Source organism: Lethenteron reissneri, chromosome 55 (genome assembly GCF_015708825.2).
Source record: "Lethenteron reissneri isolate LAM-NWPU_2019-01 chromosome 55, ASM1570882v1, whole genome shotgun sequence".
In the NCBI taxonomy this organism is placed as follows: domain Eukaryota; kingdom Metazoa; phylum Chordata; class Hyperoartia; order Petromyzontiformes; family Petromyzontidae; genus Lethenteron; species Lethenteron reissneri.
In genome coordinates this window covers 7749855-7810802 of record NC_083833.1, presented here as the reverse complement: position 1 = coordinate 7810802, position 60948 = coordinate 7749855, and the positions used below count along the sequence as shown (strand labels likewise).

The 60948-nt window shown below is 52.5% G+C and overlaps 1 protein-coding gene across 2 annotated transcripts; it reads left to right on the top strand.

The window, feature by feature from the left end:
* Positions 1-832: 832 nt before the first annotated feature.
* On the top strand, positions 833-58458 carry LOC133356733 (nuclear receptor subfamily 2 group C member 2-like). 2 transcript variants are annotated; one of them, XM_061574388.1, is made up of 16 exons: positions 833-977; positions 3757-3851; positions 14531-14719; positions 24962-25145; positions 26623-26820; positions 27925-28042; positions 29610-29697; positions 30094-30269; positions 32066-32158; positions 33269-33335; positions 36519-36640; positions 37826-37965; positions 39872-40009; positions 42131-42236; positions 44339-44486; positions 57525-58458. In XM_061574388.1, exons 1-16 carry the CDS (start codon positions 938-940, stop codon positions 57555-57557), a joined length of 1935 nt encoding a protein of 644 aa, XP_061430372.1. In that variant the 5' UTR covers positions 833-937; the 3' UTR covers positions 57558-58458. The 2 variants fall into 2 exon arrangements, with proteins under 2 accessions (XP_061430372.1, XP_061430373.1); XM_061574389.1 differs by lacking the exon at positions 57525-58458 and having other exon boundaries at positions 835-977; positions 44339-44630.
* The last annotated feature ends 2490 nt before the right edge of the window (positions 58459-60948 follow it).

Sequence of the window (60948 nt, the reverse complement as noted above, 5' to 3'; positions counted from 1 at the left end):
GCACCTCCGATTAGCACGGTTGGCTACGTACGGTACGAAAGAAGTTGAGCATACATACGTCAGCGAAACGTCTGTACCCAATTGTTGAGTGTCATGTGGCTCGCTCTCCGACGACATCATCACCAGTGGCGGTGCCGCTGCTGCTGAAGCAGCGATGAATTAGAGACTTTCGTTTATTACTCCCGTTTTTTTTATTACTCAATAAGTTCCCGGTAGAAAGCGCGAGCGACGGGGAGTACAGATATTCCACGCGACAAGCCCGAGGCCATGTGCCCTCGGGGTAGGTGGAAGGCAGGGGAGATCGGCTCACTGCCCTACTCACGTAGGGGCAACGATCAGATACGTGGTTTTTTTTGGCCGGGGGGAGGGGGGGCAAAGACAAGGATGATTGGGGTACAATGACGACTTAATAACCTTATTAATTGGCTGCGTTGGGTGGAGGAGGGCTCACGATACACGTTTTAACGAGACTAATCTGGGGGGGGGAGCCTGTTACAGTTGTGGGTGATGTCCGTCGTACTGATAATGTTATTAGCACATGAAAGATTACGACCAAAAAAATGTAATTGGTTTAACACGTAGGCTTTCACGACCAATATCATCCATAGTATGGGTTAGATCACGTAAATATTTATACAAACAAACCTCATCCTATAAAAATAAAGTCCCATTCGCGCGGCAATAAACATCGAACGGTGCTTCGTTAACGCTCCGCAGCTTCTGCGATTTCATACTCGGCATGTGACGTTCTCAACATTAACTGCCATCGTGAAACGATGATAATAAAAAATAATTTGGCACGGTTGCACGTTTTTTGCCGCATGGCGCGCGGGACAGCGTTGGCCACGTGCGGTTGGCCGCCGCGACGTTCCTCGTTATTTAAGCGGTTTTCATAATGAAGGTTTTTTTTTCTTTGCGTTCGATCGCATGAGCATAAATGTTGTTGTTAACCCACCGCCAACCGACGCAGCCCAAGGGTAAGGTTTGTCACGTAAACAAAAACGCGCCAATTGGTTACCACTTCAGCACACCGGTGTGCTGGAGAGTAAACCCACTGCAACATTTACAATCAGAGTGCCGTGACGTTTTGACGGTAATTACATCAACCGGCATCATCGGGTTGACGACACATTTAAACTAACGCGATCTAACCCCCCACAAAAAAAACCTTTTGTTATGAATAAGATTGGTTGCGAAAGCCTCCTAGTAGTGCTGCTAGTGCGTGTTAATCGGTTTGTGTGTCCCGGGGGAGATGCCACCTCCGTCTGGCATCGTCCGCCACGTAACAGGATCGGTCGCGGAACGTAAATTTAGAATCCGTCTGTGCGACGGCTCCATTAATTCCGCGGTCGCAGAGGCTGCCTCCGCTTGGAATACGTTTTTTTTTTGTAACGCTGCGTATTGGAGGGACAGGAGGTGATTTACCGACCGGGGTGGTGAAGTATGGTCAAACAATTCCCTGGACTCCCCCCCCCCCCCCCCCCCCCACGGCCGACACAGAGTGGGGAGGGAGGCCTTGATCCGGCAGTGGCTCGATAAAGCGGCTGTAAATGATTATTACTCATTATTATTGTTGCTATTATTTTATATGCCAATAAAACTTGAAGCTAAGAGACCACATCTAGACAGAACAGACAATCAGAGACAATACACACTTTTTTGTAATGATCACTTCTCATACAGTTTTGCACTCTGATAGTATGTTGAAATTTTATCGTTCTTTTTTGAGTTGTAACTTTCGGACCCACCCCTACTGTGGACATCTGTTAAGAAGAGCTTCGTTGCTCATCGGGTTTTCTCCAGGTTAAATAAATATTCTGATTCTGAATAGAGAGATACGGATTAGCACGGTTGGCTACCTATGGTGCGACAGACGTTCAACGTACATACATACACTTAAATAATTAATTATCGATTTGAATCCTTAGCCTTGAATCGTCACGATCCATCGCATTGCCGGGTACAAGGGGAAGGAGGATTGGGGGGGGGGGGGGCGTGGGTTGAATCGTTACCGTATTCTCCTGTGTTATGAGACGCTCCGGAAAGTAAGACGCACCCAAAACTTATGCGCCATGCCAAGAAAGTTGCACAATTCTGGTCTCGCCCGCGAAAGGGTTGTGGGTGGGGGAAGCGGGGGGGGGGGGATGTGGAAGGGGGGGGGGGGTGCTTCATAATCCAGAGAATACAGTACCGGTAATGCTCACGGCGTTCAGGCATCTCATCGCTAGCGCTGTCATCTCCTGGCCACCTTGGAAGCCCAAAACACCACGTGGTACATACCAGGCTCACGGTGTATGGGCGTGTGCAGCGTGCACTTGCGACGGCGTGTTTGTGCGAAGGTCAGTTCTAGACCCATTTGCCGGGGCAGGATGTTCACGCCGCCCTTTTGAGGGTGGCTCGGTCGGCTCTTTTCCCACCGAGCCTATCCTGCCGAGTTTTCACAGTCGGGGGGCAATGAGTGATTTGCGGGTAGTTCTTTCAGCAGCATCGCGACGTTTGGCCAATACCAGTGGCATTGTGTCTTTATTTAGCTCTTGGAAGAAACCGTAGAACCCGGAGGAGACTATGCAGAACAGGGGGAGTCGATACAAATGTGACGCAGAAATGGCCCCTCTTGCTGCGAGGCACAAAACGTTACCACCATGCCATCCTGGCGCCCTTCGTCAAATTTGTACCATGACACCGGTTTAGAATGAGGTCGGGGGACCTTCAACGTGATCCGTGGTTCAAACAAATCACTCTAGACGCCGGTGTATGGCAGCACGAGCAGTTTACGAATGAAATTAGTAACTGGCGCGATGAATGAATGAATCAATCTTGAACCTCCGCCGTGAAGCAAGCACCGCGTATTCGTATGGCGTACGGCTCGTACGCCGGCACCGGCGCGGTAATAACCAGGGCGGCCGGCGGAAATTCGAGCCGCGGAGCTCGGCAACAGAGCGGCGAACGCGGGTACAGCCGCTGGGCCAGGGAGGCTCAATGCGGAGAATGCGTCGGTTGTTATGTCCCCACAGAGGGTGACTGCTTGGAAAAGAGCAGGAGTTCACGTGATGCTGCTGACACATCCGGTCCTGATGCCATCTGGCCACAAGCCCCCCCACCATCCTCGCCGGTGGTGGCCGCGTCGGCAGCGGCTTTATCTGGGAGTAGCTGTAATTTCCATTGGGAAGCGGAGCGAGGTCATTTTCATTGTCTTTGCTTCGCGCGCACGTCTGTGTGTGTCTCTCTCTCCGTCTACTCACCCCCCCCCCCCCACGGGGCTGAGATTTCACCCGGGCACTGTACTCGGCGCCGCGAACACAGAGAGAATGGGTTCGCTAAACGAGCTCCTTCTGACAGTTGTGTGCGGGACTGTAGGTGCCGTCCGGGGCAAAGTGGCAGCCCAGGGTAGCGGTGGAGAGTAAATGGTCGTGCCTGATGATGATGTAATTTGTGTGGAGTGTCGTAGCTAGGAAAGCAGCGGGGGAGAGAGAATGGGTCCCCTAATGCACCTCCGATTAGCACGGTCGGCTACGTACATTGCGAAACAAGTTTGACATACATGCATAATGAGTTCTCTGACGATGTCGTACGAAGTGCAGTTATTAAGGAGGCCAGCAGTGGAGAGTGAAGGGCCGTGTTGTTGATGCAAATGGTGCTAACGGGTATTCTGATGAAGACGCGTTGAGTGCAGTTGTTGTCGAGAGTGCAGCAGTGGAGAGAGAACGGCTGCCGACGACGACGATGATGATGATGATGATGTTGTACGTTCCGCAGGTGCAAGCGAGGGCAGGATGTCCGACTGTGCCGAGGCCGTGAGTGACTCTCCCTCGCTCGCCACGGACGGAGCGGACAGCCCGCGGCGGGGACAGGTAAATACGCGGACACTCGACACAACACTTAACCACTCCGAGTAGTAACAATGCACACGGACAGCCCACGGCTGCAACGGGCGACGCACGGAGAGACGTGCAAAACACTCCTCAACACTCGTAACGCGCTGCCACACCTGTCGATGAACAACTTAACGCTGTTCATCTACAGGTCATGGTAGGTTCCGGCAACGCGCGCAGACACGCGAAAAGACTCTATGAAACACTCCTCCATCAACACTACATATGAAGCACATTCATTCTTTGCAGGTAGCAATCCAAAAATGCAACGATACACTAGTAGAATTCCAGCCATCACACTCCACCCTATCACAATCCACCCTATTGCTCTCTACCCCAGGTTGCCAGGGCATTCCAATAGTAGAGCCAACGACACGCAGAAAAACATCTTCGGAGAGTCACTACGCTCGGACCTCCCAACAATCGCTTGGTAGTGTTCCATCTCTGTGGGGGACAGTCTCATATAATGTGTCCTCCCGCACCTTTGCCAGGAGCAGTTCTGTAATTTATTCGAGTAAAAAAATCACTGCGAGACTGCGGCCCAATGTAGCACTCCACTGGCATCTAAGAAACATTTCAGCGTCGTCGCAGTTGACGCATAATTCAAGTGCTTATAACGAACGGTGAGCTCGGCCGTTAACGTGAGGGTCTGTTTCTTCTTCTTCCTCTTCTTCCCGTTAATGAAGCGCGTATGACGGCAGTTAGGGCGGCACGCGTTCGCCGCTCGTTTGCGGAGGTCCGTGGTTCGCGCCACGCGGACGCCCTGGTTAATACTGCGAGCGTATTGACCGTGGGCCTGCGTCACAGTGGACAGTGCCCATCGCGTGACCTTATTTTTGCCACGGGACATCTGCGAAAGCACTGGATATCTGCGAAAAAATAACTTTGTAGCTCATCGGATTCCTCCTGTGTAAGTAAATATTTTATTCTGATTTGAAAAAAGAGTAGGCCACGTGTGCTGGCGTCACCGTGCGAACGTGAAATATTTCCCGGCAGTTACTAATTTTACGGCAATGGTCTCCCTCCACCGCGAGACTACTGCAGACTGTACTCAAGCACGAAACGCAGAGCACCCCACGTGATTAGAACGGTTGGCTATGCACGGTGCGAAAGAAGTTCAGCGTATACACGTATATAGACTCACACAGTCACTCACCCACTCACATAGTCACTCATCCACACACTCAACCACCCTCCGATTAGCACGGTTGACTACGTACTGTGTGAAAGAAGTTCAGCATATACACGTACATAGACTCACACAGTCACTCACCCACTCACATAGTCACTCATCCACACACTCAACCACCCTCCGATTATCACGGTTGGCTACGTACTGTGCGAAAAAAGTTCAGCATATACACGTACATAGACTCACACAGTCACTCACCCACTCACATAGTCACTCATCCACGCACTCACCCACCCTCCAATTCGTACGGTTGGCTACGTACTGTGCGAAAGAAGTTCAGCATATACACGTACATAGACTCACACAGTCACTCACCCACTCACATTGTCATTCATCCACACACTCACCCACCCTCCAATTAGCACGGTTGGCTACGTACTGTGCGAAAGAAGTTCAGCATGTACACGTACATAAACTCACACAGTCACCCACTCACATAGTCACTCATCCACACACTCACCCACCCTCCGATTAGCACGGTTGGCTACGTACTGTGTGAAAGAAGTTCAGCATATACACGTACATAGACTCACACAGTCACTCACCCACTCACATAGTCATTCATCCACACACTCACCCACCCTCCAATTAGCACGGTTGGCTACGTACTGTGCGAAAAAAGTTCAGCATATACACGTACATAGACTCACACAGTCACTCACCCACTCACATAGTCATTCATCCACACACTCAACCACCCTCCGATTATCACGGTTGGCTACGTACTGTGCGAAAAAAGTTCAGCATATACACGTACATAGACTCACACAGTCACTCACCCACTCACATAGTCACTCATCCACGCACTCACCCACCCTCCAATTCGCACGGTTGGCTACGTACTGTGCGAAAGAAGTTCAGCATATACACGTACATAGACTCACACAGTCACTCACCCACTCACATTGTCATTCATCCACACACTCACCCACCCTCCAATTAGCACGGTTGGCTACGTACTGTGCGAAAGAAGTTCAGCATGTACACGTACATAAACTCACACAGTCACCCACTCACATAGTCACTCATCCACACACTCACCCACCCTCCGATTAGCACGGTTGGCTACGTACTGTGTGAAAGAAGTTCAGCATATACACATACATACGTGCATATGCTGAACACCAAACGACGGTGCTCACGGTTTCGATCGGCGACGGACTGAGTAAAGTTAAGCGAGAAAACCTCTTCGCGCGTGTGCAAACAAGAGAAGTTGCAAGCAGGCCAGCAGCTGCTGCCGCAGCTTCCACGCCGCTCGTTTGTCCCCGCTCCCGAGCGTCGTAACGAGGCACGTAAACAAACAAGGACGATGGGTTCCTGTGCCGCCGCCGCGAGGCGAGAAAATTAGCCGCGATTGTCTCTCCGTGACGACGCAAATTATTCGCCGCTGGCGGGGAGGGGGGGTGGTGCGGCGGTTCAGCCGGGTTGTGTTGCTGTTTACGCCTTCCGGGGTTCCCGTTGTGTACGTAGTCGTCGTCGTTGTCGTCGGCGGTCGTGTAAGCGTTTGCGTAAAACAGTTGGCAAGGCAGAAGGTGGGAAGGCCCCCCTCCCCACTCCCTCCGCACCACCCCGCCCCCTCCCCCCGGGGTGACTGGCGGTGCATGATTCATCAACGTGCGATTCGATGGACGCGATTCAAATCGATTGATCATATTATCCAGATTATAAGAAGGGCTTTCCCCCCCCCACCCATCCACCCACCGCCCTCCACTCCCTCGTGGCCGTAGTTTAAATCAAAACTTGTGGATGTGTCTTAACCCTTTCCCGTTCCGAGACATCTGCAAGTTGCAGGGTGGGGGCGGGGGGGTCCCATTCACCGCTGAATCTCGGAACGCGCGAGCGGCTCGGCATTAATTTTATTTAGAGAGGCACAGTAGTGCCGTTGTTTTAAAGACATTGCACTTACCGCAAAGAACCGTGGCGACAGGACCACACTCTACGACAGCTGACGCCAAACTGTGTCACACGCCCTGCCGCATGGCCTTGTGGGTAGCCTCGGTGCCAATAAAGTTATTTGCTATTAGTTTTTGTTTCGGTTCCGTTCCGATGACATACGTCTACATCATCGGAACGGAAAGGAAAGGAATCGGGAAGGATTAAAATGATCCGGTAGGTGTCGGTGTCCGTGAGCAACATTTGTATAAATGCATTGGCACCGGGCACATTTATGGGGTGCGTTTTACTTTCTGGAGCTTTTTCTAGTCCAGACAATACGGTCATCCGTAAAAAAAATTACATAATTTTTTTTACTGACTTGTACCGTCTTGATTTGTGTTTTTGTTGATTTTTTTGTCTCTTTATACAGGGTTTGTGCATTTAATTGGCCTAAATCTACCGTGAGCATATCATTTGCATGTACTTATCATCATAAGCAGCAACAGCAGCAGCCATGGTCACTGCACTGCTGAAGGTAGGCCTCCCCAGGCCTTGCCACCTTCTCTCAGGAACCTGCCTATCTATAATGATCCACTTAGTGCCGCACACGTGGATGTGCGTGACGACGACGACGACGATGACACGTGATGATCACGCGTGACGACCACGTCAAGGGGGACGACGTCAAGGGGGACGGGCCATGACATTGCGCTGCTCAAAAATATCCTCATCCATTTAGCGCTTCTTTTTTTATATAACCATTAATTTTGGACAAAGCTTTCACAAATTTGCGCCAGAATTTTACGTGCTAAGTAGTCCCTAATAGCAACGCAGCTATGGAATAATAATCCAATTTATATCGGGTCATCATCATCATCATTACGAGAGTTATTATGGCCCCCGCGCCGTGGTGCAGACAGACAGATTGACAGACAGAGCGAATGCATTAACGCTTGAAGGATTCATTGAACAGTGTTGGATAACAACGAGCTGATGAGTTTCGGAGAGTTAACGCTGCCATGGATCGCCGCCGCTGCTGCTGCTGCCCATGAAGAGAAAGCTATTGGAAATTTATTGCAGCCGAATACTCTGAAACAAATGATGTTGATTCTAAATGTGGAGGGGAAAACCGGAGGATCCGGATAAAAAATCCACGCGACTACGGGGAGAACACGCAAACTCCAAATATCCAGGCATCGTCAGGGTCGGGATCCAACCCACAACCTCCTGTATACCAGACGAGGTGGTTAACATCTCGACACCGTGGTGCCCCAGTTCACACGGTTTGCACCCAATTTCATCAAGGCAGACAGACGAAAGCGGGGACTTATGGACGTACGGGACCGGACTAACGCACTGACGCTTTCCACAATTATTTAGAAAGCGTAAAAAAAAAAAAGGGACAAAGAATAAAAAACAAACCCCGTCACGTTTGATTTAGCGGCGTGCACCCGTGTGTTATTATTATCGAGCGTGTGTCTGCCTGTGGGGGCGTTGCGCCTTAGCCAACGCGAGCCGATCAATAAGGGTCAAGCGAAGACCGTGATCGCACGCGCGTTTTTGTGTCTCCCTACCCCACCCCCCCCCCCGGCACCTCTCCGCCCCCCAACCATTGCCACCACCACCGCTTGCGCAAACGCATGCAGCTGCCGTCTGCGCACTTACCCCAGTCACGCCTCGGTAATCCCATTTCACGTCGCTCCATGCCGGCTCGGGAATCAAAGCGCCATCAGTCTGTCAGTGACACCATCGCTGCTGCCAACGGCCTGGGCGGGGACAACGATAAAGAAGAAGATGATGGTGGTGGTGATGGTGGTAATGTTAAAGTGAGAGGTGCAGCCCTGCAGCTGCTTGCCCACACCATTTTAGGCGCCGGAGTGGCAAGATGTTAACTACCTCGCTGGGTATGCAGGAGGTCGTGGGTTTGACCCTCACCCCGGCACCTGATTATTTGCTTGTTCTCCCCGTGGGCGCGTGGATTTTTCTCCGGGTCCTCCAGTTTTTCTCTCCACATTTAGAATCGACGTGCGCTCAGAGTGTTTGCCTGCTATAAATTTGCTACATCGTGATGATAAGCCACTTAGTTGAGCTGTCAATTGTGGCGAGGTCGCTTCTGAAAGTGACTTACACAGCTTCGTGGGCCTTACCTGGCAAAATTAAACATAATTTAGTTTGGGAGCTTCTGGGGAGCCCCTCTAAGAGGGTGTTTTAGGCCTAATCTTCCACACTGGCCAGACGTCTTACGAGAAGAGGGTTGCTTACCCAGACTTTAGCCCACCACGCGCAACCTGCCCGATCAGCTGACCGTGTTGGGATCCCTCTGACGCTGCTGGGTGCACTGAGCCGGTGGAAGGGGGTGAGTTTTAAGACTTTCCCCATTGTTTGAACTGCCTTGCTGAGAGTTTGAATGGATCCATTTCAGCTCTCTATTGCAAGCCCAGTGGTGTGTGGACCATCACATCACGGTGGCAGCAACAGCAGCTGACGATGATAATGATTGTTTAACACGCAGGAGGATTTCGCGACTAATATTAACCATGATAGAGGTATTTTTTTTGTGTTAGATCGCGTACATATTCATGTGTCGTTAAACCTGCCACCACCACCACGTGAACAAAACATCCCACAACATTTACTTAGATTGTAAATGTTGGGGTTTTACTCTCCCATCTAACCCAAAAAACCTCTATTGTGGATTATGATCATGATTACTGTGTTGGCAGCGTCTAACACTTGTAAGATTTCAGGTGTGAACTCGTGTTTAAATGTTTTTCTAATATAGTGTTTGTGTGTGTAAGACACATTTCAACAATAATTTAAGTTGATCAAACGCCCTTAAACAATGGCTCTCAGGGTGCTATGCATGGAAAGGCAGAAAATAGTTAAACATCAACCAAGGAAAGAAGAAGGGAGAAAGACTTTTGAAAATAACAAAACAGGGAGAGAAATCCATTTTAAACAGATGCGTTTTTAGTCGAGATTTGAAGATGTGTAATGGCTCGGAAGTCCCCTTGACCTTGAAGGGCAGGGAGTTACAGAGTTTAGGTGGCGCAGTTGCAAAGGAGCCATCACCACCCCCCAAGTGTGTAGCCTAGAGACCGCGGGACAGTGAGCAAATCTCCAAATCACCTGGAATGCACTCAACGGAGCATCTGAAGCTTGGCAGAGTTGAGCCTCGGTAGTGCTTGAATGGATGACCGCCGTGCATGCCAAGCTGTCATAGGCAGCCGCAAAGCTGTGCACCGTGGTGGCCAACAGAGGGCAGTTGATTCTAGATTTGAAGTTTTCGTGACTGCAAGGATCTATACTCTGGTTCTTTCGGTAGATGAAAATAAAAATAAACTAAATTAAATCACGACGTTTCGGAGGCAACACAACCAACCACAGCAAAAAAAAACAATTTACTGTAGTGCTGTGGTTGTCCCACCTGATGACGGAAGCTTGTGTTGCCTCCGAAACGTCGTGATTTAATTTAGTTATTTTTATTTTCACCTACGTGACTTTACCGAAAGAACCAAATAGTATGCAACAGAGGGCAGTGCAGCAAACTATATTATTGTACTGTGATTCTATGATCCCACAGGACTACGTTGCCCAACCTTAGCAACCGCCACTGACCAGCGTGGTGAAGTATAACCAAATAACCCCAACCACCCGCATGGCGTGACGGGGAGACGCTCATCCAGCATTGGTAGAAGAAAATGGTCGTGCTTGCAAATAACATATATTGTCCATAATAGAGGTTTTTGGGTTAGATCGCGTAAATATGTAAAAGTGTCGTTAAAACCGCCACCACCCGACACAGCCAACTAGTAAGGGTTGTCACGTAAACTGAACGTGGCCAATTCGTCACTAGTACAGCACTAGTGTATAGTGTAGTTTACTAGTACACCACACCGGTGTGTTGGAGAGCCAAGCCACAACATTTATAATCTGAGTACGACGTAATTACAACTAGCTTCATCAGGCCAAATCTGGCTGTCGCCTGATGAAGCTAGTTGTAATTACTGGCGAAACGTCGTACTCAGGTTGTAAATGTTGTGGCTTGGCTCTCCAATACACTGGTGTGCTGTACTAGTATACTACACTATATACTACACTACTATACACTACACTATATACTACACTACTATACACTACACTACACACTAGTGCTGTACTAGTGACAAATTGGCACGTTCTGTTTACGTGACAACCCTTACTAGTTGGCTGTGTCGGGTGGTGGCGGGTTTTAAAGACACATTTATATATTTACAAGATCTAACCCAACAAAACCTCTATTATGGATGATAGTGATCGCGAAAACATACGTGTTAAACTAACATAAATTGTAATAAGATATATGCAAATGTTGTGTTTATGCAAATGGTGAGAACGACTGAGATGGGAAAAATGGGGTACTGCAAACAAGGCAGACAGAAGAGACGAGACACGCAATAGTAAGATATTGCGGACAAGGTACGCGGTGCAAATGTGTCGGTACGGATGCAACGGTGCAGACAGAACGAGGCAAGACGGCCCAAGCAAGACATTACAGGCGGGCGAAGATGGCAGAGATGAAATAGCGCACACAAAACCGTACAAACAAAACGAGAATAATCCTCAATCCATGAATCAAATTGCGACCCTGAGTCGTTAATTGAATTTTCCATCACGAGATGGTGGTGCATTCTTAACATGCCCGGTGTGTTTGTGTTTACGTCATTACTCTATGTGGAATGCTAATGCAGTGGTTCGTGCACTGCACTACGAACCCTGTAAAACTGAGTTTAAATCACAGCCGTGGCTGAAAAGTGGTGTCTGAACCTGGTCTAGCCAGGCCTTGCCCATAGCTTCATATGATGAGTGCCTGGTACGGTGCATAAATATGCACGCTGAACTTCTTTCGCACCGTACGTAGCTAACCGAGCTAATCGGGGCTGGGACTAGCACGGTATATTGGCGCTGGGGAGACAAAGGTGAGCCCGGCGTGGTAATAACCACACCATCCATTCACGTGCCGCGCTGATCTTAGCAGATGCTCGCTAACAGCATTTTCCCCCAACAAAGTGATGTAAGGCTCCACTGGGGCTCTTTGAACAGTGACGGCTTTTTCTTTCACCGAAATGTCATAGCGAGCGTGCAGCAGTAATAAAATGTGGAAATGACTGTCCCACAAGAGTTAAGTGTGGTCGGTACTCGCTGCATAAGCCCACAATGTAGCACCGCACACCCCTCCAACAAGCATGGTGATTGCCCTTCCAAGCACTATCCTGGCTCAACCCCGCTTAGCTTCCGAAATTTGAAGAGATGTACGTCATTTCACACCGTAGGTAGCCTACCTAGCTAATCGGAGGTGTGGGGGAAGGATAACAAACTGAACACAATGCATAAGCTCGGTCCCGTCCGTGTGTATGTCTGCAATGGGAGGGTCAGAATAACATTTAGAAATATGACCCAGCATATGGCTGAAGATTTAGTACAAAGTTGCGTTATTTGTAGGGACTTACCCGATAAAAAAAAACTCAGATTCATGAAAGGGTTGCCCAAAGACTTGGCGACTAAAACCAGCGCTGAAAGAACAAAACTTTTGTGGGGCCAAGGAGATGACGTCACTCGTTCGACTCCCCGTAACGCCATGACGCTCGACGTCACCCCGATGTCGTCTCGTTGCGCGGCTCAAGAACGTAACATCGTCGTCGCCCGTGAAATGCCCTCCCGAGGACAAAACGCATCGGTTTGCGAGTACGTTTGCCGTTTGCGCCGTTTATTCGAGCGCGAGGCTTGTCGCGAAGATGCAATGGTTCACACGCTGGGTATAGTTTGCCTTAGTTTTTCGATGGGGCGCGGTGGGAGGGGGGGGGTCTATGATTGTTACGCGTGATCAACCCTTCATTAAATTGCGAGCAATGTGATAAAGGTGGAAAATTTGAACCGTGATGCAGCACACGCGTGGCCGACTCTTCATTGAACAGCATCACGTGATCGTTAACGTCCGCTGTGAAGGCGACGGCGTGGAGTACTCATGGTTTATACACTTGTAGTGTTAATACACTTGTAGTATTAACCAGGGCGGTGGCAGGGGCTGTACCAGGGCGGTCGCGGGGTCTGAACCACAAACCTACGCAGCAAGAAATGAAAGCGCTGCAGTTCGGCCTGTCGCCGCCCCGATCAACCGTTCTCGCTTCATTAACGTGATTAAAAGAGACTTTAAAATTACGGCCAAGCTCACTGTCATAGTACTTTAGTGGTGCTATTGCGCCGATGCTGAAGTGTATCTTCGACGGCACTGTCGTGCTACGATTGGAGTGCCTCTCTCTGTGACCTTAAATCAAATCAATTCTAGAACTGCGCTGACAGTGGTGCAGGTGCACGCATATTGGGACCGCCCCCCCCCCCCCCCCACGGAGATGGAATCCTCGCAGCGATCATTCAAATACAAGCACACGGGCGTTACGGTGGCGACATGTCCGATACCTCACCTTGTATACAGGAGGGCCTGAAGCCTGCTGTATATTTGGAGTTTGCAAGTTTACCTGTGGTGGTGTGGATTTTTTAAAATAAAATATTTAACGTTTTTTCCATTTTAAACAACGTAGCAGTAAAAAAAGCCTAAAAATGACTATTATACAATATTTACCACGTATCTCATGCATCATGAAATACCTCGTAATAAATTAATGCGGGAGTGGAGCGGTGCCATGGTATTTAAACTCGCTGCTGTTACTAACCCGGGCCACGGAGAGTTCAGTTCCCGGTCACGGCCAACATCGATAGCTCGCGATACACGAACCCATCTTGGGTGCTGCCCCCCCCCCACCCCTCCGGTCAGCCCGTAACTGACCGGCCTGGTGAAGCACGGTTCAACGACCCCCCCACGACCGACACGGCAGGGAGACACCAACATCCGGCAGTGGATCGATACATTATTCATGAATGAGATTGGCCGAAACAGCCCAGTGTAGGACCACCCTGATCAAATAAGTGTTGAGACTCGGCGAGCCTTTCCTGGGTAAATGAACCGTTTAGTTTGAGTAGTTTAGAATGACTCCCCTAAGGGCTTCCACTCCCGAGCCCCAAAGAACACCGCTAAGGTACTATGACCAAAATGCAGAGAGATCTCACACATTCACACTTCTCCTGACGACCTTTGTTACACGTTGTGTATTTCGGCCTATTTGGGTCACCGCTACGTGACACTGACGTTCCCCTCTCCCATTAAAAATCCCTCCTGCACGGTACCTGGAAACTCGGAAGTCTTCTTCACAATTCCGGAAAATGGCCTGATGGAGCTGGTCGTAATCAACGAAATGTCCGACTCAAATTGTAAATGTTGTGGGTTTACTCTGCAACACACTGGTACCTGAAGTAGTTTTATTCACGTGACAAACCTTACTAATTGGCTGCGTCGGGCGTTGGTGGGGGAACGACGCATTTATACTCACGCGATCTCACCCACCAACAAAAAAAACTTTATTATGAATAATATTGGTCGCGAAAGTCTACGGCGCGTCAAACCGGTGTGCATGCCGCCACGTCCAATGCGTACATGTGATTTGTCCTCCCCTCGGTTTCCCTCTTTTCTTTTCGCTCGGCGCGCTGTGCCACCCAGCTGCTCGACCCGCCGCAGACGGACGTGAAGCTGTTGTCGGCCGTGGGCGCCGACCTCGCCGCCAAGCAGTTCCTGCTGGCCAGCGCCGGGGTCGGAGGGTCAGCGGGCGGCGCCGGCGGGCAGCCCGTGGTCGGGCGCATTCCCGTGATCCTGGCCACCGGTGACGGAGGGGCAGCGCAGCACCTTCAGGTGAGAGAGAGAGAGAGGCAGCTTGCTCGGTCGCTCGCTCACTTCCCCACAAGCGCTTGCGGAGCCGACTTCGTCAAAGAGTCCCGTTGGGAAGTTCTACAACCTCCGATTAGCGCGGTTGGCTATGTACGGTGCGAAAGAAGTTCAGCATACATGCATACATACAAGGCAACCCTGCACTTGCTTAGGCCACTGCTGGAGGAACAGTCTGCCGATCGACGGAGTCCACGAGAGGGAGTTCCAGATAGTCCCTTCCGTTTGGGTTTTATTTTGCCTACTCTTCCATTGTGCACTGCACGTTTAGCGCAACCCAAGAAGTAGTGTACGTGGTCTCTCTGGCGTAAGAACTCCCCGACTCGAATTTCTTACGACGTGGCGAAGCTGCCTGGCAGTAGCGCACTCGCTGCTCGTTGCAGAGGGTCACGGTTCGAATCCGGCGGCCGCCCCGATTCTATTGCCGCACGGGTGTGATGACCGTAGTAATACCACAACGCGCCGTCTGCTTCACACCGGATGCTAAACGATCTCTTGACGTCGTTCGCTAGAGTAGGCCATTTTGCGTGCTGGTATCGAGGTCCAGATTAGCCAAATTCGTCGTCAGCAGGGTGACGTGTCGCCCACGGCGGTGGCGTGGGTGCCCCCTCGCTTCTCACAGAGGCCGCCCCGCCCAGGATTAATCGCGCGAGTTTATTAACCGTCGTGGGACTCCTCTACTTACGAACAGGGACTCCTCTACTTACGAACGAGAGGTCTGTTCGTAAGTCGATTTGTTCGTAAGTCCAACTTTACTCCCGTCGATTCCAAACACGTTGTACGGCATGTACACTAAATGCGGGGAAGGGCTTTAAAAGTTGTTTAATCTCCTGTGCATGTAGATGCCACTGGTTCTTCACGTTCTGCATATGTAGATGCCACCACCGTCATCTAATGCGCGGTGGTTGAACTTACGACTCTCGGTCCGAACAGGCAACTGTGGACATCAGACAGGTTTGTTCCTATCTATGAAAGTCCAATGGTCGTAAGTAGAGGAATCTCTGTTTATAAAACTAAACTGTGTTTATTTTTACTAGGTAAGGCTCACTGAGCTATACAGCTCTTTTTCAGAAGCAACCGACTATAATTTATAGCTCAACGAAGTGGCTTATCACGTGGAAATTTGTTGCAGCCAAATACTCTTACATGCATGTCTCTAAATGTGGAGGGAAAAACCGGAGCACCCGGAGAAAAATCTACGTGACCACGGCGAGAACATGCAAACTCCAAATATTTAGGTGTCAGAATCAAGATCACATAATGACCCATAGACTCGCATAGTGACCCATAGACTTGCATTGGGACCCATAGACTCACATAGGGAGCCATGGATTATTATGTTGACCCATATACTCACAGAGACTCATCGACTCACGTATGGACCCATATACTCTTATATTGACCCATATACTCAAACAGAGACCCATAGACTCACATATGGACCCATAGACTCTTATATTGACCCATATACTCACAGAGACTCATAGACTCACATAGGGCCCCATAGACTCTTATATTGACCCAAAGACCACACAGAGACCCATTGACTCACATAGGGACCCATAGACTCCCATAGAGATCTATGACTGCCTATTTTTAAAATAAATAAATAAATATGCCCACTGTTCCTGTGCAGGTTTTCGGGATGCGGTCGCATTTTGATGCCGCATAAAATTTGCACGCTATTGAATTGTGTTGCTTCCATATTGGAGCATTCATTGTGGCTGGGTGCAGTGGGCTGATTTGCACACAGCACACACGCACACACACGCGCACCCGCACGCACACACATGCACGTGCACGTGCACACATACACGCACACAAGCACACCACTCACACGCGTACGCACACACAAGTGCACGCACATGCGCATGCACACACGAGGAATTGAAAGCCTTGGCCCAATTATGCGTTATTGATCACAGGGCCGTATCGACTGCAGAGGATTGAGCATCGACCCGAGCGCGAGGATCGATTGATGCACCCGACGCCTCGTTTAGCCGGCAACGAGAGGCCTTGGCCGGATCAGGTTGGGATGGCAAAACTGGTGTCGGTCACCCAACGCTACGTGCCGGCTTTCCCAAAAATATTTCCATCGCACGGGCTGTTTAAAGCGTTTAAAAATAAATGAAAGTGCTAACCGTGTGGGTTATGTGAGAAGCGCTGAGCCGGCGCTGTCGAGAACCTGGGTTTGAAATCTGGTTTGAGCTGCAGAGCCTGTGATTAAAACTGGGTTCTCAAGTGTAGCGAGTTGATGACCTGAGGCTGGTCACCAATGACTTGTGTAGAAACCCATAGACTGACGTAGACTGAGTTGGGGTTCAACTGGGTTCACAATTGTAGTGAATTGATGGCCCCAGCCCGGACAACGATGCCTTGCTTAGAGACCCAAAGACCTGTATAGAGACTCAAAGACTTGCATAGAGACCCATAAACTTGCTTAGAGACCCAAAGACCTGTATAGAGACTCAAAGACTTGCATAGAGACCCATAAACTTGCATAGAGACTCAAAGACTTGCATAGAGACTCAAAGACTTGCATAGAGACTCAAAGACCTGTATAGAGACTCAAATACTTGCATAGAGACTCAAAGACTTGCATAGAGACTCAAATACTTGCATAGAGACCCATAAACTTGCATAGAGACTCAAAGACCTGTATAGAGACTCAAAGACTTGCATAGAGACTCAAAGACTTGCATAGAGACTCAAAGACTTGCATAGAGACCCATAAACTTGCATAGAGACTCAAAGACCTGTATAGAGACTCAAAGACTTGCATAGAGACTCAAAGACTTGCATAGAGACTCAAAGACTTGCATAGAGACCCAAAGACTTGCATAGAGACTCAAAGACTTGCATAGAGACTCAAAGACTTGCATAGAGACTCAAAGACCTGTATAGAGACTCAAAGACTTGCATAGAGACCCAAAGACTTGCATAGAGACTCAAAGACTTGCATAGAGACTCAAAGACTTGCATAGAGACCCAAAGACTTGCATAGAGACTCAAAGACTTGCATAGAGACCCAAAGACTTGCATAGAGACTCAAAGACCTGTATAGAGACTCAAAGACTTGCATAGAGACCCAAAGACTTGCATAGAGACTCAAAGACTTGCATAGAGACTCAAAGACTTGCATAGAGACTCAAAGACTTGCTTAGAGACCCAAAGACTTGCATAGAGACTCAAAGACTTGCATAGAGACCCATAAACTTGCATAGAGACTCAAAGACCTGTATAGAGACTCAAAGACTTGCATAGAGACCCATAAACTTGCATAGAGACTCAAAGACCTGTATAGAGACTCAAAGACTTGCATAGAGACTCAAAGACTTGCATAGAGACTCAAATACTTGCATAGAGACCCATAAACTTGCATAGAGACTCAAAGACCTGTATAGAGACTCAAAGACTTGCATAGAGACTCAAAGACTTGCATAGAGACTCAAAGACTTGCATAGAGACCCATAAACTTGCATAGAGACTCAAAGACCTGCATAGAGACTCAAAGACTTGCATAGAGACCCATAAACTTGCATAGAGACTCAAAGACCTGTATAGAGACTCAAAGACTTGCATAGAGACCCATAAACTTGCATAGAGACTCAAAGACCTGTATAGAGACTCAAAGACTTGCATAGAGACCCATAAACTTGCATAGAGACTCAAAGACTTGCATAGAGACCCATAAACTTGCATAGAGACTCAAAGACCTGCATAGAGACTCAAAGACTTGCATGGAGACTCAAAGACTTGCATAGAGACTCAAAGACCTGTATAGAGACTCAAAGACTTGCATAGAGACTCAAAGACTTGCATAGAGACCCAAAGACTTGCATAGAGACTCAAAGACTTGCATAGAGACCCAAAGACTTGCATAGAGACTCAAAGACTTGCATAGAGACCCAAAGACTTGCATAGAGACTCAAAGACCTGTATAGAGACTCAAAGACTTGCATAGAGACCCAAAGACTTGCATAGAGACTCAAAGACTTGCATAGAGACTCAAAGACTTGCATAGAGACCCAAAGACTTGCATAGAGACTCAAAGACTTGCATAGAGACCCAAAGACTTGCATAGAGACTCAAAGACCTGTATAGAGACTCAAAGACTTGCATAGAGACCCAAAGACTTGCATAGAGACTCAAAGACTTGCATAGAGACTCAAAGACTTGCATAGAGACTCAAAGACTTGCTTAGAGACCCAAAGACTTGCATAGAGACTCAAAGACTTGCATAGAGACCCATAAACTTGCATAGAGACTCAAAGACCTGCATAGAGACTCGAAGACTTGCATAGAGACCCATAAACTTGCATAGAGACTCAAAGACCTGTATAGAGACTCAAATACTTGCATAGAGACTCAAAGACTTGCATAGAGACTCAAAGACTTGCATAGAGACTCAAAGACTTGCATAGAGACCCATAAACTTGCATAGAGACTCAAAGACCTGTATAGAGACTCAAAGACTTGCATAGAGACTCAAAGACTTGCATAGAGACTCAAAGACTTGCATAGAGACTCAAAGACTTGCATAGAGACTCAAAGACTTGCATAGAGAATCAAAGACTTGCATAGAGACTCAAAGACTTGTGTGGACTCAGAGATGATTAAACTGGATTCTTAAGTAAAGCAAGTTGATGGTCTCATCCTGGGTCACCAATTACTGCCCATTAAAACAAGCCATCACATAAATTTGCTTTTGAATCTAATTTGGCTTAATGCCACATCTTAACAATTAAATGCATCAATTTGACTTCCATGTGATGAGCCGTGACTGGGTGGTCCTTTGTAAATTGGAGCTGTTTATCCCAATGGGTTTTGCCGCCTTCAGTAGGATCTGAGCCTGATTACTCTGTGTGTCAGTGCTTGTGAAAGTGCTGTTCTCCCCTACAGAATCAGAAAATTGTATTCATCCTTGAGAAATCCGATGAGCTATGAAGCTCTTTTTAACAGATATCTAGTAGGGGCACGGGGTCAGGAAGTTGCAACAACAAACGATGCAAAAAAGAACGCGATAGGAGTGCAGAGTATAGGAAAGCAAAGCAAATGACTGAAAATAAATGCGTGAAATTGATTAAGTATATACGTTCTAATTGCATGAGTACAGCAATGCCCAAGCTTGACCAAGGCAACCAAACAACAGCAAGAACAGTCCCAGACCACACCAAGACAACGACACACAGTGCCTCACAACAAATGGATCACTTGAATGGATCTCAGAGGGAGCTCTGTGATTTCGCTTCTGTGGGATGTTCTCTTTTTATTATTACGTATTCTTGTTTACTCGGGAAAGCCATGCTGGATTCCATGACTGTTTTTTCAAAGTAGAGGGGAATGGTTGCTACGTATCAATCTGATAATTGCTCAATTAGCGGGTATTTTGTTTGTTGTTTTTGGGAACATTTGGATCGTCAAGCTGACACGGAGAGTCATGCAACGCTGCAGGAGATCCGAATGGATTCTTCTTCTCGTGAAGACAACGGCACAATCGGGATAGAACTGACTAAAATAATTTATTAATTAAAATGTAACGTGTTATTAAATGGTGACTTATTTGATTTGATATCACACAGATACTCAGGCTGAGCAAGGTTTGTGTGTGGGGTTAGGGACAGATGATATTTTGGGGAGAGAGAATAAACCTCCGCAAGTCCACTCTCTGGCTTTTATTCCGTAGACGCACTTTTGAAACGTGGGACAAAGGACAACATCCTCTCTGGCAATCAATGCCATGAATTCCATCTGCAGATCCTCAGTAGCTAATAGTCAACGCTGTGACTTTTTTAGTACAAGAACCACCCGCCCCCCGCCCCTTCTGTGAGCAATGGCATGCTCCACAGGCATGATCACGTTTACGCTCGAGACGGATTGTACCATTTCCTATGGGGGGTGTTTGTAGGAGCGCAGGTGGGTCTTGCTTTGCGGTCAGTGCCGCTTGCCCATTCTCAACGGGAGAAGCGGTGTGTCGCACGGTCTTTAGTGCACACGGTAATGGGATGTTGCCACGGTGTAATGGTGAACAAACATTGCGCTTGCAATCCAGAGATCGCCAGTTCAATTAAATCTCCCGGCGCCTACGTCGAAGCCCTCGCGTCCGTGGTCCTGGCGACTGCGATCCAGTTCGCCTCCAAAATGAACGGCAAGATCGTGTTCCTTTTGAAGTCGGTGAGAGTGGTCTTTGCAACCATGGCCCAGGGGTTGACGGTGGGTGACCAGTACGTCGCTCTGGAGCCACTGTCCTCACCTGCGGCGCGGGTGATGCTCTCCAGCATGCCACCCTACATCCTGGACAAGGACATCCCGGAACACGTGACGACGCTGGGCAACGTCTATATACCAAGGCCAGCATCAGGTGCCAGCATCAGGTGCCATCTCTTGAAGGGTGAGGGACACTTTAGGAGGGAATGAGGAGGGAGTGGAGAGGGAACTCCTTTTTCAGCCACTTCAGCAGCACCCCCTCGAGAGTAGCAAATGTGTTCTCACCAAACTTGGTGGAAGTGGTCAAGGGGGAGGGTCCTTGACGTCACAATGCAGATCAGCAAGACCACCATTCACCTCGTGAATTGTGTACGCTCCAACCACTGGCAGCGAGAGACCCAGGTTTCTGTAGCTTCTGCGGAACCACCTCAGTGGCGTGCCGGGCGATGAGTGTGGTGGTCATAGGAGGTGACTGCAACTGCATGCTGGATGCCCTGGACCGCACAGGGAAGGCTGGGCTCTTGGAGGAGTTACGCGACCTTCTGGACCCCTCTGGGTTTGGTGGATGTGTGGCGGTTCCACCACCCCGGGCAGCATTGTTTCACGTTCACTCGGACACGGGGCCATCAATCGGTCACCCCAGTCCAGGATTGGCCGCTTTCACGTCTCCAGAAGTCTCCTGTCAAGCATCCTCATTTCTGGCACCAAAGCTGCGCGACTAATGGATCACAGCATGATCCTACTGGGCCTCAAGCTGCGGTGCAGCCTACTTGCACTTCAACAATGCCCTGCTGGAGGACAACACATTCACCAAGCCCTTCAGTGAGTTCTGGGAGCAATGGCGATAGCAGAAGGACTTGTTTGACAGCCCGGCCCAGTGGTGCAATCCAAAAAAAAGGTTCCGCCAAACATACACCTGGGGCAGCACGTGCCGTAAAAACAGCGACGTGACTGACATGGAGGCTCCGGTCTTTGACCTGGAGGGGTGGCTCATTGAGGGAGACAGCCTGGCCCTCCTACAGGAGTACGTGGAGAAGAAGGAGTGTCTCAAGGGAGCATTTGTGCGTTCTATGGTCAAGCAATACCTCGACCCGGACTCCGGATGATCCCCCTTCTCTCCTTGGGGAAGAAAAAGGACAGGCAGAAAATTATGGCGTGCCTCTTCAACAACGAAGGCGCTCTTAGTACAAAGAGTGAGGAAGTAATATCAATAAGGGGATTCTACAGCGACCTCTTGTCTCCCGAGGGAACATCTGCGCCTGCCCAAGAGGAGATCTGGAGGGACCTACCCGCCATCGGGGAGTTAGCGAACGAGCTGCCGGAGCAAGGGTTCACGGCGAGCGACCCGGAACACAGCAGTGAAGTCCCTGGCAAAAAAATAAACGTCCGGGGATCGACGGACTCACTGGAGAACTCCACGCCTCCTTTCGGCCAACGTCGCACGAGGACTACCGAGCAGTTCTTGGAAGAAGCGGTGGCCACAGGAGCCATGCGTCTCAGTCGCGGAGGAGGGCGGTGCTCACCCTGCTCCTTAAGAAGGACGCCCTGAGGCATCGTAAAAATTTGCCATGGTTGTCAGTGCTGTGCACGGAATACAAAATCCCGGCCAAAGCGCTGTCCTCCAAATTGAAGACGGTGCTGGCTGAGGTGGTGGAGAGCGACCAGGCCTACGCAGTCCCGGGGAGAACCACCCACGACGGCGTCTTCCTTGTCAACGGATCTCATCGCCCTCTCCGAGAGAATTGGGCGCCTACTCGCACTCCTCTCTCTCGACCAGGAGAAGGCGTTCGACAGGTTTTGACCTTGGGGATCTGCTGGGAACATCGAGGGCTTTTGAGTTTGTGGCCGTATTCATTGGTTTGATCTTTCCTGCCTTACGCCGAAGCCCAGTGGTGCAGTTCCACCACCAAGACACGCTGAGGACCCACAAAGATCATGCCTGGAGAGAGACCCTCCCCTGCGAAGGCCAAGATGAACCTCTGTGGAGGAGTTTCTTCTTCAGGCCCTCCTTACAAGTGCAATGGGAACTTCAGTAGGAGCCTGACCCACAGCACCAGCAACGCCTTCCGAGCGAGATTCACGAATACCGATCCCTCAGTCTTCTCTGTGCGGTGAGCAGATGGAAACGGTCGCACACCTGTACACCCAGTGCAAGGCTCTGGATTCATTATTCAATCTCCTGCGAAACATGCTGCTGAAGGGCAACCTGCACTTCTCCCCCACGGTGATCATCTTTGGCCAGGGGGGAGACGGGGCTGACAAACGCCGGGACGGCCTCGTGACTTCCCCGATGAGCTCCGCCAAGCTGGCGTTCTACAGGGCGAGGGAGGCGGCGGTGGATGGGAGCCGCTCACCAAACGCCCGCGGCATCTTCAGGGCCCTGCTCTCTGCCACAGTGTGGCTGGAGTTCCGCCACGCCCAGCTCACCGGGTAATGCCGGCACCTTCCTGGATCGGTGGGCGGCGGAGGGCACCGTGTGCTCCGTGCTGGACAATGGAGAGCTGCTTATGATGGACTGAGCTGGGCCTCCTCTTCCTGGCAGAATCTCTGTATTTGCACGTATGTAGCACACTTCTTTATGGGCACATTTATTTCATTTGGTGCACTTACGTCCAAGGTTATGGACAATCACGAGCAAAACAAAAAAACAACAAAATGATGACTGAAGGGTGCTCACTATGGTGAACAAACCTGAGACTGATCGGGGAAAAAAGAGGGAGGAGGAGGAGGAGAAGGAGGAGGACTGCACGCACGAGCCGCTCGGCAGCGACATCCATTCTCCCCGTCACGCCCGGCGCTCTTTGTGGGAGAAGAAAGGGGGCATTGATCGTTTTTTAGCGGCGCTGCTGCTTGCAGAGAGAAAGGCGGTGGCGGAGGGGCAAGGTCGCCGCGCCGGCGCGTCCGTGTAACCTCTCCCGCACGTACCCCCGAGTCCAAATGGCGGCGGTGGTGGCGGCACTGATGATGATGCCACCGCCCCCCGCCGCCCCCCCCCCATGGCGACCAAATCGGTTTTGCCGTCTCGCCGCTGTTGTTGTTGTTGTTGAAGTCGTTTTGTTTTGGGCTGACCGCGCGTAGGGATCGGAGAGCGGACAATCGCAAGAACCCGAATGCCGTGTTGCCATCTCGCTTCTGTCTTGCTGTCAGTCGCTTGTGTTGGAAAATGTATGCGTACAGATCATCTTTTCCTGTTATGATATCGTTAGTATTGTTACTGGTAGTGCGATATTCGTACCATATATGCGCACTGTCTTAGTTATGGATTTTAAACGTGTGTACGCGTGTTGTCGCGTGTGTTTCTGTCGTGTGTGTCGGTCGACACACCGGGGACGCCCTTGCAAGCGAGACGTTTCATCTCGAGCGATTTTTGCTGGTGAAATATTTGAACGAATTAAATCAAAATCACTCGAGGATTGTGCGGCCAGCCCTCAATTTATCCAGGGTAATGGGGCGGCGAGGTGGCTCGGCGGAAGAGCGACCGGCTCCCGATCAAAAGGTTGCGAGTTCAAGTCATGGTTTTGGGGGTTGGCTCAGCCCATCATCTCTCTCTGCGGTGTAAATTGAATAAGTACCACAATGTTCTGGCTCTGCAGAACTGCTGATTAGGACTCAACCCTCACTTGAACAAGAATTCGCCTGGGAGTTTTTCACACTTGAGTAATCGTAATACATTAATAATTCTACTGTACAAGCCCCTTTTGCCAGTCAGTCCAATCCTGGATGAAAGTCTCTCTCCGTGGCTGTGTCAGTCGCAGGGGTTGTCCGCCTCGTGTCTCTGACCTCTGAGCCCCCGGCCGACCACCTCTACAATGCGCCGCAATGTTAAACAGAAACAATCGATTTTTGAATGAAATCGTTGCCGTCCCACCCTCGTGCTCTCTGCTCTAATCTACCGCCCTCCCCGCTCTGACCCCTGACCCACAACCCCCGGCATCTTCCCCCCTCCCGCCCCGACGGCAACGCCTACCCCGTTCCTGCCTTCGCCGAACCTCCGCTTGTCAGCTGGTGACGGACGCCGGTACGTCAGAGTACCTGAGCGCCATTCAGGGGGGTCCCAAGGAGAGTGGGGGACCCTCATCGGCAGTGGCGGCAGCGGCGGCGGCGGGGGCGATGCCGGTGAAGCACGAGGCACGGCTGGTGCCGTCCACGGTGGAGCACTGCGTGGTGTGCGGGGACGTGGCGTCCGGTGAGCCCTTGGGCATGTGGCCAATCCTCGTGGCCCGGCTCACTCCCCCTCTACACTACTCTAGCTCACTCCCCCTCTACACTACTCTACTCACTCCCCCTCTACACTACTCTAGCTCACTCCCCCTCTACACTACTCTAGCTCACTCCCCCTCTACACTACTCTAGCTCACTCCCCCTCTACACTACTCTAGCTCACTCCCCCTCTACACTACTCTAGCTCACTCCCATACAATCCCCTACAATCCTACTGCTCACTCCCCCTCTACACTACTCTACTCACTCCCATACAATCCCCTACAATCCTACTGCTCACTCCCCCTCTACACTACTCTACTCACTCCCATACAATCCCCTACAATCCTACTGCTCACTCCCCCTCTACACTACTCTAGCTCACTCCCATACAATCCCCTACAAGTCCTACTGCTCACTCCCCCTCTACACTACTCTACTCACTCCCATACAATCCCCTACAATCCTACTGCTCACTCCCCCTCTACACTACTCTAGCTCACTCCCATACAATCCCCTACAATCCTACTGCTCACTCCCCCTCTACACTACTCTAGCTCACTCCCATACAATCCCCTACAATCCTACTGCTCACTCCCCCTCTACACTACTCTAGCTCACTCCCATACAATCCCCTACAATCTACTGCTCACTCCCCCTCTACACTACTCTAGCTCACTCCCATACAATCCCCTACAATCCTACTGCTCACTCCCCCTCTACACTACTCTAGCTCACTCCCATACAATCCCCTACAATCCTACTGCTCACTCCTCCTCTACACTACTCTAGCTCACTCCCATACAATCCCCTACAATCCTACTGCTCACTCCTCCTCTACACTACTCTACAATCATGCTGCTCACTTCCCCTCTACAATTCCCTACAATCCTACTCTACAATCCTACTGATCACTACTCTACAATCCCCTACAATCATGCTGCTCACTCCTCCTCTACAATCCCCTACAATAATGCTGCTCACTCCTGCTTCTCTTCCTCGCTCTCCTCCCTCCTCCTCCCTCCTCCTCTCTTTTCCTACCTCCTCATATTTCGACTGTGTTGTTGTTGTTTTTGCTGTCTTGCCCAAGCTTGATAGATAGGACTTAATGTATTATTTATATATGTACTGTGACTTGCTTATTCTTCTAAATTAACTTGCTGGCCCACCCGTACGGGACATCTCTGAAAAACAACTGCTCGTTGTTGTGTCTAGTTTTGTTGTCCTTCCCCCGCACTTCCGATGAGCACGGTTGACTACGTACGGTGCGAAAGAAGTTCAGCATACAGACATAGCTCGTAGAATTCCTCCTCAATGTCTAAAGAAAGATTCTGATTTCCTTTCTCCCTACAGCAGTGGATAATACCCCGGCAGATGACGATTTTATGACGACGATGCTAATGATGATGTTGCCACATTCTCTGTCTCTCGCTCATCTCTCCTCCTCCGCCTGCTCCACTCAGGGCGCCACTATGGTGCCATGAGCTGCGAGGGCTGCAAAGGCTTCTTCAAGCGCAGCGTGCGTCGCAGCGTCGTCTACACCTGCCGCGGCAACCGCGACTGCCTCATCACCAAAAACCACCGCAACCGCTGCCAGTACTGCCGGCTGCAGAAGTGTCTGCTCATGGGCATGCGGCAGGAGTGTAGGTCGCGCCGCTACGGTACACATGCACCGCCACGGCAAGGGACAGAGGACGGGGGGCGGGGGGGCGGGGGGGATGGGGGGGGGGGATTCATAATGGCTGTGTCAGAGCCGGCACAGCTGAGATCTGGAGTTGGTATCTCCGAGAGCGCCGGTTTTGACCGCGTGCGATTTATCGGGGCTCGTACAGCTACGGGGGTCAACACGCGAAAAATGTACGTCGTTGACAAAGTTGCCTTTTGAAAGGGGAATGCTTGTACGTACGTGCGTTGAACTTCCTTCGCACCTTACATCGCCAACCAGTGCTAATCGGAGGTGCGGGTGTTAAGGACAAACAAAAATCAGTTTTAAATTAATTAGTTTTCAATCTAACTTTAAAAGTGCACAGCTGCAGTGGCTTCGTAATCAGCTTCAGTGGCTTCCTCAGCCATTGTGAACCACAATAGCTGAGTACCCCATCGCGAAGATCATTTGTTACAATCTAGGCAGATGCTTGTAATTAAACCGGGTTCTCGACTTTTGATGGTTTACAAACGCACCATCAACCCTTCTGTGGCTTTTACAAGCCTCAGTCATCAATGCTGAACTCCGAGGTGGCCAGGTGACGCAGAGGGCAGTGCACCGAGCTGGCAACGCTGAGGCCCTGGGTTTAAATCCAGGCGACTGTCTGCGATCAAACTGGGTCCTCAAGTGTGGCAAGTGCGCTTAGTTTGACAAAGTTCCAGTTCAGAGAATGAAATATGTTGGGTTGACTTTGGTGGGGGCGAACATGACGGAGGGGTTTGGAAAGCGCTACTTAGTACTGTGTAGGTTGTTGGTTGGCCCCTCAATGTTTTGATGATGACAAAAACGATGATGCTGACAACGATCATGATGATGATGATGACCATTATGTTGATGATAAGGATGATACTGCCAATGATAACAATGCTGATTTTGATGATGTGGATGACGATGAAAATGATGACGATGATGACCATTATGATGATAAGGATGATCCTGACGATGATAATGTTGATTCTGATGACGTGGACGACGATAACGACGACGACGGTGATGAATGCGATGACGACGATGGTATCCCATTGCCATTGCTGACCGAACTCTGGCCGTTTGTCGGCAGCGGTGCAGAACGAGCGGAAGCCTTCGGACAAGGCGGGCAGCGTTTCGTCGGGAAAACCATACGGCAGGAAAGACTACTCGGGACCCGTGTCGTCCTTCTCCTACAAGAGCAACGCTCGGTACGGGTATGCCATACCAAATCCTTTTTCTTTCACTTTACCGAAAGAACCAAGAAGATGAATCCCTGCAGTCACGAAAGCTTTAAATTCAAATAAAAATCCTTTTTCGTTTCGTTTGTTCCTTTCGTAATTAGTTTTTTCCTCGCATGTGCCATTGGTGTTACGTTTCCACCAAGGTAGCGAGATGTTAACTCCCTCGCCTGGTATACAGGAGGTCGTGGGTTCCATCCCGACCCTGACGATGCCTATATATTTGGAGTTTGCATGTTCCCTCCGTGGTCGCGTGGATTTTTCTCTGGGTCCTCCGGTTTTACTTCCACGTTTATAAACACTTTCAGAGTATTTGGCTGCTAGAAATTTTCACGTGATAAGCCACTTCGTCGCAGCTATCATTCGTGGTCAGGTCGCTTCTGAAAAAGAGCTAAATTGCTCAGTGGGCCTTACCTGGTGAGATATTATTTTATTTTAGTATTATATTATTGTATTATGTTTTATTATTTTATTACTTCCCTTCTACGTGACTTTACCGAAAGAACCAAGAAGATGAGATAAAAATAGTTCAGTTTGTAAAGTGTCCAGTCGGATTTCTCGCAGAGCAGTACGACCCACCGTGTTAGAGAACAGCCCACGGAAGCGGATATCACAGAGCTCCCTCTGAGATATCTCCAAGTGACCGTTGGTCTGACACGGTAGAGACAGCTTTCCTTGCCCAATAAAAGAGGAGGTTTATTTCGATTTAAAGCTTTCGTGACTGCAGGGATTCATCTTCTTGGTTCTTTCGGTAAAGTCACGTCGAAGGGAAGTAATAAAATAATAAAAATAAAACATAATAAAATAATTCTCACGACATTTCGGCCACAACGCAAGCAGCCGTCCTCAGGTGAAAACCAGGTCTGTCAGACGTTTCGGCCACAATGCAAGCAGCCGTCCTCAGGTGAAAACCAGGTCTGACAGAACCAGGTCTGACAGACCTGGTTTTCACCTGAGGACGGCTGCTTGCGTTGTGGCCGAAACGTCGTGAGAATTATTTTATTGTGTTTTATTTTTATTATTTTATTGCTTCCCTTCTACGTGACTTTACCGAAAGAACAAAGAAGAGGAGGTTTATTATCTACAGATGATAAGATTTAGTCCCGGTTCGGAGCGTGATTGTTCAGTCAGACCAGGTACAAACATGTTGGGAAGAAACGGTGGTCGTTTGTCATCGCCTCCCTAACATGCCACTCCTGCCCTCCCTGCTGAGATGGTCTTGAGTCTTTGGAGAGTTTTAACGAAAGAAAATATATCCATTACAGAATTGTGTCAATCCACTGTTGGAATGAAGGCTTCCCCGCATCATTGAGGTCATGGAGATTGATTGTTCTTACGTTACTACTTTTTGGCGGGGCGGGGAACGAATTATCCGAAAACCAGTTGAGACGTCACTCGCTATACTGAGGGGCAGAGACCCAGGACCTCATCAGATATTGCTTGCCACCGATATTACCCATGGCCGGGAATTGAACTCGGGTTGCTGGGCTACATTGCTTGTTTGCGTGCTGTGGTGTGGTGCGGTGTGGTGTGGCAGGCTCCTCGCACCCTTTGACTCGTCGCCCATGGAGGAGGGACACCAGGCTTTGCGGCGTCACGATGGCTCCATGCTGCAGAGCAGCAAGGTGAGTGCCTTCACAGAGCCCCTTGTCCCAAATGTTTCGCGTGAATCTTGCAATTTGTCCCCCGGTTTAACGCTTTTCTCTCCTCGAGCTCGAGACCCGTGGCTCGTGCAAAACGCGGTGAGGTGCGGGGGGGGGGTGGCTACACGAGCTGTGGGTGTCGATTGGCAAGAGGAGTGGGGAGGAGGGACTATTAGAAGACCACTCACTGTGTGCGGGGCTAGCGGTTGAGTGGACGTGGCTATGTAAAAGTGGGAGGGAGGGAGGGAGGGAATGAGACGGGAGGGAAGGAGGGAGCTGCCAGCTCTTCACGTGTCCTGGGCGATACAACGCGGAGAAGAGCGTGGGGTGCCATCGCTAACTCAATTTGTTTCGTTTTGTATTGCAACCCTCTCCCAGCTGTCGTCCGGCCGAGGGGACCTGAACACCCTGGCGAGCGTGGTGACGTCCCTCGCCAGCCTCAAGAAGGAGGGTGGCGGCTGTGGCCTCGGCGGCTTCGACAGCCAGAGCAATGGCGATGGCGCAGGAGCCGGCCTCGGCTGGCAGAACGGGCACACGCCCGCCGCTCCCTCCAGGTTCGTACACGACGGCCCGAACCCCCGCCACGACCTTGCCGTGACCTCACCGTGGCCTCGCCACGACTCGGCTGCAACGCCGAGCTCCACCGACACCCCGCCGTGATCACACCACGACCTTACCACGACCCCACCGAGAAGTGACGACGACGTCACCACCACTTCACCACAATCCAATCTCAGCCCTGCCACGACCCTGCCACGACCCTGCCACGACCCTGCCACGACCCCGCCACGACCCCATCACGACCCCATCACGACCCCATCACGACCCTCACCACGATCCCACCATGACCCCACCACGACCCCACCACGACCCCGCCATAATCCCACCACGACCTCAGAACTACCCCACCAAGATCCGAACGTGGCTCCACCATGACCTCACCATGACGCCACCACGACCTCACCGTGACCCCACCGTAATCCCACCACGAACCCATCACTGATCCCACCGCTACCCCGCCCGTGACCACGCCACGAACCCATCACGACCCCATCACGACCCCATCACGACCCCCGCTACTACCCCGCCACGACCCCACCACGACCCCACCCCGACCCCACCGTAATCCCACCGCTACCCCGCCCGTGACCCCGCCACGAACCCACTGTGTCCACACCCCATAGCAGCCCCCCGCCAGCCACTCCCTTTGTAATGAGGCCGTGTCCAATACACACCCGGCTGGGCCCGTCCGTGTCAAATCAACAAGGGCTCGTCAACTGCATTTTTATTAGATTTCCCTGTAAGGTTTGGCAGCAAGTCGTGTGAGAGATACGGAGACAGGTTTCACAAATTTTCAGCACGTTGTTACTCACCACGATCCCACAGTAATATCTAACAAGGGGTGGGGTGTGGGTTTGGGTTGACAGCGCTGGAGCGACGCACGTATCCTTACAGGCATTGTTAGGAATATCTTAAAGGGGCTTGAGCAAGACAGAAAGCCATTCGCAAGCACAGCGAGCGGCGGAGGCCAGGACAGAGGCCTCTTGGATTTGGTGGAGGTCTTCCACAAATCTGGCCAATATTTTGAGGGATTCAAAAATTATGAATTGTTAATTATTTTCTGTGTTGGACATTCTCATCGTCAAGCAATCATAATAGTTGTCCGTTTCTTTTCTAAATGAAAACGATTTGTTCACGTTTGCAAATGATCTACGGCGTTAAATGCCAGTGTTTTACATAAATTTGGTGGCATAACTATGGTTAACACAGTAAGAAATAAAAACGATGATATATGTAGATATATGAATGGTGGAAGGGACCAACATTTTAGGCACAATCTATAAAATCACATTTGTGTGTCATATTAGTATTGCTATCATTCATATCCATTCACAATATGTGACATGCACAAGACAAAGATCCCCTATATAGCCTTAACAGACTGTGGGGTCAAGTGCTGTTAGCGAGTAGTACCTATGAAGGCCAGCACGGCACACGAAGGGGTAGGTGGCCAGCACCGTGTATCCCAAGTGGCGATGTTTATACACAGCACCAGATACTCATTTGAGGCTGAGTCGACCTAGGAGAGGCTCAGGACCGATTCAGATAATCGTTACTGGTGTTGGCCATGAGCGGGAATCGAACTCGGGTTGCTGGTTTCGTAGCGCAGCGCGTTTATCACGTGGAAAGATAAAGATCCCCGTATAGCCTTAACAGACTGTTGGGGAAAGAGCTGTTAGCGAACACATGCACACACACACACGTGCGCAGCAGCTGCTGTTAACAATTCTCCTCTGCTACGTGTCGCGGGCATGTGTCCCACGTGTGTGTGTCCCGCGTGTGCGTGTAGGGGCTTTGGGGCGCTGGGCAAGGCTCTGGGGGTCTCTCGCGACGGGGGAGAGGGCGCCGATAGAGGATTCCACTCCGAGCTCCCCTCCACAAGGTGACTCCCATCGCGACGGGCAGGCCGCACTGCCCCTCGTTAGGACTAAACTAAACTCAACAATCTTCTTGGTTCTTTCGGTAAAGTCACGTAGAAGGGAAATAATAAAATAATAAAAACTCAAACATAATAAAATAATTCTCACGATGTTTCGGCCACAACGCAAGCAGCCGTCCTCATGTGAAGACCAGGTCTGTCTTATGTTTTATTTTTATTATTTTATTATTTCCCTTCTACGTGACTTTACCGAAAGAACCAAGAAGATGAATCCCTGCAGTCACGAAAGCTTTAAATCGAAATTTAAACTGAACAATGTTTTGTTTTGCCAGGTAAGGCCCCACTGAGCTATGTAGCTCTTTTTCAGAAACCACCTGGCCACACAAATGATAGCTCAACGAAGTGGCTTATCACGTGGACATTTATAGCAGCCAAATACTCTAAAACGCATGTTTATAAGTGCGGAGGGAAAAGCTGGAGGACCCGGAGAAAAATCCATATGACCACAGGGAGAACACGCAAACTCAGAATATACAGGCATCGTCAGGGTCTGGATCGAACCCACGACCGCCTGTATACTATACGAGCTAGTTAACATCTCGCCACCATGGCGGTAACGAGACGGTTCGCGCGGTGCCCGCAGTGCCCACGGTGACTTTAATGAGCTGGCAACCGGGTGGCCGACAACTATCAGGCAATTTAGCAACAGTTTAGAAACATTGCTACGAGCAATCCTGACTGTTTGTGAGACACTGAATATGGAAAACCGGTCCAGAGTTTGCGTTGATCCAATGCTATTGTGATTATGCACTCCCAGATGTCTGTGTGTTGCGGATGGGATGTAAAACATTTTTTTAATGTTATTTATTATTCAACTTGGTTTTCCAGTGCAGTGAGTTGAAGGTGTGAGGCCGGTTACCAAATCCGACCTTCAATTTGACGAGAAATGGAACTCGGGTCACCAGGTTCATAGTGCATTACGCTAACCACTCTTCCACCGGAGGCTCTGCCGCTAAGATGGTTTATAAACCAAACATTCTCCAGAAGCACTTGTCTCAGCATATAATCCCTGAAGCAGTGGTGGCGTTATGTTTGCTCCTCGTCCTGTCTTAGATCTCGGCCCAAGATGGAGCCGTGCTGTGGAGAGTCGCTGCTGACCGCAGACCATGCCGAGTTCGAGGTATCTGCACACAGAGTGCTTGCTTACACACAAAGTGCTTGCCACAGAGAGAACCACAATACCTTGCTGATCTCGTCAAAGAGCATAAACCATCGCGCGAACTCCGGTAATCCTCGCAGCAGGCGGCTTTAGACTAGCCATCGAACAAAGACACCGCATCGCGCGCTTTCAGATGCACTTCTGTGGCCGTCTGGAACGCTCTTCCTTCCGTTATTAGGAAGCCACTGGAGCTGAGCACTTTTATATCGAGATAGAAAACTCATTTGTTTAGAGCTGTTTATTTCAGTTTGCTGTCCTCCGCACCTCCGATTTAGCGCGGTTGGCTACTTGCGGTGCGAAAGAAGTTGAGCATACTTACACGCAGAACCATCGGGCACAGCGACGGCCGGAACACCACCGCTTGGTTCCCACCCAAGGTTCGCTACAGTCGCCGGGCAATGTAACACTCGCCGGCAGTCAGAGGTGATTGCGGCAGCGCAGTGTTGCGGAGGTCATGGCGCCTGAGCGCAATTTTCTTCTCGGCGCAGAGGCTACCGCTTTGTATCTGGCAGGCCTGCTCTTGTAAATACTGCGGGTGCATCAACTGTAAATTATGCCCCCCCCCCCCCCCCCCCCGAGTTTCTTCCCATGACGTCGTTTAAAAAGAGTAGGCCATTGTGCGCCGGTGGCGGGGTCCGAATTTGGCAACAATTGTAGGATGACCCACGAATTTCTCAACTCGGATTACACACCACAACATCGGGCCCCCCTGCTCTAAAACTATTTGATGTTCCGTGAAACCGAACGGCCTCCTTCGTGACAGCCTTGTGCCGTAAGAACGGCGCCACGTACCAAACGTTCTTACCGATCATTATTCGTGATTATCCCGAGTGCGATTTCGGGCTTCCGCCTCCCCCCACTAATGCCATGCTCATATTCGCCCCGTACTTGCGCGCGCGCTGCGCCGGATTCATTCTTACCAGCTCCTCACTCAGTGACTGGGTACCCATGCGACCGCATTAGACGTCGGCAGGTCGTCCCGATTCACTTTTACGAGCAATAAACTTCTTAGGAGCGAGGTTGAGAGCTCTAAGGAGGAAGATCTTGGGGAGAGTTGATCGGAGTAGCCAACCAACAGTGCTAATCGCACCTCCGATTAGCACAGTTGGCGACTTGCGTACGTGCGTACGTACTTACAGACGACGCGCTCACAGTCTTCACCCCTCACTCTACGTGTGTAAGGAGTTAAATAGATTTTCAAAATAGAGGTTTTTTGGGTTGTATCGCATAAATATATGAACGTGTCGTTAAACCCGCCACCACCCGACACAGCCAACTAGTAAGGGTTGTCACGTAAACAGAACGTGCCAATTCGTCACTAGTACAGCACTAGTGTATAGTGTAGTGTATAGTAGTGTATTGTAGTGTAGTGTATAGTAGTATATTGTATAGTGTAGTGTATAGCGTATTGTAGTGTAGTATACTAGGACAGCACTAGTGTATAATGTAGTGTATTGTGTATAGTAGTGTAGTGTATAGTGTAGTATATTGTATATTGTAGTGTATCGTGTTGTGTTTCGTGTAGTATATAGTAGTGTATAGTGTAGTATATTGTAGTGTATAGTGTAGTGTATAGTAGTGTAGTATATAATGTAGTATACTAGTACAGCACACCGGTGTGTTGGAGAGCCAAGCCACAACATTTACAATCTGAGTACGACGTTTTGCCAGTAATTACAACCAGCTTCATCAGGCGACAGCCAGATCGGTGGAGAAGTCCACCTGTTTCGTTTCTTATATAGAGGCGTAGATGTGGTGATCTAACCCAAAAAAACCTCTAATATGTATGATATTGTTCGCGAAAGCCTACGTGTTAAATAGATTTTCACTTGCATTATCCGTGTGCGTTGGCTTTATCTGTGTGTAATTCACAGTCCGCGACCTGCCCACTCGGGTCAAAAGTCAAAGAGTGATTTGCTGCTCAGATGAGCATTGAGACGGTGCTCGTTTCATGTTTACAGCCGCCCTTAGCCAGTTGTGGAAATTCCCCATTCCTGCGGCGGGGGCGAGTCTTATCTGTAGAACAATGGTTGTTGATCTTCTTGGTTCTTTCGGTAAAATCACGTAGAAGGGAAGTAATAAAATAATAAAACTAAAACATAATAAAATAATTCTCACGACGTTTCGGCCACTAACGCAAGCAGCCGTCCTCAGGTGAAGACCAGGTGTTTCATTCAGACGCTGTCTTCCCGACTGACCTGTTCTCCACCTGAGGACGGCTGCTTGCGTTGTGGCCGAAACGTCATGAGAATTATTTTATTATGTTTTAGTTTTATTATTTTATTACTTCCCTTCTACGTGACTTTACCGAAAGAACCAAGAAGACGAATCCCTGCAGTCACGAAAGCTTTAAATCGAAATGGTTGTTGACTTCCCCGAAGGGTATTGCACATTTTATCCACCCCAGACGGATGATGGGCTGTGTCAACGCCAAACCAGAATTTGACCTCGCAAGCATTGTGATTGCGAGCCACCTGATCTTCTGCTGAGCTGGATAGAAACCGAGAGCTGGCCACAACATCGTGGAGCGATTTTATTTGAAGTAATAATAATCCACAAATATTTCGCTGGAGAAAATCCCCCAATGGAACGTCTCGTTTGACACGCACGTGAGCAAACGAGGGATGGCACCTCGACAAACACTTGGAATCTAGGACTCGCACGGCGTGCGTTCATACGGCGAATACCGCACTCGCACCAAATGCATGAAGAAAGGATATCCATAAATAATTAAGCGGTGCGCACCGCCGGTTCGTGTTAAATGTTCCCTGGGTGCAACAGTTGTCAATGTTGTGCGGGTGAGCTGTAATTCAGAGTCAGAATCTTTATACTGGAGGAATCCGATGAGCTATAAAGCTTTTTCTTTTTTTTTTTGACAGATGTCCGAGTCGATTAAGGTTTTAAATAAGCCGAGACCGGCGGTACGTTTGAGTGCATCTGGGCGATCGTCCCACGCGGTCCAAGCCTCTCTGCGTCGTCGTCGTTGAGCGAGAGAGAGGGCGCTTCTTCAGCTCTTCCTCTCTCGTTGCGCTCAAATCGTTTTAAGAAACCGTGCGAGCGAAGAGCTTATTAAGTCGATCCGTTGCCCGTGGGAGTCTGACGTCCCCTGCGCCGCCGCGCGTCTCTTTCCCTCCCTCTCCGCAGCTGACGATGCCGCTGCCCGTGCCAGACACCATGAACATCAGCTACATCTGCGAGTCGGCATCACGCCTCCTCTTCCTCTCCATGCACTGGGTCCGCTCCATCCCGGCCCTCGCGACGCTCGGGTGCGTACCCGGCCAGTGCCGTGGGCGCTGTGCCGCCATTGCCGCCGCTCTCGTACCCGCCCCCACCACCACCCACCTCCCCCACCCTTTTGGTTACAGCAGTGGGCAAGGCAGAAAGAACTTCGCAAAAGCTAAAAGTAGGCCGCTCGCTAAAGGAGAGAGATGATGGAAATGCTCACGTGGTCGCCTTGTTCGATGGGATACATTTTCGTGCTCGTAATGTGTGTGCGCTGACCTGTGCGTGAGAGAATGTATTCTTATCAGTCTTATTCCTCCTGTATACCTCGTTAAATCTCGTGATGCGTGTTCAGGAGTGTCCTGCCAAGTTTTCGCAGTAAGGGGGCGATGTTGTTGCTGCCTGCGTGTGATCCATATGTAGTTATTTGCTCGTGTATATTTCAGTTGAGTAATTGACAATTCGGACCGTGATGCCAGCAACGCAGTGCTGGCTATTTTTTTTTGCGAACGACGTCACGAGATCTTTTGACGTTCCACCATACGTGAAGCAGACGGTGAAAACAACCGCCAGCAATAACCAAGAGCGGCCCCTCGGTTTAAAGCCGTTGGCGTCTGCAGCAAGCAGTGAACCCGCTACCGCTTGGCCGTGTCACCGCTAAGAGATATGATGACGGTAGTGATTAGGGAATTCTAATTTTAATACATTCTTTATACTCGTGATGTGTGCATCCGAGTGTTGAAGCTTATTTATTTTCTTTTTTGCCAGTGTCAAGATGATGAAACAATAGGCTTTTACCCTTTTCCGGCAAAGAATACAGGTGTGAAGATCTTCTTGGTTCTTTCGGTAAAGTCACGTAGAAGGGAAATAATAAAATAATAAAAGTAAAACATTATAAAATCCTAATTATTATTAAATAATAAAAATAAAACATAATAAAAGAATAATAGTTTTATTTTTATTATTTTATTATTTCCCTTCTAACGTGACTTTACCGAAAGAACCAAGAAGATGAATCCCTGCAGTCACGAAAGCTTTACATCGAAGGTGTGAAGATGTTCGCGTGCGTTTGAACGCGCCGCTTGAAATGTGCGCGCACATCCAGCGGCACGTAGGGCGGAGCGACGGCGCGATGGTTAGCGAACCAAGCCGCGAGCCCGCCCATCTGAGTTCGATTTCCAACCCCGCCCCCCGCCCCCCCCATCTCCCGTGGTCGATGGCGTTCTCAGGCAGGAGTGCTGCACGGGGCTGGTGCGTGCGTGTTGGAACGAGCTGTTCACGCTGGGGCTGGCGCAGTGCGCCCAGGTGATGAACCTTCCGGCCATCCTCGCTGCGGTCATCGCGCACCTCCAGAGCAGTCTGCAGCAGGGTAAGGGGAGGGACGCGTCGCGCGGGACTTGCAGGCATGACTGCTGCAATGGCGTGCTAACGCGCGCGTGCGTGCGTTTCCAACTGCGGTAGTGTAGCGGTTAGCACGCTGCGCTACAAACCCAGCGATTTAAGTTCGATTCCGGCTCACGGCCAATACCGGTGACGATTATCTGAACCGGTTCTGGGCCTCCCCTAGGTTGACTCAGCCTTAAATGATTACTTGGTGCAATGTGTAAACATCGCCACTCGGGAGACAAAGGCAGTCGGGTGCGGTGCAGACCACCCACCCTTTCGCGTGCCGTGCCGGCCTTCAGAGTTGCTCGCTAACAGCACTTTCACAGAAAGTCTGTTCAGGCTATGAAGGGGATCTTTGTGTAAAATGCAATCATTTCCCATTCAGATACCCTCATTACCAATGCTATGGACTCCCACTACTGTAGATTCTACAGGTATTACAAGGACATACAAAACTCAGGAATAATATAATTAAACCTGCAGAACGCCAACTCTTCCAAGTTGCGGGAAGGCTTGTTGAACTCACAAGAGACTAACCAACTATCTCTTTTCATTTTGCCAGGTAAGGCCCACTGAGCTTCTAGCTCTTTTTCAAAAAGTAACCTGACCGCAAATGATAGCTCAACGAAGTGGCATGGAATGTGAAAATGTATAGCAGCCAAATTTTCTAAACATGTGATGTTGATTCTAATTGTGGAGGGAAAAACTGCGACCACGGGGAGAGAGACACAGCAAACTCCCAAATATACAGCAGCAGGCGTCAGGGTTGGAATCAAACCCACGACCTCCTGCGTACCAGGCAAGGCAGTAAACATCTCGCCACCACCAGCGCCTTATTAGTGGAGTTGGTTAAACATCCCAACATAAGTGCACAGAACTCGGGCAGATGTTGACGACGGTTGTAGTTGCCTCCCAAGCACTGAATCGGCTGAAGCCTCCCGTAAGTCACGTGACTTGTCTGCAGTCACCCCCACCTCTGAATCCCCCTCCCCTCTCATCTTAATATCTCGTATCTCTCTCACTAAATCACCTCAAGCCTCCCGTAAGTCACGTGACTCCTGCGTGGCCACCCCCGCTCTGAACCCCTCCCCTATCTCCGTGCCGCCGCCCACTGTGAACACAGACGCCGCTCCTCCGTGCAGCAGCAGCAGCAGCAGCAGCGTTGAGGCCCTGATGAAGCCTGTTCCTCTCGATCCTCACCTCTCATGACCCTTGTTTGCTCCCGTTTCTCCGTTACCTTTTCCCTTCCTTTCCCTCGCATTTCCCATTCAACCCGATGGGCTACAAAGCTCGTTTTCACAGATGTCCAGTAGGGGCATGGGGTAATAACGTTACAAAAACAAACAGTACAACAACATAATGGTAGTGCACAGTACAAGAAAGGTAAACTCATATACCGTATTTATATCCTTGTCTCTACTCCCCTTCCTGTGGGGTGCCACTTGGTGAATGCGAGGGTGGAGGGGTAACTCCGTGATGGTGTGCGTGTATGTGTGCATGCGTGTGTGTGCATGCGTGTGTGTGCATGCGTGTGTGCGGGTGTGCGTGTTCCCGCGTGGGGAGCGGTAGAGTAGCGGTTAGCGCTACGCTGCGCTGCGAACCTGGCGACCCGGGTTCGATTCCCGCTCACGGCCAACACCAGTGACGATTATCGGAACCGGTCCTGGACCTCCCCTAGGTCGACTAGGCCTCAAATGAGTACCTGGTGCGGTATGTAAACATCGCCACTGGGGAGACAAAGGCGGTCGGGCGTGGTGCTGGCCACCCACCCCTTCGTGTACCGTTCCGGCCTTAATAGGTGCTCGCTAACAACACTTGCCCCTACAGTCTGTTAAGGCTACACGGGGGATCTTTGTGTGTGTGCGCACGCGTGCTCGTGGCGCGTGCAGACAAGCTGCCGGCGGAGCGCGTGAAGCTGGTGGTGGAGCACGTGTGGAGGCTGCAGGAGTTCTGCCACAGCATGTCGCGGCTCGGCGTGGACGCGTTCGAGTTCGCGTGCCTCAAGGCCATCGTGCTGTTCAGCCCAGGTGGGTCCCCCGCGCTCAGCCCCACCCGCCCGCGCACCGCCTGCAACGTCAACGCCACGCCACCGTCACCGTTGCCACCGTGACAACCACCCACCGACGCCACCGACGCCAATGCCACCGTCACCACCACCAACGCTACCGTCATCACTGCCACCGTCCCCACCAACGCCACCACCACTACCAACGCCACTGTCACCACCAACGCCACTGTCACCACCACTACCAACGCCACTGTCACTACCAATGCCACCGTGACAACCAACGCCACCGTCATCGCCACCGTCACCACCACCCACCACCAACGCCACCGTGTCCACCACTACCAACGCCACTGTCACCACCAACGCCACTGTCACCACCACTACCAGCGCCACCGTGACAACCAACGCCACCGTCATCGCCACCGTCACAACCACCACCACCACCACCAACGCCGCCATCACAACCACCACCAACGCTGTCGCCACCACCGCCAACACAACCGTCACAGCATCCAACGCTACCGTCACAACCGCCACCGACACTGCCACTACCACCAACGCCGCCGTCACAACCACCACCAGCACCGCTGTTGGGCATCATCACCACTGCCACCGCCAGCACCGCCACCGCTGCCTCCGCTGCCCATAACCACCAACGCCGCCGTCACAATCGCCACCAGCACCGCTGCTGCAACGACCACACCTCCGCCTCCTCTGCCACCGCCACTGCCACCACCAGCGCCGCCACTGCCACTGCCCTCGCCTGCCCCCCTTAATTCGCACGGCGCAAGCCGAGCTTTACTTTCGCTGAGCACCCTTCCCTCGCCGAGGGCGGCATCGGACTTTGCCATCGGTGCACCGTGTGACCGCAAGAGGGCCCTCGCGCTCACGGAAGCTCGCTCGCTCGGAATTAGAAACACACACAGGTGTCATCAGGCTCAGGTTAATGGTAACCCCCCCCCCCTCCCCCATGACATAATAACCCTGGGGGTGTAGAACCGCTTTGCCGCACGCACACTCGCCTCGGCACTGTTCGATCATTATCTGGCCGTCACGCACCACGGTACGTTCGGTGGGTGGCCAGCACCACGCCCGGCTGCCTTTGTCTCCCCAGTGGCCATGTTTACACACACCTGCACCAGCTACTCAAATGAGGCCGAGTCGACCTAGGGGAGGCCCCAGGGACCGGTTCAGATAATCGTCACCGGTGCTGGCCGTGAGCGGGAATCGAACTCCTGTTCCCCGGGTTCGTAGCGCAGCGTAGCGCTAACCGCTACGCTACTACCGCTCACTCCCCTTCCTCACCCCCCTCTCTACCGCTGACCTGCAATGACCGCTAGGTGGCAGTGAAGCCACGGCTGTGGATGGCGAGATCTGTGAGCGAGTTTGCGGGATTGTGTTGAGTGGCTCTCTTCTCCATTGACGTCGCATCGGCAGACAAAGAGATGTTGATTTGAAATCGTCGTAGTGATGGCGATCGCCTGCGAAAGTGCGTGCGTAGTCGTGCGTATGCGATGATGTTGTGCATGTGTGTACATTTTGTGTGTGCGCGTTCACGCATACATGTAGCATCGTGCGTGTGCGATCATACATTTAGAATCGTGACTGTAAATTCATGCGAGCTTTCACAATCGCGCATGTACAATGCTTCGTGTAGAGTTGGGCGTGAGTATTTTGCTGCGTGCTTCCATCACGCTGTGCGTGCAATACTGCCTGTGTCCTGGTGAGTGTACAGGAGTGCGTGCGTGAAGCTGCGTGCGTGCCGCATGTGTGAGGAGCGGTAGTGTAGCGCTGCACTTTGAACCCAGCGACACAAGTTTGATTCCCGCTCATGGCCAACAGTGATAATTATCTGGGCCTCCACTAGGTTGACTCAGCCTCAAATGGGTACCTAGTGCGATGTGTAAATATCGCCACTGGAGAGACGGGGTGCTGGCCACCCACCCCCTCGTGTGCCATTCCGGCCTTCATAGATGCTCTTGAACAGCACTTGCCCCAAACAGTTTGTTAAGCCTGTACGGGGATCTTTGTCTGTGTGTTATGTGCGTTCGTGTGTGTGATAGCGCGTCTGCGTTGGTGTGCGATGGCGCGTGCACAATAGTACGTGCGTGATGGTGTGTGTTTCCGTGCGTACCCTTAGACCACCCGGGGCTGGTGAACGTGGAGCAGATCAAGCAGCTGCAGGAGAGAGCCACGCTGGAGCTGCGGGGATACATGGAGTCTGCTCATCCCGACGACAGCACCAGGTGGAGCCAAACGTCCTCCTCTTCCAACCTTTCCCTGCGTCTCTCTCCCAGTCTCTCCCTCATCCGACCTCTCCCGAATGCCCCAGAACTCTACCTTGCCTCTTCCGACCTCTCCCGACCTCTCCCTGCGTCTTTCTCTCAGTCTCTCACCCGATCGCTCCCAAACGCCCCAGAACTCTCCCTTGCCTCTCCCCAGCCTCTCCCAACCTCTCCTTGCGTCTCTCTCTCAGTCTCTCTCTCACCACACCTCTCCCAAACGCCCCAGAACTCTCCCTTGCCTCTCCCAACCTCTCCCAGCCTCTCCCTGCGTCTCTCTCTCAGTCTCTCCCTCATCCGACTGCTCCCAAACGCCCCAGAACTCTCCCTTGCCTCTTCCCAGCCTCTCCCCAGCCTCTCCCAACTTCTCCCTGCGTCTCTCTCAGTCTCTCCCTCATCCGACCGCTCCCGAACGCCCCAGAACTCTACCTTGCCTCTTCCGACCTCTCCCTGCGTCTCTCTCCCAGTCTCTCCCTCATCCGACCTCTCCCGAACGCCCCAGAACTCTACCTTGCCTCTCCCCAGCCTCTCCCTGCGTCTCTCTCTCAGTCTCTTTCTCACCAGACCTCTCCCAAACGCCCCAGAACTCTCTCTTGCCTCTCCCAACCTCTCCCAGCCTCTCCCTGCGTCTCTCTCTCAGCCTCTCTCTCACCCGACTTCTCCCAAACGCCCCAGAACTCTCTCTTGCCTCTCCCAACCTCTCCCTGCGTCTCTCTCTCAGTCTCTCTCTCACCCGACCGCTCCCAAATGCCCCATAACTCTCCCTTGCCTCTCCCAACCTCTCCCAGCCTCTCCCTGCGTCTCTCTCTCAGTCTCTCCCTCATCTGACTGCTCCCAAACGCCCCAGAACTCTCCCTTGCCTCTCCCCAGCCTATCCCACCCTCTCCCTGCGTCTCTCTCTCAGTCTCTCTCTCACCACACCTCTCCCAAACGCCCCAAAACTCTCCCCAGCCTCTCCCAGCCTCTCCCTGCGTCTCTCTCTCTCAGTCTCTCTCTCACCACACCTCTCCCAAACGCCCCAGAACTCTCCCTTGCCTCTCCCCAGCCTCTCCCAGCCTCTCCCTGCGTCTCTCTCAGTCTCTCCCTCACCAGACTGCTCCCAAACGCCCCAGAACTCTCCCTTGCCTCTCCCCAGCCTCTCCCTGCGTCTCTCTCAGTCTCTCCCTCACCCGACCTCTCCCAAACACCCCATAACTCTCCCTTGCCTCTCCCCAGCCTCTCCCTGCATCTCTCTCAGTCTCTCCCTCACCAGACTGCTCCCAAACGCCCCAGAACTCTCCCTTGCCTCTCCCCAGCCTCTCCCGACCTCTCCCAGCCTCTCTCCCTCCTTCCGGCGCTCTCATTCGCAAGACAAAATAAACCTAATTTGTCAGGAGACGGGTGCGACATCACACAAATAAATTACAATCGACGTTTGAATGTGTGGCGGAACGTGTTTAACACTGCCGCACGATTCACAGTGCCGGCATCACAACTCATGGTATTTTTGTCCTTTTTCCCCAAATTGTAACCACGACAGTGCTGTCGGCGTGATGTCGTGATGAGACGGAGAATCTAATCGGGTCTCTCGGGGGGTAGTCCCAACCCTCCGGCCCGCGGACACGTACATGTGCATACGTGAGCGTGTTTGTGTGCGTGCGTGCATGCGTGTGTGCTGCACGGGATGGAGAAGAGATGGAGCGATGTGGTATGAGATGATATGGAGCTGAGTGGACTTGCCAATGACTAATACCAGCGGTTTCAAGATCGGCCTCTGTGGAGGAGGCTCGTGAAGGACGCTGCTACGCAGTTTGAGGCAGTCTCCCTCCAGAACCAACGGAGGGCAGAGGAGCGACGCTCACAACAACGAGCGGGTCGCCGGGCGGCTAAAATGCGTAACCTCCTGCCAGCGGGCGCTCGACACTTCACGTGGCCTTAAAGTGCGCACGTAGCCTTGCACTGGCGCCGTGATGACGTCACCGCCACTTCTGTGGCGAGCGGCGGTTGTTGTGTTGTTGATGTACTGGGGATATTTGTGGGCGCGTGCGCTCGTGTACATGCGTACGCGTGTGCGTGTGCATACCCAGGCTGCTTCGGCTGCTGCTACGCCTCCCCGCGCTGCGTCTCATGAGCTCCGCCGTGACGGAGGAGCTCTTCTTCGTGGGCCTCATCGGCACCGTGCAGATCGACAGCATCGTCCCCTACATCCTGCGCATGGACTCCGACGACTACAAGGTGTGACCTCCGACCCCCTCCCAGCGGCACCTCCGGACCCGGACCTCGAGTGCACGTGGAGCAATGGAAAAACGGAGAGAAAGGAAACGACGAATGACCGCCGCCCGCCCGCCCGCCCGCCCGCCCGCCTGCCCGCCCGCCGCCCGCCCGCCCGCCTGCCCGCCCGCCCGCCCGCCCGCCTGCCGCCCGCCCGCCTGCCCGCCCGCCCGCCTGCCCGCCGCCGCCCGCCCGCCCGCCGCCCGCCGCCCGCTGCCGCCCGCTGCCCGCCCGCCCGCCTGCCCGCCCGCCGCCTGCCCGCCTGCCGCCCGCCCGCCTGCCCGCCTGCCGCCCGCCCGCCTGCCGCCCCGCCCGCCCGCCCGCCTGCCCGCCGCCCGCCGCCCGCCCGCCCGCCCGCCGCCGCCGCCCGCCCCGCCCGCCTGCCGCCCGCCCCGCCCGCCCGCCCGCCCGCCGCCGCCCGCCTGCCGCCCCGCCCGCCCGCCCGCCCGCTGCCCGCCGCCGCCCGCCCGCCCGCCTGCCCGCCCGCCCGCCCGCCGCCCGCCTGCCCGCCCGCCCGCCTGCCCGCCCGCCCGCCGCCCGCCTGCCCGCCCGCCTGCCCGCCGCCCGCCGCCCGCCCGCCCGCCTGCCCGCCCGCCCGCCGCCCGCCCGCCCGCCCGCCGCCCGCCGCCCGCCCGCCGCAGAGCCCGCCGCCCGCACGCCCGCCCGCCGCCCGCCTGCCCGCCCGCCCGCCCGCCCGCCAGCCCGCCCGCCCGCCTGCCCGCCCGCCCGCCTGCCCGCCGCCCGCCGCCCGCCCGCCGCCCCCCGCCGCCTGCCGCCCGCCGCCGCCCGCCCTCCTGCACGCCCGCCGCCGCCGCACGCCAGCCGCCCGCCTGCCCGCCCGCCCGCTGCGCTGCCCGCCCGCCCCCGCCCGCCTGATTCTTCCTCCTCCTCCACCGAATCCGACAACTTGTGACTCTTGCGTCTCCTCCTGCATCGGCGTAGCACTTCGGACGCTCTCCACCAAAAGAGAGCGCATTTCCGCCCCCATTTTTAATACCGTGTGAGCGTGCGTGTTCGTGCGCCGCTTCTTCTGGCCTCTCCGCAACACTCCAGGCACCTCACCCCCTCCCCCCACCGCCGCCCTTTCCCCGCCGCCGCCGCCGCCGACAACCGTCGGGCAATGGGATTGTGAACAACGTCGCAAGGCGGCGGCGGCGGCCTTACGCTTGATTTTCCCCGCAGCCCGCAGCTAAGAAAGACGCGGCGAGCTGCGTTTACCCTCCTCCTCCTCCTTCCCCCGGAGATGACGAACGTTAAACAAGCAGAAACAGAACGGGGGGGGGGGGGGGGGGAGAAAAAAAAAAGACAACGCAAAAGTTACCGTGATAATGAAAACAAAACAAGCAAACGAAAACAAAGCCTGCTCCTACGAACATACTCCTCTCGGAACGAATTTCATTTTTGTTTTGCTAGACTCGTCCAAAGGATTTTTACAGCCGGAAGTTCGCGCGCGGGGGAAAGGTGGTCGAGGAGTTTGATTCAGTCGGTAGTCGTGCCCAGCTCCTGTTCGGAACGCTTTTTTGGTTGTCGTTGCCACCGCCGCCACGATTTCCTCTCCACCCGCAAGCCTACGACGGGCACGGCGCGAGAAGCCGTGGGAACGCGCGGAGACTTTTCTTCTCCATTGCTTCCGCTGTAAAACGGCATCAGGAGGTTGTTATTTTTTTTCTTTGCTGAAACGACGCGGCGCGATTGTGCGTTGCTTCTGAAAAACTGTGCACCCACACGCACACGCACGGCCGTGCACCCTCCACGCACGATGTATAGTTTTTAAATTAAGAAACGTACGCTTGCACCCTCTCTAAGCAGCATTTCACGCAACGCACCCACTCATACCCCCCCTGAACCTTACCCACTTTTCCTCGGCCTGTCCTGACTTTTTTTTGCACTTTGGAAGAACGTTACTGTTTTATAATCCGAAGAGCCTAAATCGCTGTAGACTACGTATACAAAAAAATATATATATTAAACAAACAAAAAAACTAAAAAAAATCACGGGGGAGAGAGAGAGAGATAGCGAGCCAACGAGAGAGAAGAACGGAACGTAAAGATGAAACCGTGCGGCAACGTTGCGAAGGAAGATGCCGGCTTCCTGAAGGCGGAGCGATGACGGGACAAACAGAGGCACGCGCCGCGGTCGTTTTGAACAACGGCGTCGCTGCGGGAAACACACGAAAAGGTTTCAAAAGGGAGGGGAAATCATGGAGAGAAGAGAAAATAAAAAAACAAATCGTCGGCCCTTTAATGCGCGGCACTCATCCTCCTGCACTCGCCCTCCTCCCTCCCTCCCCAGGGGGGTCACGGGGTCAACGTTAGCATTGCACTTATTTTTCGCTTTTAGTCTTTTACAGGGGATGCGCGGGGAAGCGGCGACTGCGCGCGCGCGCGCCGACTCTGCCACTAACGAGGGGTGAGAGAGACGCTGGGAAGGGAAGGGGGGCGGCACGGCCAGCCACGCTCGCTGTTTTCCGCTGGCGCTCGGCTTTTCCACCACCGTTTCGGGAACTCCCCTCCCCCCCCGGGTTCCAATCTTGTTGGAGGGTCGACCCGGCCCGTTGTTGCTTCCAGGGTGGACAAAGTAAAGTATTGCTTTTCCTGTAAGGATTCCGCCCGTCGGGCAGATTGTCCCCTGCCATGGGATTGTGGAATTTACACCGCTTGGGGTCTTCTTGGTGGGTTTTACCGGCGCAGCTGAGTGCCCCCCCTCACCCCGGCCACCCCCCTCTCCCCGCTCGTTTTGAGGTTGGCTTCCGGGTGCTCTGACGCAGGTGGCGCCATCGTGGTGGCGTTGTTGTCCTGGTCGTGAGCTTGCGGGGGTTTCAACGTTGACCCTCCTGGGGTTGGACCGATCCCTGCGTCCGTTTTTTTTGTTTTTGCCAAAACCGCCTTTCCCAGGCCCCCCCTTCCTTCCCCCCCCGGCAGAGCCGGTCTGCGCGCCCAGCCCCAACGCTCGCCCGCGGCGTCCCCGTCCCCGTCGTTTGTAATTATTATTTTTTACTACGAAAAAAAGGAAAAAAAAATGATATATATGAATCGCATGTTTGAATTGCACCTTTTTTTTCCTATAGCACAACACAAATGCACATCGCTGTCGGGGGGAGGCCCTTCTCCCGCGTGCGCATTCTAATTGTCATCGTTGTCGTCGTCGTCGTCGCCGCCGTCATTATTATTATTGCTACTTTCACCTTTTACTCGCCGCTCAAAGACACACGTGTTTCTCGAGACGCGTGAGATGCGAGCGAGGGACTGCGAAGTTAAACTTTGCACTCCCCGCGCCACCGGCGCTTTGCGGTCAAAGGTGGGGGGGAGAGGAGTCAGATTTTTTTCTTCGTGGGGCATATTTCGTTGCATTTTTATTTTATACATATATTTTTTGAAACCCCCCCCCTCGTAATTTCCACACGGCGGTTGCCACCGCTGGCGAGAGCGTGCAGAGCGAAGAAAGGCGCTGCGGGGGTTTCGTTGGCGATGGTTACATTCCATTGAGCGCGGCAGTTCGGGGAGGTTACGGAACGGTGAGATGAGTCGTGGGGGTCCCGACGGTGCGTTACGGAACACCGGCTGTGTCCCGCTGCTGCTGCTGTATGCAGCCGAGCGTCGCTGCTTGCGTGTGTCAGCCAGGGTGTGGGGCGCGCTTTCGGGAAGAGTTGGCACGTGTGGCGTGGCTTCTGTGTTTACTCCACAGAGCGTTGCGTTGTTGTTGTTGTTGTTTTTTTACATCGTATCGTAGTCATCGATAATAATAACATTATTATTACGACTGTGTAGGTTTTTTTTCTTGCGATTCGGCTGCAGAGCTGTCCGATGCATTCTTCCGGTCGTGCCGCCTGCCGTTCTTTTGTTCACGATGTCTTGACGTTTCGGCGCACGCGGCTGGGAGCTCGTTCAGGAACTGTGTTTTTGAACGCGTCGTGGGTTCGAGTTATTTTGGTTCGCTGAAGGAGACGCAGTAACAACCCGGGAACGCCGTCGTCGTCGTCGTCATCAGGAGTTTTCAAATTGCCCTCGATAAGCTCTGTTGTTTTTAGTCACTTGCTGCGTTTGCCTGGATCATGTGATGCCTTAGATCCTACGAAAACGAGGGCCGAGTGGCCGATGGAAGAAAAATCTTTTGTACGTCTCACGATGAGTGCTTTTGGGACGCGCTTTGACCCCTCTGGCAACCTCGGGTCGCAGAGCCAACGGTTCCATCGGTCGCCCCCCCCCTCCCCCCCCCGAGCGATGAGGGGCGAGCAACAACGACGATAATTACGGCCTCGCGGATGCTTCGTGTCGTTTTTTAGTTTTAAGAAAACTAAGTTCAGTCCTAATTAAACGTTTCTTCGCTAACGGCGGCGATGTTTTCAAATCGATGGAATTTCAAAATCCAAACGGTGTTTTATTTTCTTCGTACTTTCTTTTGGTCGCACTGGCATTTGAGCACCTTGGGAGGTTCGCCGTCACTTAAAGAGGCGAGCGAGCGAGCGATGAGGAGGAGGAGCGCAGAGCGGAGGGTCGCTCCGCGTTTGATGCAGACGGACGCGCGGACGAACGCACGCGCACCGCACTCGCGCAGACAACAAAGATGCAGCCACGCTTGAACCGACCGCGCGTCGGGTTGTGCCGCTTGTGCCGCCGCGTAGCTCTCTCGCTCTCTCCCAACGCAGTCCCAATTCAGGGGGCCCCGAGCACGCCGACGCCGTCGCCAGGCGCGCGACGTGTCCGAGGCGGGGGCGGGGGGGGAGGGGTGGCGAGCTTGAATTGCAGCGTTAAAAAATCAACAGAAAACACTCTCCTCCGCCACGTGGAGCGAAACGCCGCGCCGAGCGACACGCGGAACAACCCGCAAACGCGCAGTGGGCGGGGGGCGGTTGAGATGGCGACGATGGCGAGTCTACGCCGGACCCCAACCTGCTCGCGGTTTTGCGTTCTTGAAAAGTGTCACGTTGCCCGCCGCGTGCTCAATCGCGTCCCGCCGGGTCGCCCTGCGGTCACGTTGGAAATTTCCTCCTGAAGTCGCACTTTCTGTTAAATACTTGGCGGTTAACGGAAAGGGGGTGGGGGGTGTGGAGAGGCGACGATCGGTGCCGTGCCAGCAGCTGTGGTTCCGTACACCCCGGTGGGGTGGTGGCGAGTGGAATGATGCTTCTGTTTGACGATTAATGTGGACGCTTGAGCTCACGATGCATGCAGTCAGGTTGTGCGCGGAAGCGCTGATGGGGGTTTTTGTTTGGGTTCGTGTACGTACAGGGGGCGGAGCGGTGGAACGGCGGTTAGCGCACGCTGCGCTGTGAATTGTGCGGCTATAACGTGCGCTGGTCGGCGAATCCGGCACTCCGCGCTTCAATTCCCGGCACCCACGGTTCGATCCTGAACGAGAACGGAACCCATCCTGGGCGCACCGCCCGTTGGCCAACCCGAACTGACCATTGTGGCGAAGTTTGGTTCGAAAACAACGCCCAATTTTCCCGTGGAGAGTCCTTCATCCAGCGGTGGATTGATAATGGTCTTCAAATTATGACTGTCACTTAGAAGGGAAATAATAAAATAATAGTGTATTATTATTTTATTATTTGCCTTCTACGTGACTTTACCGAAAGATGCAAGAATATGAATCCGTGCAGTCACGAAAGCTTTAAATCGAAAAATTCTGACTGTCATTCATTGCAATTGTATGTTACGCGATCATCTTTCAAGGCGACCAACACGACGCTGAGATGAGGCTCATTTTGCCGGGTCACCGAATATGTCGCGTGATGCCCCCTCACCACGCTTCATGCTGCGCGGTTAAACTTTTAACAATTCGTTGTTACGGTTTTTAATTTTGGCACATTGTTCCTTGCGTTGTCGTCAAACAAAAGGTCGCAATTTGGGATTCAATACGATACGATTCGTTCTCACCCCTTGGATTCGATAACCGATTGGTTTGGGGTTTTATTTTTGTGTTAACGTCGCTTTTCGCTTATTTGTCACGGTGTGTGTAGGCGTCCACGAGTCGATTCAAACTTCGTCGTCAACCCGTAGCGCCTCCAATGGCTGCGGGCGGTGGGGGGGCTGAAGCCGATCCGATGACCCTGTACAACTCGAGAAACGGAACAAAAAACCCCCCATTATTGAGTCTTACACGCGCGCGATTCAGCGTGCGTGTCGCGAGCCCCCTAAGAATCCACGTTAATCCGATGCATCGTTCGACCCCTGGCGCACGCGTGCGTACACGCGCTTCGCACACACACACGTGTGTACGTGTGTGCGACGCGCCTGTGCGTGCGTGCGACGCGCGTGCGCACGCCACTCCCCCGCCCCACGTCGCCGACCCACAGTGGGGGTGACGCTTTGCTGTGGAGGTCGTGAGTTCGATCCCGACCCTGACGCCTGCTGCTGTATATTTGGAGTTTGCGTGTCTCTCTCTCTCTCTCTGTGGTCGCGTGGATTTTTCCCTGGTTTCTTTCCCTCAAGATTTAGACTCACGCGATAAGCCGCTTCGTTGAGCTGTCATCATTTGTGATGGCCAGGGGTCGCTTCTGAAAAACCGCTACATCGCTTGGTGGCGCCTTACCTGGTCAAATACAAAATAGTCTAGTTCATAAAAAAACAACTTTAGTTTTCAATTTTCCTTACCGAGGGCCAAATAGGACTTCACACACCTTTGGCGAGCAACCTCACGTGAGCACTCCTCGCAGCCGTGCGTTCGCGTTATCGCTCGTTTATAGAAACGCGCAAAAATATCCCGCGCGTCGACCAAGCGCAAGGAGGGCGACACTTGCAGTGCGGAAAGCGACCGAGCGCGTGGCTCTCCAATTATTAAAAAAACCACGGCGTCGTAGCCAGGTGGTGAAAGACGTTGACCTCCCCCCCCCCACCCCCTCTAGCGCTCGATCAGTGCGGCTGAGGAGGTCTCTGCGGTGACAGACGAATGTCGTTCACCGCCCGCGGAGAAGTGGCAGGCACCGCGTGCGAAAGTGACATCTTGGGGCCGTGTCGGTGGGTCCCCCGTTGTGCCGTGGTTCCTTCTCCTCCTGCTGCTGCTGCTGCCCTGCTCTAGAAGCCGGGTGTCGAATCCTGCGACGACCGTGTCACCCCCCCCCCCCCCCCCCCCCCCCCCCGAGTCGGTGTGCGTCCTGGGCGAACCTCGGGGTGGTGGGGGTTGTGTGGAGGTCGTTGGCTCCTCACTCCCCAAGTTTGTTTTCTGCTTCCACCCCCTTCACGAGAGGTTTTTGTTGGTCGTGCCGTGGCAATCCTAGCCCCCCCCCCCCCGCGTCCCCCCCACCGAGACGATGTAAACATTTTCACGGCGGGGGGCCCGCAAAGGGGTTTGGTGGTCGCTGGGGTGCGACGACGCCGCAAGCGCCGAGGATATTTCTCGGCTCCATTCCTCGCCGTCGCCCGGTGGGAAACTCGATGTTTTCCCGGGCTCGATGTCACGTCATTGTCATCGGTTGCCGTCTCTCCGCAGCGCCGCATCGAAGGCCCCTCGCCCACCCGCGGTCCTGCCACGCAGCGGATCCGTCTCTCTCTCTCTCTCGCGGTCCCTCCCGCGCGTGCGCTCATCTCGTCGCTCCGTCTCCGCGGATGCGGCGCCGTCGCACGCCGTTCCTTCCTCTCGTTCCGTCAGCTCGACCCCTTCCCGGGCACGATGCTTCCCCCGGTGCGGTCTGTCCGCGATCCCCGATCCTTCCGTCGGAGCAGCGAGTCGGCGCACGCGACAGCCGGTTTCAACACTACACGGGCGCGGACTCTGTGGCCCCACGGTGATCGGTCGGCGAGCACGCGCAGGGCGATCGGGGTGGTGATGTCCTTGTGCGTCCGATGAAGTGGCAAGTGAGGTCCGATCGTCCACCCTCCAGACCTGTCCCACCCCGACCCTCCCCCAAACCTCCCGACCCCCGTCACCTTTTCTGCTTCGATGCCTTAAAATGCTTGCGCGGAGTTTGTGTGGCAGTACTTTGTGTTGCTGCGTTTACGGCTGTCTTCAGCTATACCTTTTCGAGCATTATTTTATCATTATTGTTAATGTTATTATTACTTATTATATTTACAAGCACCCTAGCATGAAATGCTAGCATGACCTATTCTTTGAATAAGGCAGTTATGACTGTCCGCTGTACATAGCTTGGCAGCTACATTTGATATACCGTATTAAATAATAAACGACTGCTCAACAGCCAAGTGTGTCTCGGATGTGTGTGGATGCGAGAGACGCTGGCCACCCACCCCCTCGTGTGCCGTGCCACGGCCTTCATAGGCGCTACTCGCTAACAGCACTTGCCCCAACAGTCTGTTAAAGGCTATCGGGGGGATCTTTGTCTTGTGTGTGTGTATGCCCTATGGGGAGCGGTAGTGTAGCGGTCAGCGCGCTGCGCTAGGAACCCGGCGGCCCGAGTTCGATTCCCGCTCACGGCCAACACCGGCCTCCCATAGGTCGACTCAGCCTCAAATGAGTACCTGGTGCGGTGTGTAAACATCGACACTGGGTAGACCAAGGCGTCCAGGCGTGTTGCAGGCCACCCACCCCCTCGTGTGCAGTGCTCGCCTTCATAAGCGCGACTCGCTATAACAGCGATTGCCCAAACAGTCTGTTGAAGGCTTCACGGGGGATCTTTGTCTCGTTGTGTGTGCACCCTTTAGGGTTCTCATTCGCTCACCCTCCCGGCTTCCCGATCAATTTGAGGGACGTGGGTGCACAGCGCCAATCTCGCTCGACGACGCGTCCATGAAAGTCCGTGTTGAGTGAGTGGGCGAGTGAGCAGGTGTGAGTGAGTTGATGAACGAGTGAGTTGGTGAGCGAGCGAGTGGATTGGAGAGTGAGTGTGTGCGTGAGTGGCTGAATGGTATTTGACCGGTTGATGATAATGTTTAGGTCGCTTCATATCGCGTCCGTACACGATATGCAGGTCACGGTCACTGGAGATCTACAGTCACGTGGTAAGGCAGCCAGGCAGCGAGCCAGCGCTGAAGTTGTGCCCAAGCTCTGTGCTCCTCTACATATAGTATTATGTTCTTTCAGCCAATGAATACATGTTTTCCACAATAGGCTTTTTGTATGTGTAAAATCGTGTAAATATGAATGTCGTCGTTAAACCCGCCACCACCAGACACGGCCAATCAGTGAGGTTTGTCGCATCAACAGAACGTGGCAATTCGTTACGAGTTCAGCACTAACCGGTTTTGTGTTGGAAAGTCGGAGAATACCTGCCGCGAAAGTCTGCGTGTTCAACTCAGCGAATGTTTGTACGTGCGGGGGGGGGGGGGGGTCCCGGAATGTCCCGAGAAAAACCCACGCGTGTGCGAGCCGGGCAGCAATTGTCGCCGCGTCCAGATTGAAGTCCACACTTTTGCTGAACCCCTAGCGAGCCAGTGCCGGATTAAGCTGTAGCATATGTTATAAATGGGCCCTAAATTTAAAAAAATACACTTGAACATGAAAAACACATTTTTACTTGCATTGAAAAGTAATTGGAATTTTTTCATTTGCTATACAGCCGGATAATACGACAAATCGCTCCCCTTAAACACCCAGTCGTTCATAAAAGTTGAAGGCGGTGTAGTACTATAGTAATAGAGCAAGTGCAGAATCACTGAACCGGAGTTGATAGCTTGAAAGCATTTAGCGCGGGGACCTTGGAAGTACGGGCCCGTAGCTACTACACGTGCAGCTAATACACGTGTAGTAGCTACTACACGTGTAGTAGCTACTACACGTGTAGTAGCTACTACACGTGTAGTAGCTACTACACGTGTAGTAGCTACTACACGTGTAGCAGCTACTACACGTGCAGCTACTACACGTGCAGCTACTACACGTGCAGCTACTACACGTGCAGCTACTACACGTGCAGCTACTACACGTGCATCTACTGCACGTGTTGCAGCTACTACATGTGTTGCAGCTACTACACGTGGTGCAGCTACTGCACGTGTAGCTACTGCACGTGTAGCTACTCCACGTGCAGTAGCTACTACATGTGTAGCTGCTACAGTACACGTGTAGTAGCTACTAAACATGTAGCTACTTTTGCCACTAAGGATAATCCGGCACTGGGTGCACGGCACCCCCTCGACCTCCACGGGGAAGGGAGTTTTCACAACAACGTCTGTCTGTGTGTGTGCTCGCGCGGTGATCCACCGACACCTCGCTGCTGCCGCCGCTGCTGCCACCGCTGCCTCCACAGCGTTGGGTCACTGCAGGCAGCCCACGCGAAGCAGCGGTAGCGAGCACGGGAACAGGTGAGCAGGTGGCTGAGCGAGCCGAGTGTGTGTGCAGTGGATGGACAGGTGAGTGTGTGAGTGAGTTGGGGAGTGAGAATGTTGTGGGTGAGTGAGCGGTAGTCTAGCGGTGAGAGTGCTGCGCTACGACCAGTTCGATCCCTGCTCACGGTCAACACCGGTGTTAATTATCTGAACCAGGTCCTGGGCCTCCCCTAGGTCGACTCAGCCTCAAATGAGTACCTGGTGGAGTGTGTCAACATCGCCACTGGGGAGACAAAGGCGGCCGGGCGTGGGTGCTGGAAACTCACCCCCTCGTGTGCCGTTCTGACCTTCATAGGTGCTCGCTAACAGCACTTGCCCCAACAGTCTGTTACAGGCTACACGGGGGGTTTTTGTGTATGTGTGTGAAGAGAGAGTGGGCGAGCAAACCAGTGAGTTAGCCCAGTGCCGGAGTATCCCAGTAGCACAAGTAGCTACTACACGTGTAGTACTACACGTCTAGTAGCTACTACACGCACACGAGTGGGTGGGTGGCCAGCACTACACGTGTAGTAGCTACTACACGTGTAGTAGCTACATCTGAAGTAGCTACTGGCCCCGCACTTTCAATGGCCCCGCGCTAAATGCTTTCAAGCTATCGATTCCAGTTCAGTGATTATGCACTAGCTCTATTACCTATAGTACTATACCGCCTTCAACTTTTACGAACGACCGGGTGTTTAAGGTTAGCGATTTGTCGTATTATCTGGCTGTACAGCAAATCAAAAAATACAATTACTTTACCATGCAAGTAAAACATTTGTTTTAATATTTACGTGTGTTTTTTTTTTATTTAGGGCCCCTTTTATAACATGCTACAGTCCCCGCACTCGCTTCATCCGGCACTGGGTTAGCCGACAGGCGAGAGCGAGCGAGTGGGCGAGCGAGTGGGCGAGCCGGCCTGTCCTTACCCACTGACCAGGTGACTTTGAGGACGCGTCAGTACCCACACTTCACTCCACCACACGCGACCAGCCGATCAAGCGACTGAACTGCGGTGTCGCGCATCCGTGCTGCTGGGCGCACGGACGGACGGACGGGTGGACCCTGATGGATTTGAGAAACTCGCCACCCCGTTGTTTCAGCAGCTGTCCAGGGGAGATGAAATCGAACCGGCGAACCTTTGGATTGTAAGTCAGGTCCGCGATGTTACTGCCCCATTAACAACCACGACGACAGCCCTCGCTTAAACGAACAAAAAATGTAAAATATCTACATCCTATTTTTGAGAGCCCCCAACGAACCTCGTGTGGCACGTGGGGTCCTGTATGAGCGAACCCATGGACACACCACAGAGACCCATAGACTCGTCGCGCACCACATTCACCCATTCACTCATCCACTCACGCACTCACCAATCCACTCACCAATTCAGCCACCCACTCGCTCATCCACTCACTCACCAAACCACTCGCCAATTCAGACACCCACCCACTCACTCATCCACTCACGCATTTACCAAACCACTCGCCCATTCAGCCACCCACCCACCCACTCATCCACTCACGCACTCACCAAACTACTCACCCATTCAGCCACCCACCCACTCACTCATCCACTCACGCACTCACCAAACCACTCACCAATTCAGCCACCCACCCGCTCATCCACTCACCAAACCACTCACCAATTCAGACACCCACCCACTCATCCACTCACGCATTTACCAAACCACTCACCCATTCAGCCACCCACCCACTCACTCATCCACTCACGCACTTACCAAACCATTCACCCATTCAGCCACCCATTCACTCAAAACACCTGCTCACGCACTCACCAAACCACTCACCCATTCAGCCACCCACCCACTCACTCATCCACTCACGCACTCACCCACCCACCCACTCACCCCCACTCACCCACCACCCACCCACCCCACCACCCACCACCCACCCACCCACTCACCCACCCACCCACTCACCCACCCACCCACTCACCCACCCACCCACTCACCCATCCACTCACCCACACGGCGCACGCAGGCAGGCAGGGAGCGGTGTGGACGCATCAATAACTGAGCGCCGTCTCTCTCTACAATGGAATTTTTTATTGAAAAGGACACTTGAATTAATGATGGAATGATTGATTGAATGAATGAACAAATGAATCATTTAGGTGGTGGTGTGTTGGGGGGTTGCTACTGCATTGCCCACGACCGCCGTCTTCCAGCCTCGCGCGGCGTAGCCAACGGTGTACGTTGAACTTCTTTCGCACCGTACGTAGCCAACCGTGATCATGGGAGGTGCGGTTGGTCGGGGGAAGGACAGCAACACTAAAGAGAAGTTCTAAAGAAATTAGTTTGTCGATCTAGATGATGATTTCAAAGTTGCACAGCTCCAAGTGGCTTCCTAATATCCGAAGAAGGAGCGTTCCAGACGGCCGCAGAAGCAGCGCATCTGAAAGCGCCGCGTGGCGCGGTGACCGCCACCGTCTGTGTTGCGACGGCGAGCTGCCGAAAGCCACCGCCGCTGCTGCTGCTGTCACTGCTGCTGCTGTCACTGCTGCTGCTGCCACTGCTGCTGCTATCACTGCTGCTGCTGCTGTTACTGCTGCTGCGAGGATGACGAGCGGAGTTGGCGTGGCCCGATGGTTTCTCGCCCCTTGACGAGATGGAATCGAAGGTTGCGCGCTGCTCAGGTGTGGCGAGCCACTTTGCGTGTCTGTTGCGTGCGCAACGAGTGCGACCTTAGAGGAACTTTCTGGGAAGTTCCAGGACGATCGGCCAGGGGTGTTGTTGTTGTTGTGACACGTCGTCCCACTCCCCCACTCCCCCAGACCTTCTGCAGAGAAAGCCCGGCACGGGTGTGAACGTGTGCTGCGGGTTTCAGGAACTCCACCTCCGAAACAACATTCCTCGTCCACCGGAAGACGCGGCGCGTCGCGGGAGTCCCGCGTGCACGCGCGTGGTCACCCAGGAGGAATCGTCCCCCGCCGAGTCAGTCCAAAAGGAGCCTTGCCGCGTTCGGGCGGGTTCCTGGCCGTAGCCCTCCTCGCGGGAGGGAGCGAAATGTCGTGGTCGAGCATCGCCCTTCCCGTTCCCTTCCCCCTTAGTGCGCCCCGCCGCTTTCCTGACATTTGCGGTGGCGTCGTCGTCTCCCGAGAGGCGGCGAGGAGGAGGAGGAGGGGGAGGAGGAGGGCAGGATGGATGAGCCAGACGGGTGTCACGACATCTCTCGGCTTTCCCGCGAGAGGTCTCGCTCGCTCTCACACACGCCCGCCACGTCGCAACATCGCGAATACCACTGGTCTCCCCCCCCCCCCACCCACCTCCGCTTAGCCCGCGGCCTGTTGATCGCACATCTGGTTCTCAAATATCAGCTGTCAGATTTCAGATCTCGGATCTCAGCTGTTGGAAATCAGCTGTCAGATCTCGGATCTCAACTCTCAGATATCAGCTGTCACATCTCTGGCTCTGAGGACTCAGTTGTCAGATCTCAGATGTCAGATCTCAACTGTCAGATCTCAGCTCTCGGATATTAGTTGTCGCATCTCAGCTTCTCATATCTATCAATTATCGGATCTCAGCTCCTCAGATCTATCAATTATCGCATCTTAGCTCCTCAAATCTATCAATTATCGGATCTCAGCTACTCAGATCTATCAATTATCGGATCTCAGCTTCTCAGATCTATCAATTATCGGATCTCAGGTCTCGGATTTCATCTCTCGAAACTCATCTGTCAGATCTGAGCTGTCAGCCGTCATCTCAGCAGTCAGATCTGAGCTGTTCATCTCGGCTCTCAGTTCTCAATCCCCCCCCCCCCTCAATTACAGCTTTGACCCTCGGTCCATGTCTTTAACCTGAGCGTCTCAACTCTCCAATGCCCCCCCTTCCCAGTATCCGTCAACTCTCAAGTCCCATCTCTACCCGTCAACTCGGAGGGCCTCCTTCATCTGGAACCTCAATTCGCTCTCCTAATCTCCTTTTCAAGTGGGACTTTCCAATTGCCTCTCTCTAATCCATAATAAATGTTTTTTGTTGTTTTTGTTGGGGTTAGATTGCGTGAATATAAATGTTGTCTCGTTAAACCCCGACACCACCGGACGCAGCCAATGAGTAAGGTTTGTCACGTGTCACAACACGTGCCGATTCGTCACTCGTACAGCACGCCCGTGTGTTGGAGAGTAAACCCACAAATTATTTTGTCAAGGCGCCCTTTTCCCCCCTTCCAACCCAGCTTTAATACATGCTCCAAGCATGGTGCTGTTTCATTCAGACGCTGTCGCCTCGACAGACCTGGTTTTCACCTGAGGACGGCTGCTTGCGTTGTGGCCGAAACGTCGTGAGAATTATTTTATTATGTTTTATTTGTATTATTTTATTACTTCCCTTCTACGTGACTTTACCGAAAGAACCAAGAAGATAAACCCACACCATTTACAATTGGCGTGCTCTATCTGTCCACTCCCCCTTTATGTCGGTCCACTCTCGGCCCTCTGCAAATCAACGTCCCCTTACCCCCACTCTCCCAACCGATGCACTCCCAAATCCTGTGATCTCGACATCTGTTGAAGTCGCGTCTGCGCGTGTACGTTGATGCTTCTTTCGCAACCGTACAGAGCCAACCATGGCTACTGGTTAGCTGATCAACAGAGACGCCCCTAGTGTCCGCAACTCTCAACTCACTCTCTACAGATCAACTCACAATCACGTCCTCTCTCTTCCGATCAACTCTCCCCAAGATTTCCTCCTTAGAGCTATCTATCTCACGAGACCTACTCAAAAACTATCAACCTTTTTTTCATTTTACCAGGTGAGGCCCCCACTGAACTACTATTTAGCTATTTTTTTCAGATGATAGCCCAAATAAGTAGCTTATTATCCCGTGGAAATGTATAGCAGCCAGATACTCTAAGTGCGTGATGTTTGTTGTAAATTTGGAGGGGAAAACCGGAGGACCCGGAGAAAAATCCACGCGACCATCGGGAGAGAGAGAGACACGCAAACTCCAAATAGACAGCAGGTGTCACTGTCGGGATCGAACCCACGACCTCCTGTATAGCAGGCGAGGTAGTTTAACATTTCCTAGCCACCCTATTGATGATAAGAGAGACACCGCAAACTGCAAATATACATCAGGTGTCAGGGTCGTGATCGAACCCACGACCTCCTGTATACCAGGCGAGGTAGTTAACATCTCCTAGCCATCGTGATGATAAGAGACACACACGCAAACTCCAAATATTGAAGTGTTGTCAGGATCGGGATCGAACCCACGACCTCCTGTGTACCAGGCGAGGTAGTTAACATCTCCTAGCCATCATGATGATAAGAGAGAGACACGCAAACTCCAAATATTGAGGCGTTGTCAGGGTCGTGATGGAACCCACGACCTCCTGTATACCAGGCGAGGTAGTTAACATCTCCGAGCCACCGTGGAACCCAGATCAGCTCATCGTGACTTCCGTTCTCTCGTCCGATCGACTCTCCCCAAGATCTTCTTAGAGCTCTCAACTTCCCTGGAGCTGTCAACGCCCAGGGGGAGATGTTAACTACCTCGCCTGGTATACCGGAGGTCGTGGGTTAGATCTCGATCCTGACGCCTGCTGCTGTATATTTGGAGTTTGCGTGTCTCTCTCTCTCCCCGTGGTTGCGTCCACATTTAGACTCATCACGCGTTTCCAGTGTTTGGCCGATATAAATGTCCAGGTGATGAAGTTGATGATGAGAAGCCACGTGCATTGAGCGACCATTTTTGATAGCCCGGGATCACTTCTGAAACAAAATAACAGCGACACAGCAGCTCAGTGGGGCATCACCTGGTAAAAAAAAATTAAAAAGTTTATAGTCTAGTTGCGAATGTACATCTCTCTTCATCTCGTGACACGACACCGGAAAGATGACGGGGGGGAGGGGAGGGGGGGTGGAAATAAAATAATAAAATCGCACTTATTTATTTAAATCGCAATAATAATGAGACGAGGAGGCGGCTGTGGCTCTCTCATCACCGGCAGCGTGGCCTCGTCCGAGCGCCTCCTTCCGCGTCTCCCCGAGGCCCTACCCGAGGTCCCTTCTCGCAGAGCAGCCGTGACCTTGCCGACCCCTTTGTCAGGAAGGTGGTGACTTATTGATGTCACCGCAAGGGGTGGACGGAGCTGTAGAGCGGAGGCTTCAACTCGGCGATCACTCGCTCTCGCGTCAACCACGTCTCTTTATCCCCCCCCCACCCCCCGCATGGAATTACCTCTGGGCCTCAAA

Bases quoted from the DNA above. Each gene is read 5' to 3' on its own strand.
- LOC133356733 (XM_061574388.1), top strand. From the start codon at position 938: ATGTTGTTGTTAACCCACCGCCAACCGACGCAGCCCAAGG. The intron at 25,146-26,622 runs GTGAGCCCTTGG...TGCTCCACTCAG, and splicing joins GTGCGGGGACGTGGCGTCCG to GGCGCCACTATGGTGCCATG. The intron at 42,237-44,338 runs GTGGAGCCAAAC...GTGCATACCCAG, and splicing joins CATCCCGACGACAGCACCAG to GCTGCTTCGGCTGCTGCTAC.